This window comes from Phyllobates terribilis, unplaced genomic scaffold (assembly GCF_046119375.1).
Source record: "Phyllobates terribilis strain yellow unplaced genomic scaffold, ASM4611937v1 Scaffold_3__8_contigs__length_932513732, whole genome shotgun sequence".
NCBI classification, from domain to species: domain Eukaryota; kingdom Metazoa; phylum Chordata; class Amphibia; order Anura; family Dendrobatidae; genus Phyllobates; species Phyllobates terribilis.
The window spans coordinates 354,414,150-354,486,238 of NW_027362763.1; positions in this window are offsets into that span (position 1 = coordinate 354,414,150).

The window sequence follows — 72,089 nt, forward strand, 5'->3', positions numbered from 1 at the left end:
ATCGCAGGATCAGGTTCCCTGTTACATCGTAGGGATTCAGCTGAGTCTTATAGTAGGGACAGATCTCCTCTCTTTCCTTAGCTTTGGTAGCAGAACATAACATTGGTGAGATTTCTAGACCCACGCTACAAGGAGAACTTTATATCTCTTATTCCTGAGGCGGACAGGTCTACAAAAATGGGGCAGTACCAGAAGGCCCTTATTGCGGAACTATTAAAAAAATTCCCATCTGAAAACGCTGGTGGCAGAGGGCACACTTCGTTGGACAACCAAGGAGTACAGACGAGAGAGACACAACTTCAATCCAGCAGAGGCAGGGTAACACTTTCAAAGTTCTGGGAGAGTTTTCTCTGACCCTCCCATCGCGCAGGTCCTGAGGCGCGGGGTACTCTCACAAGGAGTGCAAAGTTTGGGAAGATGCTGAGTGAGTACCTTGCCGACCGTACCAACGTCCTCCGTGATTCCTCTGTGCCTTATAATTATTGGGTATCCAAGCTGGATACGTGGAATGAACTGGCTCTTTATGCCTTGGAGGTCCTGGCCTGCCCTGCCGCCAGCGTTTTATCAGAGCGGGTTTTTAGTGCCACTGGTGGAATTGTAACTGATAAGCGCATCCGCCTGTCAACTGAAAATGCTGACAGGCTGACTCTTATAAAAATGAACAAGGGCTGGATTGGGCCAGACTTCTCAACTCCACCGAATGATAGCAGCGTAACATAAACTCAAATCCAGTGTCTTTTCTCGGGAGGTGCACCTTTTCACATCCACACATGGGTATACGCTTCCTGATTTTGGCTATTTGCTCTTGTTCTCCTCCTTCTCCTCATCCTCCACCACCATATCACCAGGGTGACCGTGGTCCGTGATGCAACACCCACATAATTTTTTTAAAGGGTGTTTTATGATGCCCGTGATAATTTTTTTTTATACAGTATGTTAATGTATACCTCTCAGGGGTAAATGTTTGTCAGCCCATACACTTACTGCATGGGCATTACAATTATAGAAGGCCCGCTCCTTTCTAATGGGAACATTTTTTTATGAGGCCCTCCTCCACGTCTCTTCCAAGGGGCATTGAAGTGCCTCCAAATTTTGGGCAGCCCTTGCATTCACTGCATAGGCCAACACTATGGGAGACTCTCTCCTTTCTAATGGGAATTTGTCATTACTGTGGCCCTGCTCTGTGTGTCTTTAAATTCTTAGTGGGGTTTTTCGTAAAATTGGTCAGCCGTTGGACTGACTGCATACCTTATAACTGTAAAAGGCCACATTTCAAGTGCAAGCAGCTGTCAAAAATTTTGCAGTATAGTATTGCAGCCTGTGGGTGGGTGGGTGGCTGCCTGCATACTTGCGCTTGCATTCCAAGGAATGGGGTAGGGACAACTGAACGCTGCAGTGGGACAAGGACGTGGACAGTGATTGTTGCAAGTCTGCAACGACAGGTGCATGGTGGGAGGCATCTTCGCATGCGCCAAGGATCACTTATGATGGGCACACTTTTAGGCAGTGACCTGGGAGTCAGAGATGCTTCCAGATGTCTTCCCCATGCAGTTCCCATGTCTTTTCAGCACTTTATGCATGTGCCTGATGATGTGTCACACACCACATGGCCAGATAAGGTTGTAAAATGTTAAAATAACATTTCCTTGTCTTGGTTGAAAGCAATTCAAAAGTGCAAAAACGCATCAAAACCGCTATGTGTGAACATAACCCAAGTTGTGGAGGAGTATTTTTGCTTTTGGTTATTTATTTTGCCTTATATACAAGTCATTACCCTGGAAAGGATGTTCCTTAACATGTTTCCCTGAAAAATTCATTTTGGTTTCGTTTTTGTATGTTTTATTGTGAGTCCATAAAAGTGGAGAGAGGCCGTACTCAGCCACAGGCTTTAGAGGGAGGCCGGCATGACAGAGTTAATGCGGGATACAGGAGAAAGGGCTTGCTTAGGTAGGGGTGGCTAGGGTTCGGGTAGGTGCTTATCTTCAATTTGATTGGTGTATATTGTAGGGGAGGGTATTTTTGGGGGTAGGGGTATGTGTGGGGGAGGAGTGGGGTATATAGGGACGGCCATTTGGGATTTGGCAGCCATTTCAGGTTGCCATCATCCCTTAAGCAACATCTTGTTTATTATGGAAGCCATTAAAGGGATACTGCAGCAGCTGCGGGACGCTGCTGGCCTGAACGGGGCAGATTGGCTGCAGGCTTCAGTTCAATGCCTGCTTGGGGGTACAGGAGCCGGTACCGCTACACCAGCTCCTGAGTCACGACGGCCGCGGAGGACTAGGCCTCCGGCGCGCCTTAGCCCTGAAGAAACCCCCAGGGTCCGGCGGCGTATCAGGAGCTCCTCTTGGGACCCTCCAGTCGGGAGTAGGGCTCGCACTGCCGCGGCCCGTACTTCCCGCTCTGTTAGGAATCCAGCGACATGCCGGGACCTGCGTCAGGAGGAGGAGTCGGCCTCCTCCTCTACAACATGAGGCGGCGAGTCATCAGGACCAGTTACGGCAGGCCACATGCAGCTGCGGGGGCCTTCTTGGCGCAGCGCAGCAAGGACGACGCGAGGACGGGGGCCTAACCAGGGGGCCTCTCAGCGCGGGAGCGGTGACGATCGCTCCGCCCATCTTCCGGCAGGCGAGGACATTTTAACAACGGGCGGTCAGGTTCCGGCCGGCTCCGCCCACATTGCTAGCTCCGCCCACAATGCGGCCGCCATCAATCATATCGCTGCAGGCATGCAGCGGGCGGTTGGCTCTGTAGATGCGAGATCAAGCAACAACAGTCACGCAGAGGTGACTCAAAGATACGGGCAGCACAGTGCTGGCCCAGCCCCCTTATCTGTTATGACAGCTGGTCACGGCTGTAACCAGGCTGGCTGCAGCCATTGGTCGCCTTATGCAACGACAAATGTTGAGTCAGGATCAGAGTCGTTAGTGGGGCAGCAAGCCTCTGGCCCCTCAGGTATCCCTCCCACGCCACACCGGGGCCTGCAAGGATCGGATGATGGATGTCGACTCCAGGATTCAGGATTAGCGGCTGCTGGGTTCACAGCACCTAGGCAGCCAGGTGAGTCATCGCAAACTTTTCCTTTCAGGCTCCCGTTACCATCCTTAGCATTTAATAGTCAGGACGTCCCTGGGGGGGTTGGCGGGAGCATTAGTTTACTCATGCAGGGTTTAAGGGATTTAGCTGTTTTACTGGGGAAGGGGACGAATGTGTCACAGGGCATAGTATCGCCTACTTCTGCATGGCTGGGTAATTTTCAATCACCTCAGCTGGGACAGAGCAGGTTAGGTAGCTCCAACATGGAGCTTTTGAGGGGCTCCAATACAACGGGCGCAGGGGGAGCTAATCTGTCATCAGGCGAAGCTAACACGGTCATTTCAGGACCTACACAAATTGGGGGAGGTGAGGGTGAAAAAGATAAAGATGATAATGTAAGATTAGATGATATGGCAAAAGGGGAAGTTTATGTTTGCTTTGAGGGGCCTCTGGGGGCTCATTTGTAGGCTGAGGTCAGGGAGAAGATATGGAAAGGGGAATATGTAGACATATTCTCTTTACTTCCATTGGAACGCTTCAATCTAGATAGGGCTAAAAAGGATGATTCCAAGAAGGAGGATGAAGAAAAAACGAAGGTACCGCCTGATACCGCGGACCTTTGCGAACTGGTTGCAGGCGTTTGCGATATTAGCCAATGTGATAGGTGAGAAAGCTCCTGAAAATTGTTCGGGGCTTTTCTGTTACTTAGATGCAATCGGGGAAGCTTATAGGGTGTATGGGGGACAGGGCTGGTTACGCTATGACGAACAATTTAGTCAGAGGAAAGCGGTGCGTCCTAGTATCCGTTGGGACCATAAGGATATTGCCCTATGGCTGAAGGTAACAGCACCGAGCAGGAGTGGTTATACTAATCAGCCCTTTCTCGGGAGCGGCGGCGGTCTCGGTCAGTCGGGACACTCGTCAACTGTTCAAAGAGGATTATGTTTCCTTTTCAATGAAAGATCCTGTAATTTCGGAAATAAGTGTAAATTTAAACACGACTGCTCCTCATGCGGTGGCAGCCATAGCGCATCCAGATGTTTCAGAGGGGGTAAATTCAGAAGCAGTGAAGGCAATGAAAAAAGGGATGATGCCGGTGCGTCTGGCAGAGATGCAACTATTTCTAAGTAGATACCCAGATAGGGCAGCGGCCTCGCTATTAGAAGAGGGTTATGATGTTGGTTTTAGGATACCGTTCATTGATAGCAAGAATCAATTTCATGCAAAAAATTTAAAATCCGCGTTACAGTTTCCGGAGGTGGTTGCGGACAAATTAGGAAAGGAAGTGTCTTTAGGGAGAATGGCTGGGCCTTTTGCCTACAAGCCCTTAAAAAACTTACGTGTGTCTCCATTAGGCATTGTCCCAAAAAAGGAATTGGGTAAATATAGGCTAATTCATCATCTCTCCTTTCCAAAGGGCACGTCGGTGAATGATGGTATTGACCCTGATTTGTGTTCAGTGAGTTATACTTCCTTTGACATGGCAGTTGGTTGGGTTTGGTTTTTTGGAAAGGGGGCGTTATTGGCAAAAACTGACATAGAGGCGGCTTATACTGCATTCATTATCTGGATGATTTCCTATATGTGGGTCCTGCTAATTCTCCCGATTGTTCGGTGTTGTTGCACACTATGGAGAGTGTGGCTAAGAAGTTTGGAGGGCCGTTAGCTGTCGAGAAGATTGTAGGTCCGGTGACGTCTCTGAGTTTTCTCAGTATTTTAATCGACACAGTTAAAATGGAGTGTAGGCTTCCCGCTGAAAAGGTTGTTGATCTGTTGGAACTGGTATCCAGAGTTAAAAAACTGCATCAAATTACTTTGCGAGAATTACAGTCTCTTCTCGGAAAATTGAATTTCGCGTGTCGTATTATGCCAATGGGCAGGGCATTCGGTAGGCATTTATCATTAGCAACGGCTGGAGCTAAGTCACCTCATCACTTCATTAGGTTGCGCAAGGAGTTACGGGATGATTTGGGAATTTGGGCCCAATTTTTGGAGTCTTATAACGGCAAGTCGGTCTGGATTGCCCCAGTCGTGAATGCCAGTGAATTGGGATTGTGCTTAGATGTGTCAAAGAAACAAGGTTTTGCTATCCTTTTTAGTGGTAGTTGGTTTGAGGAAAAATGGCCAGTGTCATGGCGTGATCGGAATTTGTTGGATAATCATACATTGATCAATCTTTTCCCCATCGTGGTCTCTCTGGCGCTATGGGGTGAGTACTTTCAGAATAAAAAGATTTGTTTTTCTTGCAAGAACCAAGGGGTAGTGTTGGCTATTAATTCTCTGTCGGCTGCATCGCCACTGGTAGTAAAAGTGTTGCAACGGCTGGTGCTGATTAGCTTATCTTTGAACATGTGGATAGTGGCGGAGTTCAGGTTGGATCCTTTAATCTCAACCGTTAATGCTGTTTTTCATTCTCAGTGGGATCAGTTCCGGTTGCCAGCTCCTCAGGCATCGTCGACAGGTTTGGTATGCCCTCCAGAATTATGGAATCTTCCTTTCGAGCTGTAAAGAAATTGATTGGTCAATCATTATCTACAAGGACCTGGTCATCATATGAGGTTGCTTGGCAGCAGTGGGAGGAATGGAAAGCTACTATGCGAGATCCTTTAGAGAGTGATAGCCTGTTATTGTTATTGGTTGGTCATTGCTGGGAGGAAGGTTCGTCGGTGCCATAAAATTAATAATTTTATGGCTGGCTTGGCTTTTGGTTTTAAAATAAGGGGTCTTCCGGACGTAACAAAAGCAACTTTGGTCCGCCAGGCATTGAAAGGTTGGCGAAAAGGCTGGAAGGTGAGAGACTGCAGGCGGCCAATATCAAATGGATTATTGTTAACACTGGGACAACTTCTTGGGTCAGTTTGTAAGTCTCCATGGGAAGTCAAACTATTTCGGCTAGCTTTTTCTTTGGCCTTTTTTTGGGGCTTTACATTTAGGGGAGTTGGTTAGCCCATCAAGATTTGTCAGTGGGGGTCTTTTGAAGGATGACGTGGACTTATATTCGGATAGGGTAGAGGTTTTCATTTGTTTTTCAAAGACCGATCAATTCAGGAAAGGGTGTAAAGTGGTATTGTTCGCAGTTGCTGGGTCTGACATGTGTTCTGTTCATTGTTTGAGTGATATTTGGGCTAGGTGTAGGGGGGTTCAAATCACCATTATTGGTTCATGAGGACGGTTCCTTTTTGTCTCGCTTTCAGTTGATAGCCGTGCTGAAGTGTCTGAAAGCTAGCGGCATTTTGTCAAAAGATTTTAGCGGTCACGCTTTCAGGATTGGTGCAGCCACTGAGGCAGCCAGGAGGGGGTTGGGTGACAAGTTGGTTAAGAAAACTGGGCGTTGGGAATCCATACGGTTTAGGTCATACATATGCCCGGCTTGGGTATAATGAAGAGCATGTTTTAAGTTCTGGTTTGATGTTACTGTCTCTCAGAGTCATATTTTTATTTACAGATGTGGGTCCCCGACTCGTATGGATAATGGGCCATTCTTTTGTTTTCTGGGCTGCACTGCGGGCAGCGGTGAGGCCGGCCGGCCGGCAGTTGGGATTTTCGGTGGATGAAGCTATTCTTCGGTGGATTGGAAAGCGGGGAATGGTTTGGCGTCAACTCCTGGCGGAATTCCATCACTTTGTAAGGCTTGATCGGGTCCCTGATTTGCTGGTGTTACATTTAGGTGGTAATGACCTGTGTAAGAGGTCATGTAGGGAACTTATCAAACATATCAAATTTGATATACTAAGATTGTGGGCAATGTTTCCGAAGGTTTTAGTTATCTGGTCAGACATTGTTCCATGGAAAATCTGGTGAGGGGCCCGATCAAATGATGGAATCAATAGGGCCCGGGTAAAAATAAATAGGGCGGTGACGCGTTTCATGGTGAGAAATGGGGCATTGGCCATACGTCATTTGGAATTAGAGTCGGGAGAAGGGGAGTTCTGGAGGAGGGATGGGGTACACTTGAATGCGGTTGGTACAGATATGTGGTGCCTGGCAATTCAAGAAGGCATAGAAAAAGGTTTAAGAGTGTGGAGGGACACAAATATTTGAGGCGTCAGAATATTTGTGCTCATGGCATGGGGGGATCCTCGAAGTTGGTGTTTATGGTTAATGGTGGATCAGTGGGGGGGGGACCTCGGGAAGTTCTGGACCCCCCTACATGGTATTCAGTGGTCTCAGGTGGTTGATCCCATGGGGAATGGATCAGAGGACCCGTGATTTGGGCATGTTTCATTGGTCAGGCTGTTTGAATTGGTGCCTCTGAGCTGGTGCTTAGCGGCTAGAGGTAATACGCAATCTGGCCTGAGACATAAGGACACAATTGGTTTCTTGGTTTAAAATAGTTTGGGGCTTCGAGGACCACCCCTTTAGGATATGGTTTATAATGTTTGTATTTATATGTTAATAAACGGCTGCTGTGGCCAATTTAATCCAACATATAATGTGTGGCGTGTTTATTTGAAAGGGGGGTCAGTTAGCTATGGGTGAGTTATATTGAACCCCATGACTCGCAGATACCCGCTGTTATGTAATACTCTGACCACGTTGCTGACAGCAGTGATCTGAGAGTCAGAGATGCTTCCAGGGGTCTTCCCCATGCTGTTCCCATGTCATTTGAGCACTGTTCCCATCGATTTGGGCAATTTTTAGGCCCTCTGCAGACCGCCGGGGGAAGCCGCGTGAAAAATGCTTGAGTTTCCCATAGACTTACATTGGGCTTGTTGCTCGGGTCGAGCACCTGAGTATTCCAATTTGCTTGACCCGAGCAACGAGTACCCGAGCATTTTAGTGCTCGCTCATCACTAATCATTACATTGTGGGGCCAAGGATGCAACAAAAGTGCTCAGGAGATGCTGAGCTGAGGATGCCAGCTGAGAAGGTGAAGTTCAGCTGCAATCTAGAGGCAGACCAGAGTTATGAACTTTGTGCCGCAATATTTTTGCCCATCTAATGGAAAGCCTTTCTAAAAAAACGTAGTCTAGAGAGTCTACCCTCTTCTAGAAAAACTTTCCAGAAGATTTTGGAATGTGCCTATAGTGTTGTAATTTATGTCAAAGATGTTTGGGATAGAGGGCAGGGCACTAAGCAGATTGATTGAGCTACTCCACACAAGATTCAAGAAACATGTCTTTTTATGTACTGGGGCACTGTAATGCTGTAATAAAAAAGGCACTTCTCCAAAATTATCTAGTTGGAATTATCTAGTTGTTTCAAATCTTTTTGTATGCTGTTTCATTAGTCTCACATTTCACTGGGAATAAAAAGCCTAGCTGCACCCTAAAAAACAACCCACACCACTATACCAAATTTTACAGTAACACAATGCATTCCGATAGGCATCCTACATACCTAGATTTGTTGATTAAACTGTCTTATAGTAAAACGTGAGAACATGTTTCCAGTGGCAGTGTGAGTTACACAAGGTCATGCTTGGCATAGCTCATAGGCAACTGTTTGACTTTGGAAACCCATTTCATGAAGCTTCAGATACAGAGTTCTTATGCTGAAGTTGCTTACAGAGCCAGTTTGTTACTCCAGTGAATGATGTAACAGGATATATGAATTTTTAAGTTACACATTTCTGTACTGGGCAATGCCATTCTCGGCTTTGTGACTGCACTGTTGTTACCTTTGTTACTTTTGGACGCTTCCACTTCATAATAATTACACTTAGGCTATATTCACACGTTGCGTTTTTGCTGGGGTTTTTTGCTGTGTTTTTTATGCAAATTAAAAGCTGCTTTTTACAGTACCAGGAAAAGTTATGAGATTTCAGAAATCTCATGCACATACAGTACAGACTGAAAGTTTGGACACACCTTCTCATTTAAAGATTTTTTCTGTATTTTCATGACTATGAAAATCGTACATTCACACTGAAGGCATCAAAACTATGAATTAACACATGTGGAATTATATACTTAACAAAAAAGTGTGAAACAACTGAAAATATGTCTTATATTCTAGGTTCTTCAAAGTAGCCACCTTTTGCTTTGATGACTGCTTTGCACACTCTTGGCATTCTCTTGATGAGCTTCAAGAGGTAGTCACCGGAAATGGTTTTCACTTCACAGGTGTGCCCTGTCAGGTTTAATAAGTGGGATTTCTTGCCTTATAAATGGGGTTGGGACCATCAGTTGTGTTGTGCAGAAGTCGGGTGGATACACAGCTGATAGTCCTACTGAATACACTGTTAGAATTTATATTATGGCAAGAAAAAAGCAATTAAGTAAAGAAAAACGAGTAGCCATCATTACTTTAAGAAATGAAGGTCAGTCAGTACGAAAAATTGGGAAAACTTTGAAAGTGTCCCCAAGTGCAGTTGCAAAAACCATCAAGTGCTACAAAGAAACTGGCTCACATGAGGACCGCCCGAGGAAAGGAAGACCAAGAGTCACCTCTGCTTCTGAGGATAAGATTATCCGAGTCACCAGCCTTAGAAATCGCAGGTTAACAGCAGCTCAGATTAAAGACCAGGTCAATGCCACACAGAGTTCAAGCAGCAGACACATCTCTTCAACAACTGTTAAGAGGAGACTTTGTGCAGCAGGCCTTCATGGTAAAATAGCTGATAGGAAACCACTGCTAAGGACAGGCAACAAGCAGAAGAGACTTGTTTGGGCTAAAGAACACAAGGAATGGACATTAGACCAGTGGAAATCTGTGCTTTGGTCTGATGAGTCCAAATTTGAGATCTTTGGTTCCAACCACCGTGTCTTTGTGCGACGCAGAAAAGGTGAACGGATGGACTCTACATGCCTGGTTCCCACCGTGAAGCATGGAGGAGGAGGTGTGATGGTGTGGGGGTGCTTTGCTGGTGACACTGTTGGGGATTTATTCAAAATTGAAGGCACACTGAACCAGCATGGCTACCACGCCATCTTGCAGCGGCATGCTATTTCATCCGGTTTGCGTTTAGTTGGACCATCATTTATTTTTCAACAGGACAATGACCCCAAACACACTTCCAGGCTGTGTAAGGGCTATTTGACCAAGAAGGTGAGTGATGGGGTGCTACGCCAGATGACCTGGCCTCCACAGTCATCAGACCTGCACCCAATCGAGATGGTTTGGGGTGAGCTGGACCGCAGAGTGAAGGCAAAAGGGCCAACAAGTGCTAAGCATCTCTGTGAACTCCTTCAAGATTGTTGGAAGACCATTTCCGGTGACTACCTCTTGAAGCTCATCAAGAGAATGCCAAGAGTGTGCAAAGCAGTCATCAAAGCAAAAGGTGGCTACTTTGAAGAACCTAGAATATAAGACATATTTTCAGCTGTTTCACACTTTTTTGTTAAGTATATAATTCCACATGTGTTAATTCATAGTTTTGATGCCTTCAGTGTGAATGTACAATTTTCATAGTCATGAAAATACAGAAAAATCTTTAAATGAGAAGGTGTGTCCAAACTTTTGGTCTGTACTATACTTGTTTTTTTCCCCCAGCTGAATTGAAAACTGCTGTTTTTTTTTAAATCTGCAGCATGTCAATTCCTTCAGCGTTTTTGCAACATTTTTTCACCTAGAAAGCAATGAGAAAGTGCAAAAAAGATGCTAAAACGAAGCAAAAAATGCTGACATCGGATTTTACAGCATTATTTTTGTGATTTTCCCAAGTTTAATCCAAAATGTCTTGGTGTCCTCACATGAGCATGGCAGTTAGGATTAGTACAGTTTAATTACATTAGTGATATGTGTGAAATTGAACAATGCCTGACCATCTCAATAGACAACCAATGTGTAAAAAAATAAATAATGACCAACCAACTCATTGCACTGCCATTATCCTAGGTAAACAATGCCCAACCAATTCCACCCCTACTGTTTTTACATTTGCAATTCTGTATTTTTTTCATGAACTGATATGGACTTTTTTGTTCAGAATAGTCACTATTTTTTCAGACATAAAACATTTTTTCAGCGAAATAGTTTGATCAAATTTCCCTTTTTTTAAAAAAAAAAAAAAAATGTGTTATGGTTTTACATATGTCTTGCATTGGTGGCCTAACATCTGGTATTGTTCATGCTTGTATGGTGGAAGCAAAGCTAAACTTTAGGATCCTGAAAAATGCAGCAAAAAAAACACAGCAACAAAAGCAGCAGAAAATCCAGCAAAACCTGCTTTTTGTCTGCAGCTTTTTTACTGCCAAGAGATCAGGTTTTGCTGCAGAAAAAAGCAGCAAAAACGCAAAATGTAAATATAGCCTTGGTGGACCAAGGCAGATTTCAAACTGGTTTGCTACGAACTAACTGGCTTGCTGCTTCATTATACAGTTGAAACCAGAAGTTTACATACAGTATATAAAAAGACACATATGCATGTTTTTCTCAATATCTGACACAAAATCAGAATAAACCTTTCCCATTTTAGGTCAACTAGGATTACCATAATGTTTAATATATGCCAAATGCCAGAATAATAAGAGAGAGAGAATGTTTTAAGGCATTTGTATTACTTGCTAGAAAGTCAAAAGTTTACATACACTAAGATTACTATGCCTTTAAACAATTCTGGACTGCTCATATGATGATGATGTCATGTATTTGGAAGCTTCTGTTTTTTGGCAACATCTGAGTTAATTAGAGACATACCTGTGGATGTATTTTAATGCACACCTGAAACACACGACTTCTTTGTGTAGCATCATGGAAAAGTCTAAGGAAATCAGCCAATATATCAGGAAGAGAATTGTGAACTTGCACAAGTCTGGCTTATCCTTGCGTATAATTTCAAGATACCTGAAGGTGCCTTATTCATCTGTACAGACAATTATATGAAAGTACAAACAAGATGGGAATGTCAAGCTATCACACTGCTCAGGAAGCAGATTGGTTCTGTGTCCCAGGGATGAAGGTGCTTTGGTCCGACATGTGCATATCAACCCAAGGACAAAAGCAAAAGACCTTGTGAATATGATGGCCAAAGCTGGTAAGATTGTGTCAATATCCACAGTGAAATAAGTACTGTATCAACATGGGCTGAAAGGCCACTCTGCCAGGAAGAAGCCATTGCTCCAAAAGAAACATAAAAAAGTCAGATTAATGTTTGCAAATGCACACAGGAGCAAAGACAAAAACATTCTCTCTCTCTCTCATTATTCTGGCATTTGGCAAATATGAAAAATTACGGTAATCCTAATTAACCTAAAACGGGAAAGGTTTATTCAGATTTCCATGTCAGATATTGAGAAAAACATGCATATGTGTCTTTTTATATAGTGTATGTAAACTTCTGGCTTCAACTGTATATATGTATATTTGTAGATTGCAAGCTTGTGAGCAGGGACCTCAATCCTAATGTAACTGTTTAAACGGTCTTACCTTGTATTGAATTTATTGTCTGTACATGTCCCCGCTTAATTGTAAAGTACTGCGGAATATGTTGGCGCTACATAAAAATTATTATTATTGTATAACTCCTTATTTTTAATTTATGTACAGATTCTTATTTTACAAGTTGGAATGGATTTCACATAGAATGCATTCTACATGCAACGTGCATAATACTTTCATCTATGATGGCTACACCATGTGCACTCTCAGTAGATGTCATATTTGAAAAGTAAGTGTAGCAATGGATTTCTGTACAAGTAGCCAAGAATAAACCAACTGAGAAAATAAAAAGCATTCAGCTCCCTCTCTTCTAGTCTTTCCTGTGATATTATTAAATCACTTTAATCTCTACAAGCTTCTATCATCCTTCAATACTCTAAACTTGCCTCTACTTCTCACTCTCAGAAGTGACACAAGCTATCACTACACCTGTTTTTAGACTAATGGCACGTACGCATTATGTGGAGAAATATATGATCACCTCTGGCCCGACCATGAGCATACGTCAATATCCACAATACAGTATTGTACCTACTGTGCATCCACCAACAATGAACCTGCGTATACCATATCTGTCTGTATTTTGTGTCAGTTTTTAAAGAGCTATTTAAATTACAAAAGAATAAAAATAGCACAAACCCCCCACACTCCAAAATAAAACAAACAAAAAAAAACACATTTGTTATAATGGAAGTACTTCTGAAATTGGTGAAAAATGGGCAGTGATTCAGTTGTTAGAACTGCTGCCTTGCAACATTAGGGGCAACTTCTGCATAGATTTTAGTCCTGCCTAGTTTTCCACTGGATTCTTGTTGATACCCTTGTTTCCTCACTTAGTTCTTACAACACTGTTATGTTATTTGCACACAGTGGGAACGCGCTATAACAGACTGAAAAACGACTTGCTGTACATGTGTTCAGTCTTTTGAGCTTCTCTTAACCACTTAAAGTCCCCGCCTCCTGTCTACACTAGTTTGAGATCTTCTGCGGAGGCGCCATCGAGTCACGGAGACTTTCTCCCATAGAAAGGAGGATCGTGGCGGGAGTTCAATGCGTAGGATTACAGTGCCGCCACTGCACGTCACAGGACACTGAAGTGCAGGGGAGGGGGGTACTATTATAATGAAGACAGGAGGCGGGGATTCCTCTGGCCCTGGAAGCTAGAAGGGATCATTAGCATAAAGATAAAATATAAGATTTCACAAAACAAGACCATTAATATGAGGCATACAGGTAAAACTAGATTAACATTTCTATCACCTATATGCCCATAGTAATAGGTTATATATGTCCCAGGGGGTTTTCAATGACATAAAGTGGTAAAAAGAAATGACCTGACCACTCTTCAGGTGGATTTCGCATGGAAACCGCTCACTGTTTCATACATTCCTGAAAAAAATGCTAGTTGCCAAGCTGCACCAAAACTAATAAAAAAGATGGCAAAAAAAGCTGCTTTAGGAAAAACAACACTGGCGTTTCCCCGAAGTGTCTTCTGCTTGAAAAACTATGCGGGCTCAACAACCCTTTAAAACAACAGGTAAAAAAACAGGTTCATCTCCACCAGGTACCACCATCTTTGGTTGAGCATAGACTGAAGGCATGGGGCTGACCGAAATGGGAGCACTTTTTTAGCTTGTCTCCCATCCATTAGAGCTTGCTCACATGAGCATATAACTTGGGTGAGTGCAATCTGATAATAAAAAGGTATCGTACTCGGACCATTGTTAGTCAATGAGGCCGTGCAAATCAGAATTTTTTTCTCAGCTGTATTCGGCGTGAGAAAAAAAATTGCAGCATGCTGCAATTTCCCTCTGAAATAGAATGGGTACGAGAAAAAAATTGGATACCATGCAATCCATCAGAGTGGCATCCGATTTTTACAGATACATCAGATTTTGGTAAGATGGGGAAACTGTAAATGGTCCTGTAAAAGATTAATAGTTTCTGAGTAAAAAAACGGATTGTATATGGACAGCACACGGACAGCACACAGATGACAGGTGAGAAAAATCGTCCAACTTTTCTGGATGTTAGTTGGACCGATTTTTTTATACACTCGTGTGACCCCAGCATTAAAGAGAGACCAATGGGGGATATTTCTGCATTATCAGGCCACGGCCCCACTATCAGTATTCGGTCAGTATTTTTTTTCAGGAGTGGGAGCCAAAACCAGGTGAGGAACAATCAGAGAAAAGGTATAATAGAAACAATGCACCAATTCTGCATTTATCACCCACTCCTGGTTTTGGCTCCCTCTCCTGAGAAAAAATACTGACCAAATACTGACCAAATACTGATAGTGGGGAGAGGAAAAGTAGATTCTTTCTGGAAATCCTGTATATTACTTTTTTTTTATTTTGAATTTTGATACGAGACTGAAGATATTCAAGGAAACAGAGAAAAGTTTGGCTAGCATGTAAATGTGTTTCCTGTTGCATTTGTAGACAATTCAAATTTAGTTGTCACTAGTGATGAGCGAGCATTAAAATGCTCGGGTACTCCTTGCTCGGGTGGAGCAAATTGGAATGCTTGAATGCTCGGTCAGAGCAACGAGCCCAATGTAAGTCTATGGGAAACTTGAGCGTTTTTCCAGTGGCGATCTGCAGAGGGCCTAAAATTGCACAAATCGATGGGAACAGTGCTCTAATGACATGGGAACTGCATGGGAAAGACCCCCTGGAAGCATCTCTGACTCCCAGGTCACTGCTGTCAACAATGTTGTCAGAGGTATTATGCCACTTTTACAGACTCACAATAAAACATAAAAAAACGAAACCAAAATGGATATACCTGTGAAAGATGTTAAGGAACATCCTTCCAGAGTAATGACTTGCCTATAAGGCAAAAAAAATATACAAAAATGCTCCTCCACACCTTGGGTTCACACGTAGCGTTTTTGAAGCGTTTTTGCACATTTGCATTGCTTTCAACGGTGAAAAATACATTCACTGGTAAATGTCATTTCAACATTTTACAACGTTATCTGGCCATGTGGTGTGTGAGACATGATCAGACACATCCTGTTTCATTTATGAAGGAGGGACTCTGAAAGTCACAGACACTATTTTTAGTGGGCCAGCAGTCAGCCCTCACTATTGTTAGAGGTCCATCAGCCGGCTATGCTTTGTTGTTTCCATTATTAAAGAGTGGGTCTCTTATACTGTTATTGCGTATACAGTGACTGCAAGGGCTGCCAAAAATTTGGACGCACCCCGATACCCCTTTGAAGAGGCATAGCGGAGGGCCTCAGTAAAAAAAATGTTCCCATTATAAAGAGGTGGGTCTCCTATAGTGGTAAGGCCCATGCAGTGACTGCAAGGGCTGAAAAAAATTGACAAAAACCCCAATAAAAATTTAAAGACACATAAAACAGGGCCACAGTAACGACATGTTCCCATTAGAAAGGAGCGGGTCTCCCATACTGTTCTTGCGTATGCAGTGAATGCAATGGCAACCAAAAATTTGGAGGAACTCCAATGCCCCTTGCAAGAGACATAGAGGTCGGAGGGCCTCCTGAAAACAATGTCCCCATTATTAGGAAGTGGGTCTCCCATACTGTTTGCCTATGCAGTGAATGCAACGGTTGACAAAAATTTGGAGGAACTCCAATGCCCCTTGCAAGAGACGTAGAGGTCAGAGGGCTTCCTGAAAACAATGTTCCCATTATTCGGAAGAGGGTCTCACATACTGTTTGCCTATGCAGTGAATGCAACGGCTGCCAAAAATTTGGAGGCACTCCAATGCCCCTTGCAAGAGACGTATAGGTTGTTGGCTTCCTGAAAACAATGTTCCCATTATTAGGAAGTGTGTCTCCCATACTATTTGCCTAAAAAGTGAATGCAACGGCTGCCAAAAATTTGGAGGCACTCCAATGCCCCTTGCAAGTGATGTAGATATGTAGATATGGTGATATGGTAGATATGGTGGTAATATGGTGGTGGAGGATGAGGATGAGGAGAAGGAGGAGGACAAGAGCAAATAGACAAAATCAAGAAGCATATGCCCATGTCAGGGTATGTAGACTGAGGTGCATGGGAATAGAGTTAGAGCTTCCAAAAGAAAGACACTGTATTTGAGTTTATGATACGCTGCTATCATTTAGCAGTGTTGAGAAGTTTGGCCCAATCCAGCCCTTCATTTTTATAAGAGTCAGCCTGTCAGCATTTTCAGTTGACAGGCGGATGCGCCTATCGGTTATAATTCCACCAGCGGCACTAAAAACCCACTCTGTCAAAACGCTAGCAGCAGGGCAGGTCATGACCTCCAAGGCGTAGAGAGCTAGTTCATTCGACGTGTCCAGCTTGGATACTCAATAATTATAAGGCACACAGGAATCACGGAGGACTTTGGTACGGTCGGCAAGGTTCTCCTTCATCATCTTCCAAAACTTTTCCCTCCTTGTGAGAGTACCCCGCGCTTCAGGGCCTGTGCGATGGGAGGGTCTGAGAAAACTATCCCAGAACTTTGACAGTGTTCTCTGCCTCTGCTGGATTGGATTTGTGTCTCTCTCGCCTGTACTCCTTGGTTGTCCAACGAACTGTGACCTCTGCCGCCATCGTTTTCAGATGGAAATTTTTTTAATAACTCCTCAACAAGGGCCTTCTGGTACTGCCCCATTTTATTAAGCCTGTCTGGCATAGGAATAAGAGACAGAAAGTTCTCCTTGTAGAGTGGGTCTAGAAGTGTCACCAACCTGTAATGACTGTCACCCAAAATTTGGACAACGCGAGGATCACGGGAAACGCAGCGTAACATAAACTCGGCCATGTGTTCCAGACTGCTAACAGGCAAGACTTCCATGTCCTCACCAAGAGGATGACTGACCATGCTCTACTCCTCATTCTCCTCCTCCTCCCTGTCCTCAGGCCATCCACGCTGAACAGACGGTATGACAGTTGTGCAGGTAGTATCGTCTATAGCGCAGGAAACTAGCTCCTGTTCTTCCTCCTACTCCTCCTCTTCCTCATTGTCACCCAATCCACATCGGGATTAGATGAGGCTGGACTGTGTGTAATCACCCTGTATGGTTCCTTGCTCCATTTCATTGTGGTCTGCCTGCAATGCATCCTATTTAATTGTGAGCAGAGAGCATTTCAGAAGAAAGAGAAGCGCAATGGTGACGCTAAATATGGCGTCATCACCGCTCACCATCTTGGTGGAGTCCTCAAAGTTTTGGAGGAGGATACAGATGTCTGACATCCATGTCCACTCCTGAGGTCTTATGTGTGGAGTCTGAACTGAATACCGACAGCTGTGTTGATGCTGGTAGTCAACAACTGCCCTCTTCTGCTCACAAATCCTTCCCAACATCTGCAATGTAGAGTTCCAACGCAGGGGGACATCACACACCAGTCTATGAGCTGGAAGCTGCAAACGCTACTGAAACACGGCAAGGGCGGCGGAAGCTGTAGCTGACTTTCTAAAATGGGCACACAGGCGGTGTACTTTAACAAGCAGATCCAGCAGGTTAAGCACTTGGGCCAGGTATTGTATGTGTGTGAGCTCACCTCGCCTCAGTGCCGCCACCAGGTTCTGGCTAGCCACAGATCTGCCTGTTCTTTCAGAGCTGTCCACAACTCTTCAGCGTTGTGCGGTTTGTCACCTAAGCATATCAGCTTCAGCACAACCTGTTGCCACTTGGCTGAGGCAGTGCTGCAGTGCTTCCAGCTTGTGACTGATGTGGTCATTTTGGAGATGGAGGCTGAAGAGGAGGAGGTGCAGGAGCTATAGAATGTGGGGGCAACCCAGATTGACACAGGGCCAGCAATCCTCGGCGTGGGGAGGACGTGTTCGGTCCCAAGGTCCGACTGGGTCCCGGCATCCACTATATTAACCCAGTGTGCCATCAGCGAGAAGTACTGTCCTTGCCCACAAGCACTTGTCCATGTACAGGCCCGGCGCCATCACCTTGCACACCCGGGCAAGGGCCGAGGTCCTGAGCAGGTGGGGGTGCCCACTCGCCATCAGGCACCCCGCCGTGATATGGGACCCATGAGCGGAGGAGAGCGGTGTCAGCGCCCGCTCGCCCCCTCTTGCTCAGGGCCCCGGGAGCCGGCACAATACTTACCTCTCCCCGTGCCTCCACAGCAGGTCCGGTCTCTTCTGCGTCCTCTAACTGTGACGTTTCAGGTCAGAGGACACAGTGACGTCTTTCCTCCATGCCCTCTCCTGAGCCATCGCATGCCTAGAAAGATGAGCGTCATTGCACATGTGCGGAATCTGCTGGGAGATTGCCGTGACGTAGGGAGCAGTGACGAGAAGAGATTATAATATGATGGGCATGGAGAATTTCAAAAGGCATTTGACTGACCATGACTGAAAAGCTAGAAATCCCCACCCCTATTACTGAAAGAGAAGGTATGTGGGGCAATCATCAAAGTATAAAAAGTGATTTTTGCGCTATATACTGGGACGTTTTGCTTGAGATAAACATGTTAGTGATGCACAGTGCATCACTAACAAGACATTGGGGGCAGATAAATATATGCAATATATGCAATATATGCGCTCAGCGCTTGAGCAGGAGAATTCTCCCATGCTGGGATGGCATTGAGATGACAGGCTGGATCGCAGCTGAGCGCTGCCATCCAGCATGCTATCCTTCATAGACACTTCAGAGCGCAGGCATGCTTGCGCTCTGCAGTGTCTCTGAAGGATGAAAAGCTGGATGGCATCTCAATGCCATCCCAGCGTGGGAGAATTTTCCTGCTGAAGTGCTGAGCACAGGAGAATTTTCCCACGCTGTCAGTGACGTGCATGAGGTGAGCTGAGTTCATTGGACATGACCTTGGCTCATCTTTATGCCGTCACAGCCAGACACTGAGGAGCGCAAGCATGCCTGCGCTTCTCAGTGTCTGCGGCATGGCAAGCTGGATGGCAGCTTTCGGCTGCGATCCAGCCTGTCATGTGAATGTAGCAGAGCTGCAGCCGTCCTGGGAACCATGGAAAGGTAAGAATGATGTTGCTTTATTATTTTACTTTTATTTCAGAAGACATTGGCTTCAGCAGGAATGGGCGTGATGGTAAGTATGGTTTAATTTAGAACAATAAAGAATTGTGTGTTTATTTCAATTAAAGGACTTTATTCTGGGTGTTTGTGTTTTTTTTAACTTTGACTATGGGGTTAGTAATGGGGGTGTCTTATAGACGCCTCTCCATTACTAACCTGGGCTTGATGTCAGCTGGCATTATAAGCTGACATCAACCCCAGCCCTATTACCCCACTGCCACCGCTACAGGGCAGTGGGAAGAGCGAGGCTAAGTGTCAGAATTGGCGCATCCTATGGATGCGCCATTTCTGGGGCGGCTGATGGCTGGTGTTTCTAGCCTGGGAGGGGGCCAATATTCATGGCACCCTTCCTGGGCTATTAATATCAGCCCCCAGCTGTCTGCCTAGCATGTGCTAGCTATTAAAATAGGGGGGCCCCACATAATTTTTTTTGGGGTCCCCCATTTTAATAGCTAGTAAAGGCTAGGTATTCAGCTGGGGGCTGATATTAGTAGCCTGGGAAGCTCCGTGGGTATTACCCCCTTCCCAGGCTTCAAACATCTGCCCCAGCCGTCTGCTTAACCTCCGCTAGAGACTAAAAATACGGGGAACCCCACGCCAATTTCTTTTTTACTAAATCCTTTATTTTAACACTAAATGACAAGTACAGTAATCAACACTATCACTGTACTTCTTATATATGTGACTGATATGTTTCTATGTATCTAATCTATGTGTGATGCTCTATTCTTTCTATTCTAAATTGTCAGGTACCGATGCTGAATTGCCAGCCAACTTTTTTAAAGAGACGGTGCATGAAAACACTATTTTTTTTTAATAAATCCTTTAACACTAAATGACAAGTACAGTAAGCAACACTGTCACGGTACTTCTTATATATGTGACTGACATGTTTCTATCTATCTAATCTATGTGTGATGCTCTATTCTTTCTGTTCTAAATTGTCGGGTACCGGTGTATGCCGCTGCTGAATTGCCGGCTTTTCATGTAATACATTCTACATTATTCTTAGTTGTTTTCCTTCATGTAGAATTAACCTACAAGGAAAGAAAGGGTTTATTTTCATTCCGATATTTGTGTCCCATTGACTTGCATTGGTTTCCGGTATAGGAATTGGCGATATCCGATATTTTTTGGGTATCGGTCCGATACAATCCGATCCGATATTTCCCGATATCGGAAGGTATCGCTCAACACAGGTCACGAGACAAAAACTGTTAACAATCCCCCTTTTAAAGAGTGACCCCAGGGTACGGGCCTGGGAGCCGACTGCCGTGACATCCCGCAGAAGGTCAAGGCCCGGGTACCGAGTCTCTCCCCATATCCCCCTGGGCGAGTCACCATCACAGCTCCGTCCATTTCGGCAGAGCTAGGAGAAACTGGTGTGACAACGCCATTCGTTCCCAAACTTGGTTGCAACTCCGAGTTGCACCTAAATTTTGTGACTTTTCAAAGCTTTTACAGCAGAATTCTGGCATGAAAGCTTTGATGCGTCGGGGTTATTGTGTTCAAAGTGATTAGGCAAGTGAGTATTTTGACAATATTATCATTTTTTATGCATATCTTTTTTAACTACAAGCTGTATATACTTGAGTGCTTATTGGATGAAGCAGATCAGATATCAACACCCTTTATCAAGGTGTGCAGAAATATTAGGCAGCTTGTTTTCCTTAAGCAAAATGGGCCAAAAAAGAGATTTCACCGACACTGAAAATTAAAAAATTGTTTACAAGTCTCATAGAGGGATGCAGCATTCTTGAAATTGCTAAGAGACATGATCATAGAACCACCTAAAATTCAGTTTCTAATAGTCAACAGGGTCAAAAAAACGTGTTGAGAAAATACACTCACATTAACTGCCAAAGTTTTGAGAAGAATCAAACGTGAAGCGACCAGGAACTCATTATTCCCAAGTGCTGTCATATTCCAGGACTGCAACCTCACTGGAGTGCCAGGAAGTACAAGGTGTTCAGAGACATGGCCAAGTTAAGGGAGGCTAAAACCTGACCAAAACTGAACAAGACGCACAAGTTGAAACATCAAGACTAGGCCAAGAAATTTCTGAAGACAAATTTTTCAAAGGTTTTATGGACTGATGAGATGACAGAAACTCTTGTCGGACCAGATGGATGGGCCCGTAGCTGGATCAGTAACGGGCACAGACCTCCATTTCTACTCAGGTACCAGCAAGGTAGAGGTGAGGTACTGCTATTGGATGGTATTATTAAAGATGAACTAGTTGGACCTTTTCAGATTGAAGATTGATTTTGAGTCTACCACCAATCTGTTATTAAACCCAGCTACAGGTTGGAGTAAAAAAATGTCAGACATGCAAATCTTCAAAAGTTCCGCTGCCATGACAACACCGTCGACACCCCTTTATCACATTTCAGAAAGTCCAGTGGTCACAGAAGGGATGCCTACTCATGATGAGCGAGCGTGTTCTGCTAACCCTTTCGGCGAGCATGCTTGGGTGCTCACTCTGTGTGCATGATTTGCAACAGTTTGACAATTTTAATACATGTAAGGAATGCCTAACAAACAGGCATTCCTCACATGTATTAAAGCTGTCAAACAGTCGCAAATCATGCACACGGAGTGACTCAAACATAACATTTGAGCACGCCGAAGATGCTCGTAAAACACCCGAGCATGCTCGTAAATTTCGAGTAACGAGCATGCTCGCTCATCACTAATGCCTACCCCTCATATCCCTCCACTTAAATGTTGCTATAACAGTTGACATTGGCAACTAAAAGCTTACAATGCTGCTATTAGAACTAGCTCCGATTGACGGCTGTATAGTACAGCCAGATACCGCGGTTTATGGACTGAGCTCAGCCACTGAATCTTCTCCATATATCTAGTACGCACAAGCTACATACATGAACAAATATAAGTAAAAATTATTTTCCATGTCAAAGGTGTCCATATTTTTTAATCTAAATATCAGAGAGGTAAACAAAATATCTTTCCTCTCAGGCAGTTCCTGTAATTGAAGTGACCATACATTCACCACTGCCCAGAACTTAATTCTTTGCAACCCCTGTACTCAGTAGCATAGCTACCAGTGGAGCAGATGGTGCGGTCACGGGGGCCCACCCAGAGCTACAGCTTCTCTAAACTGTATTGGCGGTAGAGCAAGGAGACACGATCTCCCTTTCACGACCACTCAGCCTCCACGATCTGTAGATCGCAGGTTGATTTAAGCCTGCAGTCTACAGAAAAGCAGGGAGATGCACAGACGAGGCAGGGGGGCGGCATGATGATGTCATCATGTCAGATCTATGCGTGCCCCAGCACAATGATATCACCTCATTGCTCTGCCCACGCCTTGGTCCTGTCTGCCGGCAGACGCCTCAGGATCCATGGTTAGGTGAGTATAAGATGTTTCATTTTATTTTAATACTGCTCATGGGGGACTACGGGGGCCCTGCATACAGTGGGGGGATATAGGAATACTGGGAGCCATGCATACAGTGTGGGAGGGCTACTGAGGGGCCATGCATTCAATATGGGGTGGGCTACTGTGGGAAATGCATACAATGTGGGGGGGGGGCTACTGTGGGGCCATACATACAATGTTGGGGGGGCTACTGGAGGCCATGCATACAATGCGGGAGGGCTACTGTGGGGCCATGCATACAGTGTGGGAGGGCTACTGTGGGGCCCAGCATACAGTGTGGGAGGGCTGCTGAAATACTGGGGGCTATGCATACAGTGTGGGAGGGCTACTGTGGGGCCATGAATACAATGTGGAGGGCTACTGGGGGCTATGCATACAATGTGGGAGGGCTACTGTGGGGCCATGCATACAATGTGGGGGGCTACTGGGGGCCATGCATACAGTGTGGGAGAGCTACTGTGGGGCCATGCACACATTGTGCGGGCGCTACTGGGGGCCATGCATACAATGTGGGAGGGCTACTGGGGGCTATGCATACAATGTGGAAGGGCTACTGTAGGGCCATACATACAATGTGAGGGGGCTACTGGAGGCCATGCATACAGTGTAGTAGGCTACTGGGGCCCTGCTTACAGTATGAGGGTACTACTGGAATACTATAGGGCCATGATACAGTGTGGGAGGCTACTAGGGGCCATGCATACAGCAGTGTGTAGGGATACTGGGGGTCATGCATACAATGTGGGTGGGCTATTATGAGGCCATGCATACAATGTGGGGGACTACTTGGGGCCATGCATACAGTGTGGGAGGGCTACTGTGGGGCCATGCACACATTGTGTGGAGGGGCTACTGGGGGCCATGCATACAATGTGGGAGGGCTACTGGGGGCTATGCATACAATGTGAAAGGGCTACTGTAGGGCCATACATACAATGTGAGGGGGCTACTGGAGGCCATGCATACAGTGTAGGAGGCTGCTGGGGCCCTGCTTACAGTATGAGGGGACTACTGGAATACTAGAGGGCCATGATACAGTGTGGGGGGCTACTAGGGGCCATGCATACAGTGTGTAGGGATACTGGGGGTCATGCATACAATGTGGGTGGGCTATTATGAGGCCATGCATACAATGTGGGGGGCTACTGGGGGCCATGCATACAGTGTGGGGGACTACTAGAATACTAGTGGTCATGCATACACTGTGGGGGGACTACTGGGGGCCATCCATACAGTGTGGAGGAACTACTGGACTACTGGGAGCTAAGCATACATTGTGGGAGGCTACTGGAGGCCATGCATATGTAACATGTTGACATGTCATTTTAGTAATGAGTTCATATTACTGACAGTATAAATTTCTCCTGCAATGACTTAGTCCAGCCATTAGGGGTCAGGAAGAAACAAGTAAAGAAAAAGCCCGGGGATCTGTAAAAAAGCCTGGGAAACACAGAACCAGGAAGTCCTCCGAGGAGACGAGACGTATCTGATGCCAAAAGGACGTTTGGGAGCTTGTACAGACTGCAGCCAGACAGTGTGAAATCTGTACAATTACAGATCGTTTAAGGTGGAGATGTTGGCCCTGGTGTGGGCCATGACTGAGAAGTTTGCAGAGTGTCTGGCTGGTTCTGAGATTTTCAGACAATAATCTGCTTGCACACTTGGAAAATGCTAAGCTGGGAGCCCTTGAGCAGAGATGGGTGGCACGGATGTCCAAGTTTAATTACCGGATTCGGTTCCATTCGGGTAAAGAGAACTCCAATGCTGACGCATTATCACAGGTGACCCGAGGCGCACCCGAACATGGAATGGATGAAGACCTCGAGGATACTGAGATCCCCGATTTGAGGTGATTTCCTCTGTTCGTGGACGTGGCACTTTCAAGTGGGGTGGCGACACGGGTCGCCATGTTGCTGGGCAAGACTCATCAAGAGTGGGCTGAGTTACAGGACGCAGACTCCGAACTGTCACGAGTAAAGAAATGGCTGAGTCAAAAGTCCTGGCCCTATGGGAGATCAAGAGCCCGGCTGGGTGCAGAAGGACAAAAGCTGCTAAGGCAGTGGGATCGATTGGCCATAGCGGAGGGGATACTGTATCGCTGGATCTACAGTCATGGCCAAAAGTTTTGAGAATGACACCAAAATTATATTTTCACATGATCTGCTGGCCTCTGGTTTTTATTAGTGTTTGTCTGATGTTTATATCACATACAGAAATATAATTGCAATCATATTATGAGTACCAATAGGTTATATTGACAGTTAGAATGAGTTAATGCAGCAAGTCAATATTTGCAGTGTTGCCCCTTCTTCTTCAAGACCTCTGTAATTCTCCCTGGCATGCTCTCAATTAACTTTTGGACCAAATCCTGACTGATAGCAGTCCATTCTTGCATAATCAATGCTTGCATTTTGCCAGAATTTGTTGGTTTTTGTTTGTCCACCCGTCTCTTGATGATTGACCACAAGTTCTCAATGGGATTAAGATCTGGGGAGTTTCCTGGCCTTGGACCCAAAATCTCTATGTTTTGTTCCATGAGCCATTTAGTTATCACCTTTGCTTTATGGCAAGGTGCTCCATCATGCTGGAAAGGGCATTGTTGGGCGCCAAACTGCTCTTGGACGGTTGGGAGAAGTTGCTCTTGGAGGACATTCTGGTACCATTCTTTATTCATGGCTGTGTTTTTAGGCAAGACTGTGAGTGAGCCGATTCCCTTGGCTGAGAAGCAACCTCACACATGAATGGTTTCAGGATGCTTTACAGTTGGCATGAGACAAGACTGGTGGTAGCGCTCACCTCTTCTTCTCCGAATAAGCTGTTTTCCAGATGTCCCAAACAATCGAAAAGGGGATTCATCAGAGAAAATGACTTTGCCCCAGTCCTCAGCAGTCCACTCCCTGTACCTTTTGCAGAATATCAGTCGGTCCCTGATGTTTTTTCTGGAGAGAAGTGGCTTCTTTGCTGCCCTCCTTGAAACCAGCCCTTGCTCAAAGAGTCTCCGCCTCACAGTGCGTGCAGAAGCACTCACACCAGCCTGCTGCCATTCCTGAGCAAGCTCGGCACTGCTGGTAGTCCGATCCCGCAGCTGAAACAGTTTTAAGATACGGTCCTGGCGCTTGCTGGTCTTTCTTGGGCGCCCTGGAGCCTTTTTGACAACAATGGAAGCTCTCTCCTTGAAGTTCTTGATGATGCGATAGATTGTTGACTGAGGTGCAATCGTTGTAGCTGCGATACTCTTCCCTGTTAGGCCATTTTTGTGCAGTGCAATGATGGCTGCACGTGTTTCTTTAGAGATAACCATGGTTAACTGAAGAGAAACAATGATACCAAGAACCAGCCTCCTTTTAAAGTGTCCAGTGAAGTCATTCTTACTTAATCATGACTGATTGATCGCCAGCCCTGTCCTCATCAACACCCACACCTGTGTTAATGGATCAATCACTAAAACGATGCTAGCTGCTCCTTTTAAGGCAGGACAGCAATGATGTTGAAATGTGTTTTGGGGGTTAAAGTTCATTTTCTGGGCAAATATTGACTTTGCAAGTACAGTAATTGCTGTTAAGCTGATCACTCTTTGACATTCAGGAGTATATGCAAATTGCCATTACAAAAAATGAAGCAGTAAACTTTGGAAAAATTACTATTTGTCTCATTCTCAATACTTTTGGCCATGACTGTACATAGCAGCGGAGCTGGGGTACCGTTGGCAGGTAGTAATTCCGGCTTCAGTGGCTCCGGACATTGCCCAGGAAGCTCATATGCAGGGTGCACATTTCGGGCCTGAGAAGACTTATCATTGGCTGCACCGGTACGTGTACATGCCTGGCTTAGAAGAAGTTGTGAGAGAGGTGTGTGGTAGGTGCCGGGCATGTGAGCTGAATAAGTCCCCGGAGCAGAGTGCTCCTGTCCAGACAATCGTGATGTCTGCCCCACTGGAAGTGCTAATGGTGGATTATTTGTCAATTGGGTACGCCAGAAGTGGTCATCATTCATGTCTGGTCATGACTGATCACTTTACTAAGTTTGCCGTCGCTGTCTACACCAAGGATCAGACTACTAAGTCCGCAGCGGAGGCAATTTGTAAGCATTTCATCCAGGTTTATGGGTGTCCTCAAAGGATACATTCAGATCAAGGTGCTTTCTTCCAAAGTCAGCTCATAACGTATTTGCTACAAGTCTATGGGATTCAGCAATACCGGAAAATGCCCTACCATCCACAGGGAAATGGGGCATGTGACCCTTGCTCCAGATGCTGAGAACGCTTGAACAGAGGCAGAAGGAGCGATGGACTGAGTTCCTCCCAGAACTTATGTGGGCCTATAACAATCGGGTCCATAGCACCACAGGATTCACTCCTTACGCGATGATGTTCGGTCGGCCTGGGCGAGAGATCGAAGAACTGAGTCTCACTGTACCCGATGAACCAGAATATCGTACAGCCAGTGAGTGGGTCCAGGATCATCGCCAAAGGTTGCGGGAAATCCACCGGATAGTAAAAGACCGTGTGCAGTATCATCCCCACCGAGATCGGGGGCCAGTGCACCTAGATGAGTTCCGGGTGGGTGATAAGGTGCTAGTGTGAGTCACGCGTCTGGGAGGGAAGTTGAGTGACAGGTGGGAGGATACAGTAGTGGAAAGGGTATTCCCAGGGGGAAGTGTGTACACAGTGGATCCCGAAGGGTGCAGTGGACCCCATCGCACAATGCACCGGAACTGGTTAAAGAGGTGTATGTCCGACACACCTGCCTGTCACCCTGAGTCACCTGCGCCACGTACGGCGGTTGCACCGAGCAATGTTGAATGCGACTGTTGGGATGACTTTGGGGTGAGACCCTCGGACGTGCAGAGTCCGATAGCGCAAGTTCCAGGTGTTCCAGACACCACCCCTGATGTTACTGTTCCATTAGATGCGGTGTACCCTCCATCGAGCTCGGCAGGTACTGGTTTGCAGAGATCGGAGAGGTGCAGAGCTGGTGTTCCCACAATACGATATAATCCTGAGGAGTATGTTACATATGAGTGGTATGAAACCATTTGTCGGGACGCCAAATTGTAAGCGGGGTGGAGTGTAACATGTTGACGTGTCTTTTTAGTAATGAGTTCATATAACTGACAGTATAAATTTCTCCAGCAATGACTTAGTCCGGCCATTAGGGGTCAGCAAGAAACAAGTAAAGAAAAAGCCCGGGGATCTGTAAAAAAGCCCGGGAAACACAGAACTAGGAAGTCCTCCGAGGAGACGAGATCTGTCTGATGCCAAAAGGATGTTTGGGAGCTTGTACACACTGCAGCCAGATGGTGTGTCCAAGAAGCTGCGCCTTGTGAGTAACTGAGATATGTGACCGATCAACAACTGTGTAGTCAGTTAGGGAAAGCTAATTAGTGATTCCAGTAGTGCTGAGAACTGCCTGGTGTATATCACTGCTGATGGACTGATTAGGCTTGATCCAGAGATTGTGAAGGATCTGGTATACTAAGACTGTGCACGTGGATACTACAAAGGAGCCCTGTTGTGAACTACACTTTGAGACTGAGATTGATTCTAATTCCTGCTTACACCTGGATGTGCTGGAGAGCTTGGTGAGAAAGAGAAGCTGAGCAAACCCTGTGGCCAGAGATCAGGGTCTAATAAAAGGTTTAGTTTATTAACTGTTTGTATATGTATTAAGTCTGAGAGATTTCTCTTTGCTCTTGTAAGAAGAGAAGCTGTACACTGTGTAGGTAATGTGTTGGCTAAACATATATATGAGTATTCTCTAAGGGGAAAACAAGGGTACCCAGATCCCATTGTATCAGTGTGGGAGGGGGGGTGTAAGGTTATATTCCTGGGAGGACCACGTGCCACGTCCGCGGTAACATCCTGGGTAGGCCCTGTACTGAATAAGGGTGGGGGCGGCATAGCCCAGGGGTAGTTTGGCTCATTCCTGCGAGATTGACACTTGGGCTCTCTCGGGCGGCATAGCTTGTATTTTGTGTTAGTGGCTGTTGTGGCCCATATTTTGTAAAATCGTTTAACCCTGTCATTTGTGTGACCAGTATAAAGAAAGTTATTTGCCACTATACGAGGTCAGAGTCATTCATAGCAGCGCCGTATCCCTCATACACATTCGACTGGCGTTCCGGTCGTTACACATATAGTGTGGGGGGCTACTGGAGGCCATGCATATAGTGTGGGGGGAATACTGGGGGACATCATGCAGTGTGGAGGGGACTACTGGAGGCCATCATGCAGTGGGGAGACTACTGGGGGCATCATACAGTGGGGGGGCAACTTGCTGCTGTCATACAGTGGGAGGGGGCTACTGTGGATTTCATCATGCTGTGTATAGGGAGATGTGGGCCCAACATGCTATGTATGTGGGAACTGTGGGGGGCGTCATGTGTATATTATATATACACATATTTAAGTCAAAACCAGAAAAGAGTTTTAAAGAGAATGTGTTGTCAGATAAAGACTTAGGCCACATGCACACGTTGTGTGTTTGGTGAGTTTTTTTCCTTAGTATTTGTAAGCCAAAACCATTAGTGGGTGATAAATACAGAAGTGGTGACATGTTTCTCTTATACTTTTCCTCTGATTGCTCCACTCAGGGGTTTTGGCTCGCAAACAGTGATGTAAAAAATTCACCAAATACTCAATGTGTGCACATGGCCTAAATGTTAAAATTTTTGTATTATATTTTTTTAAAATTTTTTGGCATTTTATTTTTTTCATATTACCATCTTAAATTACAAAGAAAGATTAGTAATCTTGTGATTTTTACATTGGTCAGTGGGGCTTTTTATACTCATTCTTCCTGTCCTTTCAGGAACAGTTTTCAGCAGGCTCCTTATCATCAAAGCCAGAATTACAATGATAAATAACACCTCTATATAAAGCTGATAACACAGGATCCACCAATCAGGATAGTTGATTTCATGGCTGTACTTGCTTCTCCTTCCTTCACAATGATCTCTGCAGATGCTTATTTGATGCTTCAATACAAAAAATATGGTCTAAGTCTGTTCATTGCTGCTAATGTTCATGTGCATCACCTGAAACAGTATGCAGTTAGAGTGTAAAAAATCCCAAGTGGCCACTGTGAAAATTGAAAGATTTCCAGTTTTTATTTTTAATATTGTAATATGGGAAAAAACACTGCAAAAAATAAATTTAACACAAAACTGTAAAAACTAGGTAATTTTCTGATGAAATTCTTTTTAACAAGTGTAAAAGTAAAAGAATGTGCATGCCTAGAAGAAAATCATGTGAAGAAAACTAGTTGTAAAAGTCCTTTGACGCGCCCCTGGGCCTGTGCTGAGTAGCGTTGCGCACGCGGGAGCCTACCCGGAGCCGGATCTGATAGGGGTAGTAGTCTCGTGGCGGTGACCCGGTCCGTGCCCAGGGAGTCAAGCTGAGTGGCAGTCTTTAGCAGAAGATGGTACGGTGTTCGACTACGCCACCCGTTGAATGCGGCTATGAAGCCGCCGCTGCAGGGCAGACCGCTGAGGCCGGTGGTAAGGTCGTGCAGCGTAGCTGGTAGAACCCCCAACGGGAGGGGTATGGCCTCAGGGCAACCGACGTGTTTGAAGGGGGTAGTAGGAACCACTCAGAGACGGTGCGGTGTAGTTCTGGGTCTTTACTGGTGACAAAGTAGACCCTCCCGGAGTACTGGCTAGCGATCGGGGCCTGGTCAGTCCGTGAGCTGATGGGATCTCCCCTGGCCAGGCGGAGTTGTAGGCCTCCCCAACTAATCGTACTCTTCTGGCTACCTTGCTAGAGGCTGATAAAAGTAGCCCACGTCCCTGAGTGTACCGTGTGGTGCTCACCCGTATGGCCGGTGACTCGGGGCCTTTTGGTAGCTTCCGCTCCACGTCGCGGTGCTGGTCCCTTGCGTGTGACCGTGCCTTCGGGTTTCTTGGCCAGAGGACCTGAAATCCCCTGCCGGGCGGTTTCTGCTGCTGGGTAAGAATTAGTCCCCACAGCCTCGGACTCCGGGTCCGGTAAGAACTCTTCAATCAGGGCGAGCTCTACAGCTTCCAGCCCCTGACCTCTTTAGTACAGCTCCCACAGAGCTCCTGATCTTTCTTTCCCTATAGCTGCTCCACTACAGACCAGACTGTGTCTCTGTCTGTGTTCTCTGCTCTTTCTCTACTCACTAACCCTGCCTCAGCCCCAGCTTTATATAGGGGAAGTTCTTCCCCTCCCAGGACTGGGCAGGAGGTGTGGCATGCATAGGATGTCTGACCAGGAAACATCCCACCTGCTCACAGACGTAATATTGCTATTACTGTGGGAACCAGACCCCTGGGGTGCCACATTCCCCCCTAGTGAAATTTAGTACTCCGGGACTAAACATATTTTTGTAAAACATAACAAGTAAAAACAGAAACAGTATAACAAAGAAAAACACATTATGATGGTCACGGCGTGTCCGCAACCGGGTGCAGTCTTTGAAGAAAACAAAGGTGTCCATTTCACCAAGAGACCGGGAGCCGTAACCAGGTAGGGGTCTGCCCTACCCCGAGTCTTTAACAGTCTTAGTCCTTTCCTGGGTTACGCTCCAAACATATGTACAAAGGATTCCGGATAATCCATAAACGACACCTATAAAATAACTAAAAATACACAATTATTTACAAGTAACAGAAAACAGGTAAATACAAATAAACAGTCTAAACACTTAGATCCTCCAACGTACGGGTAACTGGCCTCTAGTGGCTCTAGTGGACCTACGGAGCTGACTGACTGGTCCTGAGCTACGGGGTGTAGGAGCTGTCAAAGATAAACTGGGCAGCTGTCTACGGGCTCTTTGGCTTACTAGGGGTACGGCAGGCTCACTATAAGCAGAGGGTCGATCCTCCTGGTCTGCTTGTGTGGGGTCTTCTGCCTCCTGGACCGGCTGCTCTTCCAGCTCTACCTGTTTCTCCGTAGGTACTTGAGATGCTGGTTGGAGGAAGGTGAGGACGGGTACCACAACAGCGCCATTGACTTGAGTCCAAGACCGAGGGAAGTCTCCGAGCACAGTACTAACCATATCTTCCCTTTCCTCTGCGGGTCGAGGGTCTTCTTGTTCTTCTTCAGGGCTTCGTAGCTGTTCGGGACACTTCTTCAGGTGATCTCGGGATACAATGGCTGTGGTTTCTCCTCCGTCCTTACTGATTATGCAGACTTTCGGGTTCTCATGGCTTGAGGGCAGTATGGTGTACGGGTCCTTCTCCCACTGGTCGTCCAACTTGTGGAGGCGTCTCTTCCTCTTCAAGACCTGCTCTCCAGGTACCAGGGGAACAGCGGGAGCATACTGGTTGTAAGTCTTCTCCTGTCTTTCTCTAGCTTGACAGAGACTTCGCTCCACACTCTCCTGTACTTTCCGGTACTGCTGCTGCCTTTCTGTGTCCCAGTCTGCTTCTGGTGAAGTGTCCTCGGGTGTCAGGACTCCCATCTCCAGATCAACAGGAAGCTTACCAGGTCTTGCTCTCATTAGGTAAGCCGGGGTACAGTTGGTAGAACCTACCGGGATGTGGTTGTATAGGTCCACCAGATCAGGCAGTTTCTCAGGCCACAGACTGCGTTCCTCCAGGGGCAATGTTTTCAGAAGATCTATCACCACCTGGTTCATTTTCTCGCAGAGCCCATTGGTTTGCGGATGATAGGGTGTTGTTCTTATCTTCCGGCAGCCATACAGAGTACAGAACTCCTGGAAGACTTCCGCTTCAAAGGCAGGTCCCTGGTCCGTCAGCACCTGCTCCGGGTATCCGTGTGGACGGCAGAAGTGCTGCTGGAAGGCTCTAGCTGCTGTTTGAGCCGTTAAGTCCTTGACCGGGACCACCACCAGGAACCGGGAGTAATGATCTACGATTGTGAGGGCGTAGACATACCCAGATCTGCTTGGAGCCAGTTTCACATGGTCCAAGGCTACCAGTTCCAGTGGCTGTCGGGTGATGATGGGCTGCAAGGGAGTCTTCTGGCTGGCACGGTCCTTCCTTCTTAGGTTGCACGGGCCACAGTCTCTGCACCACCTCTCGATGGTTCCCCTCATGCCTACCCAGTGGAACCGCCCGCGCAGCAGGAACTCCAGCTTCTTCCACCCGAAGTGCCCAGCTCCGTCGTGGTATGCCTCCAGTACCATAGCCGCGTCTCTTCTTGGCACCACTACTTGCCAGATCAGTTCATGCGTCCGAGAGTTAACCATTCTGCGGCACAACTTCCCCTTGTAAAGGAACAGTCGACTCTTCTCAGCCCACAGTTGCTTGGTCTCCTCCGGAGCGTCTGGGTCAAGGCGGGCATCTGGCTGAGTCAGCATCTCCTTCACCAGTCGGACGGCGGGGTCACTGTTTTGCGTTTCCGCCCAGTTGTAATGAGGTAAGGGGTTGAACGTAGCGGATTGCTTACTCCTTACACGGTGGGAATACTGGATAGTCCCATGCCGGTGGAACGCGGGAAGTTCAACCTCCTCCAGTTCCTCTGGATCTTCTCCCATGTCCGGTAGGTTTGGCATTCTGGACAAGGCATCCGCGTTGGTATTGGAGCGTCCTGCCCGGTATTTGATTGTGAACTCAAAGTTGGACAGGCGGGCCATCCATCTCTGCTCCAGGGCACCGAGTCTTGCTGTGTCCAGGTGTGTCAACGGGTTGTTATCCGTGTACACGGTGAACCGGGAAGAGGCGAGGTAGTGCTTAAAGCGTTCGGTGACTGCCCACACCACTGCCAGGAACTCTAGCTTGAATGAGCTGTAATTCTCAGGGTTTCTTTCGGTGGGTCGCAGTTTTCGGCTGGCGTAAGCAATTACTCGTTCTTTCCCCTGCTGGATCTGGGACAGTACGGCTCCTAGCCCGATGTTACTTGCGTCGGTGTAGAGGATAAAGGGCTGGCTGTAATCAGGGTACGCCAGGATTTCATCCCCCGTGAGGGCCATCTTCAGCTGGCGGAAGGACTCTTCTTCCAGCTTCTCCCATCTGAAGGGTGGCTTCTGGTTCTTGGCCTTCCTGGACTGGCCTATCAGGAGGTCCTGCATAGGAGCTGCCTTTTTGGTGAAACCGGGAATGAATCTTCGGTAGTAGCCTACCAACCCGAGGAACTGCCGCACTTCCTTTACGCTGGAGGGGCTTGGCCATTCCTTAATTGCCGTGATCTTATCAGGGTCGGGAGCCACTCCGTCAGCACTCACCACGTGTCCCAGGTACTGCACCTTTGGTTTCAGGAGGTGACACTTGGAGGGTTTCACCTTTAGGCCGTAGTTTGCCAGGGCTTCGAACACTTCTGCCAGGTGTTTCAGGTGGTCCTCGTAGGTCTTGGAGTAGACGATGACATCGTCCAGGTATAATAGGACCGTCTCGAAGTTTCGGTGTCCCAGACAGCATTCCATCAACCGTTGGAAGGTTCCTGGTGCGTTGCAGAGTCCGAACGGCATGCAGGTAAACTCGCTAAGTCCCATCGGGGTGGTGAATGCGGTCTTCTCCCGGTCCGCCTCTGCTACAGGAACCTGCCAGTACCCGCTAGTGAGATCCAAAGTAGAGAAGAAGTTAGCAGATTTTAAAGCAGCCAAAGACTCCTCTATCCTTGGTAAGGGGTACGCATCTTTGTGTGTGATACGTTGATTTTCCGGTAATCTACACACATTCTCATGGTGTTGTCTTTCTTTTTAACCAAGACTAGTGGAGCTGCCCAGGGGCTACAGCTATCCCTGATTACCCCAGCCTCCTTCATGTCTCTAAGCATCCCCTTGGCGTGTTGGTAGTGTGCAGGGTCGGTATCTCTCCTTTATGGGAGGATGGTCTCCCGTGGGGATGTGGTGTTCTACCCCCTTTACTCGCCCGAAGTCTAACGGGTGTTTACTAAACACTCTCTCGTACTCTTGAACCACCCGATAGACTCCCTGTTTCTGGTGTGAGGGAGTGGAGTCAGTACCCAAATGTAGTTGCTGACACCAGTCCTCTATTGTTTTCTTAGAGCCGTTACCTTCCTCTGGTTGAGATGGAGGCAAGGGTTCCACGGCCTGTACAGAATTCTGGTTTATGGTGAACAATTTAGCTAGCGTGGCATACCGGGGCAGGTGTACTTCTCTCTTCCCGATGTTTATTATGCGAACGGGCACCCTCCCATGGCGTACATCAACCACCCCCCGTGCTGTCAAAATGGTGGGCCTACTGTCTGAGTAGACGGGTTCTACCATTGCTTGGTAGTCTCTACCTCTCAGACCAATAGCTGCCCGGCACCAAATCATCATTTCACTTTTTGGGGGCATGGCAATAGGGAAAGGGTCACACATTCTCACGCTTCCAATCTCACCACCGGAGAGTTCCACCTGTTGCCGCCGCATCAGTGCCCGGATCTCTTTTTGGAGCACTCGCTGTTGGCCGGAGCTGGCGTTCTTGGCAACCTGCTGTAAAATGAAAATCACCTCTGCAAGACAATTTTCAATCACATTAGTTCCTAGAGTTATCTTTGGGTGACTCTCGCGCTTGTCAATGTCTACAATGATCAGTCCCTGTGCTGCCAGTTCGACTATACCGATTTTAATGGTCATCTCTTTGAATCCGATCTGTGGCACGGGTTGACCATTGCTGGCGATGATACTCAAGTCGTCGTCAGGGTAGCGGGTTATATCCGAGTCATTCCAGTACTGCTTGAAGAGCACGTACGGGATGGTGGTGACCTGTGACCCGGTGTCAAGTAGGTCACTCATAGGAATGCCATCCAGTACCACAGGCAAGACTGGACGTCCTCCCACATATTTGTCACGCCAGTTCGATGGGCCTGGTGATCTTATTCCTGGGGGTTGGCCCTCTACCCCAGGTTGTGCCAGTTTAAAGGACAGTACCTTGCCATATGTCCGGGTTGATTGCAGCGGCGGCAGATGGGTTGTCCGTCCTCGTTGTACCGGTCGCTGGGTCTTCCTCTGGCCGGTGGGGTCCTCCTTGGTTGACGCCACGGGATGTCCTCCGGTCCGGATGCCAGCTGGATCTTCCCTGGAGCAGAAACCTGTAACGACTGCACAGTTCGGGTTAGCGCAGCTACGCTTTTAGCTAGCTCTTGGACCTGATGGTGCAGGTCTGGAGCCGGGTCATTGTTCAAAGCCTGCGCATCAGCCCCCACAGGCCCTGCCGACAAGGGCGCCGCCTCCTGGTGGTAAGCGGTAGTAGGGCGCCTGTGGGTCACAACGCCACCCGGTGCCGGTTCTCGGAGCACCCGGATGGCTCTGTCCATGAACTGTGCAAAGTCCAGATGAGGATCCTGTAAGGCCATTGCCCGCAACTGGGTTCGGTGGGCATTGCAATATAGTCCCTCTATAAATTGTTCGGTCAACAGCCTGTCCTCGTTTCCCACGCTGTCAGGGTCGGCCTGCTTAATGGCTCTCAGGGCCTCTTGTAGGTTTAGTGCATAGTCCCTTATATTCTCATGTGCTCGCTGTTTGCACCCGTAGAATCTAAGCTTAATCTCAGCTGAGGTGCGGGTATCAAAGGTGTCCTTCAGCCGGGTTAATATCCCTGCTACAGTCCTCCTCCCAGGTGGCCAGGACTTTACCTCCCTTTGGGCTGCCCCAGTTAGTTGGGCCACCAGGATGCTCACTTTTTGCTCTTCTGTGAGGGGGTACACCTGGAAGAGGCTATCCAGCTTTTCTCTAAAGTCACTCAGGGTATGTGACTCCCCTGAGTACTGGGGTAGCCAGGCTGCCCCCGGGATATAGGGCATCGTGAAAGGCATGACCGCTGCAGCGGTGGCGCTGGCGGTGGCTGTGGCAGTGAAGCTCTCCTCCGTATCCGACATCCTCCTCCCCCCTAGTGGACCGTGGCCTACCTTGCGATGATCCTCTTCCGTAGGCCGCGGCTCCGCAGTGGATCGTCAGGGTCGAGGACCTTCCGTCGCGCTCCTGTGACGTCGGCGTCTGCTGGGCTCCTTCCAGGACCTTACACAACGTCCGGACGTGAGGCGGAGCTCCAGTTCTCGCGCGCTTTCGGAGTCCACGCCCCTCTTCTTCCCGCGCGGCGTCTTCAAGATGGCGTCCAACGGCGGGAAAACTCCACGGATGGCGGGAAGAAGGCAGAAGATGGCGTCCAACGGCGGGAAAACTCCACGGATGGCGGGAAGAAGGTAGAAGATGGCGTCCAACGGCGGGAAAACTCCACGGATGGCGGGAAGAAGGTAGAAGATGGCGTCCAACGGCGGTAATCTTCACCACAGGTAAGTTTAAAAGTCTCTTTTTCAGGCGCGCAGTACCCGGTGGTTGCGGGCACGGAATCCTGCCGACTACGCCAAAGTTGACGCTCCCCTGGGCCTGTGCTGAGTAGCGTTGCGCACGCGGGAGCCTACCCGGAGCCGGATCTGATAGGGGTAGTAGTCTCGTGGCGGTGACCCGGTCCGTGCCCAGGGAGTCAAGCTGAGTGGCAGTCTTTAGCAGAAGATGGTACGGTGTTCGACTACGCCACCCGTTGAATGCGGCTATGAAGCCGCCGCTGCAGGGCAGACCGCTGACGCCGGTGGTAAGGTCGTGCAGCGTAGCTGGTAGAACCCCCAACGGGAGGGGTATGGCCTCAGGGCAACCGACGTGTTTGAAGGGGGTAGCAGGAACCACTCAGAGACGGTGCGGTGTAGTTCTGGGTCTTTACTGGTGACAAAGTAGACCCTCCCGGAGTACTGGCTAGCGATCGGGGCCTGGTCAGTCCGTGAGCTGATGGGATCTCCCCTGGCCAGGCGGAGTTGTAGGCCTCCCCAACTAATCGTACTCTTCTGGCTACCTTGCTAGAGGCTGATAAAAGTAGCCCACGTCCCTGAGTGTACCGTGTGACTCGGGGCCTTTTGGTAGCTTCCGCTCCACGTCGCGGTGCTGGTCCCTTGCGTGTGACCGTGCCTTCGGGTTTCTTGGCCAGAGGACCTGATATCCCCTGCCGGGCGGTTTCTGCTGCTGGGTAAGGATTAGTCCCCACAGCCTCGGACTCCGGGTCCGGTAAGAACTCTTCAATCAGGGCGAGCTCTACAGCTTCCAGCCCCTGACCTCTTTAGTACAGCTCCCACAGAGCTCCTGATCTTTCTTTCCCTATAGCTGCTCCACTACAGACCAGACTGTGTCTCTGTCTGTGTTCTCTGCTCTTTCTCTACTCACTAACCCTGCCTCAGCCCCAGCTTTATATAGGGGAAGTTCTTCCCCTCCCAGGACTGGGCAGGAGGTGTGGCATGCATAGGATGTCTGACCAGGAAACATCCCACCTGCTCACAGACGTAATATTGCTATTACTGTGGGAACCAGACCCCTGGGGTGCCACACCTTCATTAAGTATTGAGCAAACTGCTCAGATTTGTATGTCTAAAATTCCCAAAATTTCCAAAGAATGAAACTCTGTAGCCTTGTATTATTTTCTTGTTAGCCTCATTAGTCTGTTTTTTCAATAAAAGTAATTAACACAATACATTGAGAATGAAGGAAGTTTAGCAAGTATTAATAGAAAAAAATCCACAGTGATAACTCAGTGCATTTTGACTTCATCATTTATATTGAAAGAATGTAATATTTGGATCTGTATCAATGTTAAAAATCACTGATCTGTTAAATAGGAAGATTTAAAATTCATTTGAATTCCAGACACTTATACCTAGAGAGCTATACCAGACAGTCTAGGCTGTTTATTACATTGACAGTGTTAGGAGTCGGGTTACTGCAGCACAATATACTTAGCTCCCTGCCTAAAAGAGTGGACCTAGGAGGGCTATTTATCCTAGAGAAATCTTCTTGTATATTTTGATCAAGGTTAATATATTAGATATAGTGATGAGCGAGCATGCTCGCTACTGCTCGGTGCTCGCCCGAGCATCTCACTGCTCGAGATGCTCGGCGCTCGCCGAGTATTTCCGGGTTGCTCGGGCGGGAACTCGGGTCCCCTCCCTGCATGTTTGGCACTCTTTAGAGAGCCAATGAACATGCAGGGATTTCCTGCCATGCACTGTAATGCCGTAGCCATGTTGGTTGTGGGCATTACAGTGATTGGCTGGCCGCACAGCGTCATCAGGTCTATATCAGACCTGGCGTCGCCGTGCTCGTCACAGTCACTCCGGATCAGACAGTGTAGGGAGAGGTGCTGCTGTGTCAGGGAGAGATTTGATTGTGTATTAGGTAGTGTAGGGAGAAAAACCGTACATTACACATATCCATCTTAACAAACAGTCCTTCTGAGGACTAATCTATCTGCAGAGATATCAGGCAGGCAGGGTGTATAGGCAGGCAGGCAGTGTATATAGCAGACTGCAGTGCATACAGCACAAGAGGCTCCATTCCAATTCTGCCTTCTGCTGCTGTTAGATATTTCTATACAAAGGCCCAGGTCTCAGGGGCCAGGAATACTTTTCTTTGTATCTTAATCCTCATTATATGCTTAAAAAGCAATCCAGAGAACACCGTGTTTCTGCGCCATTTGCTTGTTGGCACTGCAGAATACAGCCAGGTCCTTTCCATATTAGAGCGCTAGAAATCCAGCTATTTACAACTGTGTTTTCTCCGTCAAACGGATCACATATACGTTGTCAGAAAATACTGCCATTTCTGGCCTCCATTAAAAATTTCTGTGGCACCCTGCTGTTCACAGGTACCACAGGACCCAAAAGGGTGCATGTGGCCCCCCTGAGGGTTCAGTCGCCACAGAGGTACTGCACCTCACCCAGAGGTGTGGTGTTTCCCTTCACTCAGGTAAAGAGGGAGTGCTGCACGGAATCCCAAAACACCTGCATCCAACACTACACTGCTCCAGGCCGGCTGGAGGGGCAAGACGCAATGTATGTTTCTGCTGAGCCCTGACCCTGGCTGGAGTGGGGGGAACCCAAAGGTAGAAGGAACCAGTAGTGGGTGTGGGTGGAGGAAGTAGTTAGAGGGAGCACTTTAGTAGGAGTATAAATAGGGAAGCCATCTTAGGGTGGCAGGATCAGAGTTAGGGAGCAGTTCAGAAGAACAGCTCGGGACAGTTCGGAGGAACATTCCGGAGGCAGAGTCTCATTAGAAGATCTGCTCCGCAAGTAGGGCCAGGTCAGGAGGCCCAGGTGGGGAGCATGGAGTAGGCTCCGTTCTACAGGAAGGATCCCAGGGGGTACGGCGCGTGCAGGACGGCACCCATACGCTGGCACCCATCTGTCAGAAGATAGAGGGATCGTTGCAGGATTCTAATCCCCAGGAGGGTCAAGTGGGTCCCGGATCCGACGTACAGGAAGAACTTCAGAGCACCCGAGCGGGATTGAGAGTGGGCAGCGCAGAGCAGGAGGGAGAAGGACCTAGTGTGAAGACGGTCAAAGTAGGAACACGAGAAAGTGGGGTTCTGCCAGGTATTCCCAAGTCGCCTGAGGAAGGATTGAACCCCTGCCCGGTGAACGCAGCGCGACGCGGGAGGCCTTTACCTGAATAGTGCACCGGTGAAGTGTCTTAAGAACTTTGAGTAAAAATCTCGGATGACTGCACTGCACTGCCTCCGTCCATTATTCATCGGCGCCATCGTTCCCCCTGCACCACAATGCCCAGCGCACCCACACTCCATCACTTCACTGCCCTGAGGCCTGCTCCACTTGTGGGGAGCCGTTCCATCATAAAACTTAAAAATAAATGCCCTTTTGCACTGACCGCCCTGGGTCACGGACCGGGCCAGCCACCGTGATATCCCCCGGCAACTAGAGGCCCGGCTGCCAAGTACCCCACGGCCCAGGGGGCGCGTCATGCATGGATGGACTTCTCCACAAGAGGCCCTCTTTACAAACAAACACCTCCACCCTTCCACCTCATACCACCAGAGGGAGCCTGTTAGGGATATATATATGGAGGGTGGAGCCAGGCAGTTCAGTTAGTAGTTCAGAGAGTGTGCTGCCACTGAGAGCAGTGAAGACGCAGCACGTCTTCTGCTGTATTCAGGGCCCCGAGTGTGGCCGGAGGCAAGGAGGAGAGGAAAGAGGAGTTGAGGGGGCAGAGGAGCATCATAGGCTCACCCCAAGACACGAACCGGACACCGGGTCTGCGCCTACAGGGTCCTTTATACCCAGTAGGGATCACCGGCATACCAGGAGGACTACAAGTCCCTGGTCGACCTGAAGCTAAACCCTTGACAGGACTAGGAGCCACGAAGGCCAGGGATAGTGGTTGCCAGAAAAAGGTCCTACTACCAAGTGACAGGTGAAGGAACAGCACGACACAGAAGCTAGGCCCAGTTGCAGGCTGGCCAGGAGCTTAGAGAGAGGGAGACACGGACCAGGAGGCCTTATACCCGCTCACTGGGGAGAATTCCTGAAGTGCACCCTTCCTACAGAGTACCCTGGACCGTACCTGACATCCGCACCAGTAAAGGTACTGAAGTCAATCTCCTGTCTATGTCAGTTACTCCTGCTGCGCCATCTCTCCTGCACTGCAAGCCCCAGCATCACCACCATTTGCACCTACACTGCACCGGGGGCCAGCTCTGCCTGTGGGGAGCAGAAACATCCCAGCTGCCATCCCATCACCCCCCGGAGGTCTGCAGCAGCACCGGTAACCATTACCGGAAACCACAGGTGGCGTCACAAGACAAACTGTATACTAAAACCCCTTTTTAAAGAGAGATCCAGAGTACGGGCCCAGGAGCAGACTGCCATGACCTCCTAAACAAGGTAAAAGGCCCGGGTACCGAGTCCCCTATATTCCTCCCTGGGTGACACAGCTCTCTTTCCTAGCGTAACGAACAGGATTTCGTGCCCGTTGCCACCGGGTACTGTGTGCCGTAATTGAACTGTGTTTGTACTGTGGTGAAAATCGCCGCCATTACCGCGTCCCCGCTCGGGAAGAAGAGGGGTGTAACCGTGGGAATCAGAAAGGCGTGACCGTAGGAAGCGCGAGAAGCTCAATCCCCACCCTGTGCTCTGACGCAGCACCAGGAAGCGTCAGGTCCTGGAAGGAGCTGCGGCCTACCCGATCAAAAGTAAAGGAAGTAGGCTACGGTTCACTAGGGGAGCGCAACCATGGCCGACGACCAGCAAAACGCCAGAGCACCCGTTAATGCTCCTGATGTTCAACTCGCGCTCTGCCGCCCCACCAGCAGGGGTCGTGACTCCGTTAATACCCATGGCCCTGCCATATATCCCTGGAGCAAAATGGCTTCCCCAGTATGACGGCAAACCAGACACCCTGTCTGGATTCAAAAGGAAAATATGCGGTGCACTGGATATGTATTCAATGACAGGTAAACAGAGAGCCGCTGTTGTGCTGGGACAATTGACTGGTGCCGCTGAGTGGGAAGTTGAAACCTGGCCAGCCGCAGACCAGGAATCAGTATCCATTATCTTTAAGAGACTGCAAACTGTTGATGCGCCCCCAGGGCAGAGGGGTACTCGGTGTCCGGGCCTATGGATACTGGGGGGGGAATATGTCACAGTGGCTGGCCCGGTCCGTGGCCCAGAGCGGTCAACAAAAAAAAGGGGATAGTTAATATGGGATTTGTAGATTGATCGTGACGCCACCTGTGGTTTCTGGTAATTTGTACCAGCGCTGCTGCAGATCTCTGAGGCAGTTGATAGGTAGCTAGGATGGAACAGCTCCCCACAGGTGGAGCGGGCCTCAGGGCAGTGTAGAGTTTGACGGTGGGTGGTGATGCTGGGGCTTGTAGTGCAGTCGGGATGGCGCAGCAGGAGTAACTGACAGAGACAGGGGATTCGCTTCAATACCTTTACTGGTGTGGATGTCAGGTACGGTCCAGGGTACTCGGTAGGAAGGGTGCACTTCAGGACTTCTCCCCAGTGAGCGGGTATAAGGCCTCCTGGTCCGTGTCTCCCTCTCTCTAAGCTCCTGGCCAGCCTGCAACTGGGCCTAGCTTTTGTGTCGTGCTGTTCCTTCACCTGTCGCTTGGTAGTAGGACCATCCGCTGGCAAACACTATCCCTGAGTGCCGGGGCCTTCGTGGTTCCTGGTCCTGTGTGGGTCTAGCTTCAGGTCAGCCAGGGACTTGTAGTCCTCCTGGTATGCTGGTGATCCCTACTGGGTATAAAGGGACCCTGTAGGCGCGGACCCGGTGTCCGGTTTGTATACTCGGGGTGAGCCTATAATGCTCCTCTGCCCCTTCATCTCCTCTGCTTCTTGCCTCCGGCCACACTCGGGACCCTTCAGGATTCAACTCGTGCTGTAGGCCTTGGCTCGCCTAAGCACAGCAGCCAGCGTGCTGCGTCTTCACTGATCTCCTAGCATCAGCACACTCTGACTACCTAACTCCACCCTCCAGTATATATATCCCTAACGGGGCTCCCTCAGGTGGTCTGAGGTGGAAGGGTGGAGGTGTCTGCATGTAGTGAGGGCCTCTTGTGGAGAAGTCCGTCCATGCACCCTTTTGGGTTCTGTGGTACCTGTGCATAGCAGGGTGCCACATTTCCCCCTAGTACAATTCAGTACTCCTGGACTGTAGCATTTTTTTTTTAACAGGTTACAACAATAACAATAACAAGTATAATAACGTTAATAAAGTTACAGTAAGTCCCGTAACCTAGTGTCCATTTCACCAATGAAAGAACATGAGGGACTTGCCTGAAAACCCTCAACGTAGGCCCTGGGCGTGGCTACAGGGCATAAGTGATCCTGGTGCTGGACCACGTCTTCGGCCACGCCAAACGGTTTTTTGTTCTGTGGTCAAATAAGGGGGCACTTTTGATGAGTGCAACTATTTACAAGGACAGTTTTTGGCTGCTCACAGTCCTCAGCCTACAAGTCTTTATACCCTCACGGGTAACTAAATGCACATATATTTTCAGTTTACATAATAAACAATATGCAATACCCACTGGGTAACTTTATAATGTAGGCACTTTGTGCTTATTCCCTAAACCTGGCAGGGATTTGTCCTTGTGTGCTGCGTGTGGACCTTCGTAGCACTGGGGTGTTACTAGTGTCTGTGCATGCACTCTCTGTTAATCTAGCAGGTGTACGTGCTGGTAGATTGTAAAACTGCCTTAATCTCTCTATGGGACTGGCAAGTGCACTATCCACTGGGCCTGCAGGCTCTGCTTCAACGGGTGATCCTACTTTTACTGGGGACTCTTCCTGTTCCTGAGCAGGCTCTTCCAGGGCGCTTACAGGTTCTTCTGGTTGTTGATAGAAGTGTATCACCGGTATTATAACTGCTCCATCCAGTTGAGGTCAGTCTGCAGGGAAATCTCCTAGAACTGTGTGAAGCACTTCTTCCTTGGGTTCTTCCGGTGCTATAGGAGGTACTTCTTCCTCCGTTGTCTTCAGTAGACCTGGGCACACTTTCAAATGGGCTCTTGAGACTGTTGCAGTTGTTTTACCTCCATCTTTACTGATCAGGCAGGTTTTACTGTTGTCAAATCTGGAGTTTAACACAGTGTAGGGCTCTCTTTCCCACTGGTCATCGAGCTTGTGACTTCTCCTTTTCCGCTTTAGCACTATCTCTTGTAAGGCAGCGGTAGACATCATAATGGGGGATACTCGCTTCGCTGCGACAATCAATGCGCACGTGCAATGTCTTTCCGTTTTTTTCTCAATACAGCAGTTTATTACTGCATAAACCGCATATGAACCGGGTCCAACTCAGTGGCACGCCGACACACATATATACAATATTCATGAGCCAAGTGACACACAGGCCCACTTGCTCCAGGTACAGCCTTCAGCAAGGTAATCATATAGCAATGTCCATAGCAATGTCCATATAACGTAGTGTATTACCTTTGCCGGGTTTAGCTGACTCAGTCCATTACTCCGCCACCACGGTGGCTTTGCGGCTTCCCAGGTAGGGGTCTCCAGCCGTCGTTCCCTCAAAGGCCACTGACATCCACACAGGATCCAGGCTCTGCCTTTCAGGACTCTTCCTCAAGCCTCTGCCTTCCAAGGCCACTAGCATCCACACAGGATCCAGGCTCTGCCTTTCAGACACCAGGCTTCACCCGGCCTCACTAGGCCTCACACGGTCGGTGTCCCACACACACGGGAACAGGCCTTACGCCTCTCTCACAGAACACACCTGTCTCCCATCAAGCAGGGTTTATATATGCATCCCGTGCACACACACACACATACTCACAGGACCTTGCTGATGTCACAGTCGTGATCAGACAGACATTCTGTGCGTGCAGGACCTGTGCTATGTCACAGTCATGTGACCAGTCACCTGAGGGGGAAGGTAAAAGGTCAGGAAAAACACATCCTGGACCATTGCCGTAATGCCAGCAAGTCGCTGCATTACACTCTCCTGGTGCCAAGGGTTCAGCTGGTGCATGTTTATTGTACTGTTCTTCTTGTTTTTCCCTTACTCTGTTTAAACTGTCTTCAACACAGGCCTGTACTCTCCTGTACTGCTCTTGCTGATTTGTATCCCAGTCTTCAGTGGACATATCTGCTTCAGGTTCTACCACTCCAAGTTCCAGGTCCATGGGCAACTTTCCGGGTCTTGCTCTCATGAGGTACGCTGGGGTACAATTAGTAGAACTCACAGGTATGTGATTATACAGATCTACCAGGTCAGGTAGTTTGTCTGGCCACTGGTTCCTTTCTTCCAAGGGTAAGGTTTTCAGCAGGTCTATGACGATGTTGTTCATTTTCTCACACAAACCATTGGTCTGAGGGTGATACGACGTAGTCCGGATCTTCTTGCACCCATACAGATGACAGAATTCTTAAACAGCTCAGCTTCAAAGGCAGGGCCTTGATCCGTCAGCACTTTGTCCGGGTATCCATGGGGCCTGCAGAAGTATGCTTGGAACGTTCTTGCTGCAGTTTCTGCTGTCAGATCCTTGACAGGGGCTACCACCAGGAACCCGGAATAATGATCCACCATGGTCAGTGCATAGGATTAGCCTGACCTGATGGGTGACAGCGTGACATGATCCAGAGTGACAATCTCCAGGGGCTGTGTTGTTTTGATGGACTGCAAGTGTGCTTTCTAGTCTTTCCTTCTGAGGCTACAGGGTCCACAATTCCGGCACCACCTCTCTATGGAGCTCCGCTTTCCAACCCAATAGAACCGGTACTTCAGCAGGGTTTCCAGCTTCTTGCAGCCAAAGTGACCTGCCTGGTCGTGGTAGGCCTCTAACACCATCTGGATATCCGTCCTGGGTACAACAATCTGTCACACCATTTCATGGGTCTTGGGGTTGACATACCTTCTGCACAGCTTCTCTCTGTAGATGAACAGCCGGCTTCTCTCATTCCACAGGTTTTTGGCTTGTGGAGGAGCATCCTTCTCCAGATGAGAGCCTTCTTGGGTTATCAGTCTTTTGATGAGGCTGACAACCGGGTCAACCGGGGAAATTGAACTACCTGCTTTCCACAGAAATGGAATGGTCCACGTCAACACGCCTCCAGAAGGTGTCATGGTAGGATGCCAAACCCTCTACCTCATCACAGCTGGAAGGAGACCCAGGACAGTGACCAGTGGCCGAAAAGCTACCTGACCTAGCGGACCTGTATAACCACATACCCGTGAGTTCTACAAATTGTACCCCAGCGTACCTTATGAGAGCAAGACCTGGAAAATTGCCCATGGACCTGGAGCTCGGAGTGGTAGAACCTGCTGCAGATACGTCCACTGAAGATTCAGACGCAAGTCGGCAAGAGCAGTACAGGAAAGTACAGGCCTGTGTCGAAGACAGTCTAAACAAGGTGAGGGAAAAACAGGAAGAGCAGTACAATAAACATGCACCAGCAGAACCCTTGGCACCTGGAGAGATAGTGCTAAAGCGGAAAAGAAGAGGTCACAAGCTCGATGACCAGTGGGAAAAAGAGCCCTACACTGTGTTAAACTCCAGATTTGACAACAGTAAAACCTGCCTGATTAGTAAGGACGGAGGTAAGACAACCGCAACAGTCTCAAGAGACCACTTGATGGTGTGCCCAGGTCTACTGAAGACAACGGAGGAAGAAGTACCTCCTATAGCACCTGAAGAACCCAAGGAAGATGTGCTTCACACAGTTCTAGGAGATTTCCCTGCGGACTGGCCTCAACTTGATGGAGCAGTTATTATACCAGTAATACACTTCTATCAACCACAAGAAGAACCTGTGAGCGCCCTAGAGGAACCTGCTCAGGAACAGGAAGAGTCCCCAGTCAGAGGAGGATCACCCGTTGAAGCAGAGCCTGAAGGCCCAGTAATCAGTGCACTTGCCAGTCCCATAGAGAGATTGAGTTAGTTTTATAATCTACCAGCACGTACACCTGATAGGATAGCAGAGAGTGCATGCACAGACACCAGTATCACCCCAGTGCTACGAAGGTCCACACGCAGCACCCAAGGCCAAATCCCTGCCAGGTTTAGGGATTAAAATACAAAATGCCTAAAGTGTAAATAGTTATCCAGTTGGGTATTGCCTATTGTTTATTGTGTAAACTGAAATTAATGTGTGCCTGTAGTTACCCGTCAGGGTACAGAGACTTGTAGGCTGAGGACTGTGAGCAGCCAAAAACTGTCCTTGTAAATAGTTGCACTCATCAAAAGTGCCCCCTTATTTGACCACTGAACAAAAACCCGTTTGGCGTGGCCGAAGACATGGTCCAACACCTGGATCACTTATGCCCTGTAGCCACGGCCAGAGCCTACGTTGAGGGTTTTCCTCATATTACTCATTTTGCACTTTCATCTGTGAAATGGACACCTTGTTACGGGACTTACTGTAACTTAATTATTGTTTATGTTATTATAATTACTGTTATTGTTGTAACCGGTTACAAAAAGCTTCAGTCCAGGAGTACTGAATTGTACTAGGGGGGAATGTGGCACCCTGCTGTTCACAGGTACCACAGGACCCAAAAGGGTGCATGGATGGACTTCTCCACAAGAGGCCCTCGTTACAAACAAACACCTCCACCCTTCCACCTCATACCACCAGAGGGAGCCCGTTAGGGATATATATATATATATGGAGGGTGGAGACAGGCAGTTCAGTTAGTAGTTCAGATAGTGTGCTGCCACTGAGAGCAGTGAAGACGCAGCACGTCTTCTGCTGTATTCAGGGCCCCGAGTGTGGCCGGAGGCAAGGAGGACAGGAGAGAGGAGTTGAGGGGGCAGAGGAGCATCATAGGCTCACCCCAAGACACGAACTGGACACCGGGTCAGCGCCTACAGGGTCCTTTATACCCAGTAGGGATCATAGGCATACCAGGAGGACTACAAGTCCCTGGTCGACCTAAAGCTAAACCCTTGACAGGACTAGGAACCATGAAGACCCCGGCGTCCAGGGATAGTGGTTGCCAGAAAAAGGTCCTACTACCAAGCGACAGGTGAAGGAACAGCACGACACAGAAGCTAGGCCCAGTTGCAGGCTGGCCAGGAGCTTAAAGAGAGGGAGACACGGACCAGGAGGCCTTATACCCGCTCACTGGGGAGAAGTCCTGAAGTGCACCCTTCCTACCGAGTACCCTGGACCGTACCTGACATCCGCACCAGTAAAGGTACTGAAGTGAATCTCCTGTCTCTGTCAGTTACTCCTGCTGCGCCATCTCTCCTGCACTGCAAGCCCCAGCATCACCACCATTTGCACCTACACTGCCCCGGGGGCCCGCTCCACCTGTGGGGAGCAGAAACATCCCAGCTGCCATCCCATCACCCCCCGGAGGTCTGCAGCATTACCGGAAAGCACAGGTGGCGGCACGAGACTGTATACTAAAACCCCTTTTTAAAGAGAGACCCAGAGTACGGGCCCGGGAGCCGACTGCCGTGACCTCCTAAACAAGGTAAAAGGCCCGGGTACCAAGTCCCCTATATTCCCCCTGGGTGACACATTTCCTTTAGTGTGTCTTTGAAACAATTCACCGCAGTTTGCTGTTCAAACTACTTACCTACAGGCCAGGTATTTAAAACTGTGTTTTCTCCGTCAAACGAATCACATATATGTTGTCAGAAAATACTGCCATTTCTGGCCTCCATTAAAAATTTCCTTTAGTGTGTGTGATTGAAGCAATTCACCGCAGTTTGCTGTTCAAACTACTTACCTATGACGCGCCCCCTGGGCCGTGGGGTACTCGGCAGCCGGGCCTCTGTGGATGCCGGTGGGGGATATCACGGTGGCTGGCCCGGTCTGTGACCCAGGGCGGTCAGTAAAAGGGGTAAATTTATAGAGGATTTGGAAAGTTCGTGACGCCACCTGTGGAATGCGGCAAAAGGGCGCCGCCGCTGCGGAGCAGTCCTCTGGAGCTGGTGTCACGGCAGCAGGGATAGTGTGGCTCTCCACAGGTAGAGCTAGCTCCAGGGCAGTGTAGGGGTAGATGGTGGATGCGGGGGAGAGACGGCAGGACGGTCCCGGAGGAAAGACGGACACTCACACGGGGGTAAGCTTCAGTACCTTTACTGGTGATGATGCTGGCGTGGTCCAAGGTACTCTGGACGAAGGGCGCACTTTTGGACTCTCCCCAGTGAGCGGGTATAGGGCCTCCTGATCCGTGGTTTTAATTGTTAAGCTTCTGGCCTGCCTGGAACTAGGCCTAGCTTGGTTACTGTCTCTCTCTTTCCCTTGCACCTGCTGACCTGGTGGTAGGGCCTTCCCTTGGAGATCACTCTCCCTGGACGCTGGGGCCTCCGTGACTCCTAGCCCTGGTACTGTAGTCAGCGTTTGGTAAACCTGGGACCTGTAGTCCTCCAGGGGTTCCGGTGGTCCCTACTGGGCATAAAGGATCCCTGTAGGCGCGGACCCGGTGTCCGGTATATATCTCGGGGTGAGCCTGGTATGCTCCTCTGGCCCCTCGCTACTTCTTCCTTCTCCTCTCGCCTTCGGCCACACTCAGGGCCCTCACACGTGCTCTAGGCCTTGGCTCGCCTAAGCACAGCAGCCAGCGTGCTGCCTCTTCGCTGCTCTCTGAGCGTCAGCATGCTCTCTGCTCAACTCTGAGCTCTGTCCCTCTCTGTGTCTGAGTAGGGACCGTCTGAACTCACTTCAGACTAAACACTAGACTGAGCTGCCTGGCTCCACCCTCCCTATATATGTCCCTAACGGGCTCCCTCTGCTGCTCTGAGGTGGTAGGGTGGAGGTGTGTGAATGTGTGAGGGCCTCTTGTGGAGAAGTCCATCCATGCACCCTTCTGGGCTCTGTGGCACCAATGCGCAGCAGGGCGCCACTTCCCCCTCTAGTAAAACTCAGTGCTCCTGGACTAAAGCATTTTTCTCAAAACAGGTTAAGCAATAACATTTCTTCCCTTTATGGGAGGCACTTTTCTTGAACGTTACAGGAAACATTATAATACAATAATAACAATTATGAATAACATTAATTAAGTCACAGTAAGTCCCGTAACCTGGTGTCCATTTCACCGATGAAGGAACATGAGGGACCCGCCTGAAAACCCTCAACGTAGGCCCTGGGCGTGGCTACAGGGCATAGGTGATCCAGGTGCTGGACCACGTCTTTGACCACGCCAAACGGGTTTTTGTTCCGTGGTCACTTAAAAGGCATTCCAGGGAGTGCAACTATGTACATGACAGTTTTTGGGCTGCTCACAGTCCTCAGCCACCGAGTCCTTTATTTATACCCTTACGGGTAACTAAATGCAATAAGAAGTGTCCGTGTCACATTAATTGTCCATTAGGAAGGCAAAATAAATCAATAAATAAATACATGAAATTATTACAAGAACATACCCTACGGGGTAACTATTTATACTGTCAGTGTTTCTCTATTTACTCCCTATACCTGACAGGGGTCTGACCTTTTGTGCTACTCGATGATCTACGTAGTACTGGGATGCGTGTAGTGTGAATGTTTGCACTATTTTCCGCTCTATGTGTTGGTGGACTGCAAGACTGCCTTAACCTCTCTACGGGACTGGCAAGTACACTGGTTATTGGGCCTACTGGCTCTGCTTCTACCGGTGATCCTTCTTCCGGGGATTCTTCCTGAGCAGGCTCTTCTGGGGCACTTACAGGTCTTACTTGCAGTGGAGAGTCTTCTGGCTGTTGGTAGAATTGCATCACAGGTATAATAACGGCTCCATCCAGTTGAGGCCAATCTGCCGGGAAATCTCTTAAGACAGTATGGAGTACTTCTTCTTTAGGCTCCTCCGGTGCGGTGAGAGGCACTTCCTCCTGGGGCTTCAGAGGACTTGGGCACAGCTTCAGATGGTCTCTTGATACCGTTGCAGTTGTTCTTCCTCCGTCTTTGCTAATTAGACAGGTTTTCCTATTGTTGAATCTGGAATTCAACACAGTATAAGGTTCCTTTTCCCACTGGTCGTCAAGCTTGTGGCTTCTTCTCTTTAGTTTCAGCACAACTTCTCCAGGTGTCAAGGGTTCGGCTGGTGCACTCTTGTTGTACTGTGCTTCCTGCTTATTAGTGTTGAGCCACCCCCGTAGTGTTCGAGTTCGGTTCGGTTCGTCGAACACCCGTATGTTCGCCGAACTGTTCGTCGAACACCTTCGAACACCGTTAAAAACAATGGCAGGCAAACTAAAACACATAGAAACACATAGAAAACACCTTCAAAGGTGTCCAAAAGCTGACAAACTGCTCAGAAGACACAACTAACACATGGAAAAGTGACAAGTACATATAGTCATGCGAAAAGAAAAGAGGTGGAGGAGTAAAAGGAGGGGGAGACACAGATATACGCATGTCATGCCCTTCTAAAACCAAAAAAGTGCGAAGCCGATACGGCCAGTCCGTTCCTGCCTGTGCGACCTCCGTGTCGCCGGGTTTGTGCCAGAGCTGCGGTGGACCCTGACGGCCAGCCCCCCTCTCCCAATACTGGTGCCTGTCCGCTGGTGGGACGATCGAGCCCCCCTGTGGTGGAGGCAGGTCTAATCTTTTTAATTTAAATTGTCTCTCTAATTTGAATGAATACACTTTAAATCATTTTACAAGGATCTATTGGAGGGCAAGTCTCATGCCAGCAGCCGTGTAATTCCATCTCCAGTAGCGTCCACTAAAGCTGCTGCAGTTAAAAAGCTTTTATAATGATCGAGCTCGGCGGTCCACCGCAAGGCGTCCTACCGCCAGTCCCAGCCCCTATGCCTTGGGGTGCCTCCCGATGCTCTTCACTGAGTATCCCGGGGGCCTGAAGCAATTCCTTTAAAAAAATTAAGTGTCCAAACTACAGGTAGTGTAGCTTGAATAACAGCTGGGATAATCCGCTGACTAGCAGACACTGCTACTAGGCACAAAGTATTTCCTGGGCTAGATGCAGTTAAAAATTTGTAATTAGATACTCTCGTTGGATGCTGAGAAAGCATTCCATAGAGTCTCCTGGCACGCCATATATTATTCTCTTCAAAAGCTTGGGGTAGGGGTCTAGGGGACCCTTTTATAGCCAAAATCACGGCCCTGTATCGCAATATATCACCTAGGCTGAAGATAAATGGAACTGTAGCACTCCGAGGGCTCGGTTGCTACAGAGGTATTGCACCTCACCCAGAGGTGTGATATCTCACTCTCAGGTAAGGATGGAGTGTGGATCAGGACCCCGACACCTGCATGCATTACACCACATTGCCGTGCGGCAGGGCGACCAATATGCCCCTGAGATGGGCACGACAGTCCCTGTCCCTGGCTGGAGTGGGGGGAGGGAACACCGAGGAAGGGGAACCCTGTAGTGCAGGAGCAGGGAGGAAGCAGTTCCTGGGTGCATTGAGAAGGGAGTATAAAAGGTGGGCACCATCTTAGTTCAGTGCAGAGAAGTCGGAGCTCTGCTCCGGAGGCGGGCCTAGTAACGGTGGCCCAGGCCTAGAAGAGGGAGAAGGAAGTAAGAGGAGCGGAGAAGGCTCCAGGAGCGAGGAACGAAGGGATCCCAGGGGTGAGGACGGGCGAGTCGCCACCGCACAACCGAATCCACCTGCGTGGATGGGTCAGGCCAAAGGGGGAGACCGGTCCCCGAAACTAGTGGAGGCGGGATACAACCCTCAGCTATAAACCGGAGGCTGTGACATTTTATGTGGCGCAGCCCCTCGCTACACCCGCAAGGAAGGCACCACATAGGGTCAGGGAAACTGGCGCCAAGTTTACCAAGAGGAGGCCTGAGGCAGCCGGACAGAAGCGTTGGTAAGAAAGGCCAGACAAAGGACACACAAAGGGGGTCCTGTGAAGCGCTCCAAAGTTATCTGGGAGTTGTCTGAGCCCCTCACCTGGTGAGCACAGTACGACGTGGGCAGCCGTTACCTGCAGAAGTGGTCTGGATAATAAGAACTGTGAGTAAAGGCCCTGGACTGCATCACTGACTCCTTGTCGTTACTGCTGCTGCCCTGCACCATCACCCCCATCCTCCGCATACACTGCCCTGAGGCTATACTCCTCCCGTGGGGAGTTATGCTATGCTCTGCTGCACCCACAACACCAGCCTCAGCGGTCTGCCCTGCAGCGGCGGTTCACTCTGACTGCAATCCACGGGTGGCGTAGTCGGACATTTAAACATCAAAACCACATAAATAGTTCCGCCACTGGTTTGACCGCCCTGAGCCACGGAACCGGGTCGCTGCCACGGAGACTACAACCCCCAGCATCCACCAAAAAGGGTCCGGCTCCGGGTGTCCCAAGGCCCAGGGGGCGCGTCAGAACATTTTCATCACCTTTCATAATCACCAATGAAACAAGGCAGGGATGTCCTCTGTCCCCTCTCTTACACATCCTAGTGACGGAGCACTTGCTCTCATCAATTCGCCATAACCCTAACATTAGGTGGATTGAGGTGGGAGGCACCGAGTACAAGTGCTCTGCATTTGCTGTTGATGTCCTAGTATATACTGTATCACTCAATCACATATATCCATCCATGCTGTTATGGCTGAAATAGATCACTTTGTTACATGGTCAAAATTTAAAATCAATGCAGCGAAGTCTGAGGCCCTCGATGTCTCCCTCCCCAAATCCATACAGGATTCCATCCAGTCCAACTTTCCCTTTGCCTGGCCCTCACAGGGTATCAAATACTTAGGAATTCCTATTCATAGAGACCTCTCCCGTCTATGTTATCTTAATTTTGGGCCCTTTATTGAACAACTCCATACAGACCACGGTTGGCAAGTTAGAACAGTAAGATTCACTACGTGAACCACTGGTGTTTTGTGGAAAAGCACATGTACACTGTGTTTCAAATTATTATGCAAAAAATGTTTAGGAGTTATAAGGGAAGAATTTGTTTGTCAGTTAAACTCATTGATGGTGATGCGTGTCAGGGCTCTTTATATCACTGTAAGCAATTGCAGACAGCTGTGCTAATTAGTTTGGCAGGTGTGTCCAATGAAAGGCAAGACTACTTAAGAAGGCTGTCCCACATTATTAAGCAGCCTACATTTTCTGCCAAAATGGGAAAGAAAAAGGATGTGTCAGCTGCTGAGAAGCAACAAATTGTGGAGTGTTTAGGTCAAGGCATGACTACAATCAACATTGCCAAGACACTTCATCCTGATCATCGCACAATCAAGAAGTATGTAGCTGATTCACAGTACACACGTGTGCGTGCTGATAAGGGAAAATTGAGGACTCTTTCCTACAGGCAATTACGTCAGGTTAAAAGAGCAGTGGCAAAAAAGCCTTGTCATAGCAGCAGACAAGCTTTTGAAGCTGCTGGTGCCTCCAACGTCCCCCGAACAACAAGATGCAGAGTCCTTCAGAGGTTTGCAGCTGTGCGTAAGCCATCCTGTCGACCTCCTCTATCCACTGCACACAAGCAGAAACGGCTCCAGTGGGCCAAACAATACATGAAGACTGACTTCAAAACTGTTTTGTTCACCGATGAGTGCAGTGCAACGCTCGATGGTCCAGATGGATGGAGTGGAGGATGGCTGGTTGATGGACACCCCACGCAAACATGGCTATGGTGCCAACAAGGAGGAAGTGGAGTAATGTTTTAGGCTGGAATCATGGGGAGAGAGATTGTCGGCCCCTTTAGGATCCCTGAAGGGTTAAAGTTGAACTCCATAATGTATGTGGAGTTTCTCAAACAGCACTTCCTGCCATGGTTCAAGAAGAAGAACCGTGTATTCCACAGCAAGATCATTTTCATGCATGATAATGCACCGTCTCATGCTGCACATAACACATCTGCATCTCTGGCTGATAAGGGCATAAAAGGGGACAAACTTATGGTGTGACCCCCATGCTCCCCTGACCTCAATCCCATTGAGAACCTCTGGAGCATCATCAAAAGGAGTGTCTATGATGGCGGGAGGCAGTTCACATCTAAGCAACAGCTCTGGGAGGGTATTCTGTCCTCATGCAAAACAATTGAAGCAGAAACCATCCAAAACCTGACAAATTCAATGGACGAGACAGTTCAGAAGCTCCTTTCGAACAAGGGGTCCTATGTGCAAATGTAACATCACCTAGAATAAAGTTTTGAGTTGAAAACTGTTTGATTTCAGTTTCTAATAACCTGCTAATGCTTAGAATTTCAAAAATGACCATTTTTTTGTTCTTTATTAAAATGAAAAGGTTGATCGAAGAGTGTGGGGGATCTAAGAGTGTGGCAACCCAGTAGTCAGGATTACTTCGAATTCTGACAATCTGAGGGTCATGTTGCAGGTAGTGCAGCAAGAAGGCACTTATGTGTCTTGCGCATCTAGGAGCCCCAAAATTATTTTCCGGGCTAGATGCAGCTAAAAATTATTCTTAATTTTAAATCTGGTGGAGCTTAGTATAGATGGCCTAATAGAATCAGTACTGCACACTGCTACAAAGCCCAAATTATTTTCCAGCCAAGATACAGATAAACATGATCAGTAATTTTAAAGCTTAAAACGGTTGGTGAGGTGATTTTAACAAATCATCAAGCTTTTACTCTCCCCAGGATGACACAGGGGTAGAAAAGTTGTTTCGGATCCATGATTTGTTCATCTTTATGAACGTGAGTCTGTCTACATTATCAGTGGAGAGCCGCGTGCGCTTATCTGTCAGCACACCACCAGCAGCGCTGAACACACGTTCAGACAGAACGCTGGCTGCGGGGCATGACAAGATCTCCAAGGCGTAAGTGGCGAGCTCCGGCCATTTATCCAGATTGGAAGCCCAAAAAGAGCAAGGGTCTAGTGACACAGTCATGGCTTCAATGTTTACTTGGAGATACTCCTGTACCATCATCTCTAGGCGTTGACTATGTGTCAGACTTCTTGTCTACTGTGGCCTTGCAAAGGATGGGCTAAAAAAGTGGTGAAATGATTACGCAAAATTGATGCTACCAGCAGATATTGTGTTTCTGTTACGTTTTGAGTGCTGAACACTCGACGGTCCCACGGTTGGCAAGTTGGAACTGTGAGATTCACTACATGCACCACTGGTGTTTTGTGGAAAAGCACATGTAAGATTCTGCAACAGTCTCTGCTGATACTCCTGCATGCGTGCATCTCTTTCTATGGCAGGAATAATTTCTGCAAATTTACTTTTGTACCGGGGATCTAACAGTGTGGCAACCCAGTAGTCAGGATTATTTCTAATTCTCACAATTCGAGGGTCATGTTGCAGGTAGTGCAGCAAGAAGGCACTCATGTGTCTTGCGCATCCAGGAGCACCAAGTCCCTGTTGTGTTGGTGGCGAGGTAACAATCATGCTTCCTTCCTCTGTCCTCTCCCCCCAACCTCACACAACAGAAATGTGATCAAGGTCTTCCTCATCTGATGAGTCTTCCATCAGTTAGTCCTCCACTTCTTCCTGGGCTCCTGCACCTTCCTCACTAGTTTGGCTGCTACCATGCGCCCTGGTAAAACCATCTCCCCCACCCTCACATGCCTGCTGCCTTGGTGCTGCCGACCATCTGGACCTTGCAGATGTTAGCCCTTACGCATACAACTCCTCCTCCTCTACTTCCTCCACCTCCTCTTGTGCCACCACCTGACTCCGAATTCTGTTTAACATGTGCTCCAGCATGTAAATCACCGGAATAGTCATGCTGATAATGGCATCGTCAGCACTAAACATCTTCGTCGCCATTTCAAAACTGTGCAGAAGGGTGCATAGGTCCCTGATCTGAGACCACTCCTCCAGCGTGATTTGCCCCACCTCTGGATCTCGTTGGCCCAGGCTATACGTCAGAACGTATTGCACCAGGGCTTGTCGGTGCTGCCACAGTCGCTGCAACATGTGCAGAGTTGAATTCCACTGGGTAGGCACATCGCATTTTAGCCGGTGAAGTGGCAGGCCCAACGACTTCTGTAGAGATGTAAGTCGCTGAGCTGCGGGATTCGAACGGCGGAAGTGAGCACACAGCGACCGTGCCCTCTGCAGAAGGCCATCTAGTCCGGGATAGTGGGCTAAGAATTGCTGGACAACCAGGTTCAACACGTGAGCCATACAAGGCACGTGTGTGACATTGCCCCGGCGAAGGGCCGCACCCAGGTTTGCAGCATTGTCGCACACGGCCTTCCCTGGTTTCAGGTCCAGTGGAGACAACCATTCATGAAACTGGTTCTCCAGAGCTGACCACAACTCCTCAGCTGTGTGACTCACATTTCCCAGACATTTCAAAGTAAAAACTGCCTGATGACTTTGAGCCCTGCTGCCAGCATAGTAAGGAGGTATGCAGGATCCCTTCTGCGCAGTTAGAAAGCTTGAGGCATGACCAGACAGGCTTTGGGTGCAGGTGGAGGACCTAGAGGAGGTTGAGGAGGCAGAAGCAGCGGAGGAACTTTGAGATAAAAAGGATTGAAGCACAACTCGTGGGGACGGCAAGACTTGGACAGCAGCCCCTTGTCCTGCTGTCACCATAGTTACCCAGTGCCCAGTCAGCGACATGTAATGCCCCTGTCCATGCCTACTCGTCCAAGTGTCTGTGGTGAAATGCACCCTGTCACACACAGAGTTTCTCAAAGAAGCGGTGATGTTGTGTGCGACATGCTGGTGGAGCGCAGGCATACCTTTCTTTGAGAAGTAGTGCCGACTGGGCATCTGGTACTGGGGCACTGCAACGGACATAAGGTCTCGAAAATCCTCTGTGTCCACCAGGCGGAAAGGCAGCATTTCTGTAGCCAAGAGCTTGCAGATGGTGAAATTCAACCTCTTAGCTTTCTCATGGCTAGGAGGATATGGTCTTTTACTTGTCCACATCTGAGGGACCGAGGGCTGGCTGTTGTGCTTAGACGGGGTTGAGAAGGGTGTCCCCGGCAAACTGCCGGTCTGTGAGGAAGATGCAGGCGGACATGTTAGGTTGCCTTGATCCAAAGGTGGTGCTATCGATGTCGGACAGCGCTGAACACCAGCTGGTGTTTCCACCTCCAAAGAAAATGATGACCTGACAATCACGCTGGCTGTTGTGGGTAAAGAGGTGGCAGGTCTGCGTCCCAAAACAGGTGTGACCGCTGTCCCCCCAGTCACAGAGGATGAAGAGGCCGCGGATGCACAAGATGTGGCAGACGGTGGTTGGCCCGGCCGGTAGGCCGCATTGTAGCACCGTGAGCTTCCCACTGCAACTTATGCTTCATATCCATGTGCCAGTTCATGCATGAAGTACTCAAGCTATGTATTTTTTGGACTCTACTTAGTTTTTGCTGACAAATGTTACAGATAACACGAGTTGGGTCATCTTTATTGATCTGAAAAAATGCCCAGGCTATGCAAGGCTTAGCACCCATGCGACCTGAAGAGCCACCACGACTTGTGGTCAGAAGCAGAGTTGTGTTTGAGGATGCAGTTGTTGACGTGCTTCCAGTACTACGTGTAGCGTCGGCGTCCATGCCCTCTGCTAGGCAGGGACGCTGTTCCCCTCACCTCTTCGCTCCGAGCCCGGCGTCCTCCTCCCGCTCTGCTGGCAGCGCGCGCTCCTTCCCGGCCACGGTGCATAGGGCGCGCGCGCGCTCTCCCCCTCTTAAAGGGGCCGCGCGCGCCGTCCTAAGGAGTCCCCGGCCAATGGCCGGAGGACTTCACCATATATAAGGCACCTCCTCCAAAATGGAGGTGCCCGAGCAATGTTGTTGCACTGTTCACTACTCTGCTTCAGCCCTCAGGTCCCGTTTACAGTTACCTGCCAGTTACCTGCCAGTTTCCTGCCAGTTTGCTGTCTGATTCCTGCCTGTTATCCGCTTACCTGCTTGCTAGCCTGAGGTCCGACGGTCTGCCTTCCGACACCTGTCAGTCTGTCTATGGACCAGCTTGCCCGCTCACCTGGGAGCGCTCACCTGCTACTTGTCTGCTAGCCTACCTGGAGGCTCCGCCGTCACGTGCTGTGACCACCTGCCAGTCCAGAGACTCTTGCCCGCTCACCTTGGAGCGCTCATCTGCTACCTGCCTGTTAGCCTACCTGGAGGCTCCGCTGTCACATGCTGTGACCACCTGCTTTTCCAGAGACTCTCACCTGCTCACCTGGGAGCACACATCTGCCATCTGCCTGCTAGCCTACCTGGAGGCTCAGCCGTAACAGGTCGTACCTACCCTTTACCCAGAGACTGTCCCAGTCACTTGCCGTGACCTCCTGCCCGTTCACCCAGAGACTGCCCCGGTCACTTGCTGTGACCTCCTGCCCGTTTACCCAGAGACTGTCCCGGTCACTTGCCGTGACCTCCTGCCCATTTACCCAGAGACTGTCCCGGTCACCTGCTGTGACTACCTGCCTGTCTTCCCTGGTCGCCACCCGCTTCCTTACAAGGACCGCCCCCTTGTATAAGTTGCTCAGAGGTTCCGCCTCCCAGACCTGTTACAGTTTGCTCGGGCCATGGAACCCGGTGGCACCCAAGCTCCCTCGCTCTCGGACCTTTGTCATGAACTGTCCCGTCAGAGGTCCCAACAGGAGTCCATCCTGAGTCACCTGCGGAATGTCAATTCTCGCCTGGACACTCTGACTGCTCCACCAGCAACCACCGCTAGTGTCATGACTCGCAACCCGGCAGCTCCGCTGCCCACCAATACCATGGTGTCCTGCTCCGGACCCCGGCTTTCTGCACCTCCTCGCTTTGGAGGCGACTCCGCTCAGGCTCGGAGCTTCATAAACCAGTGCACCCTGCACTTTGAACTCCTGTCCCACCAGTTTAACTCCGACCGGGCCAAAGTAGCCTTCATCATGTCCCATCTCAAGGGGGAGGCACTGGCTTGGCTAAATCCTCTATGGGAGAGAGGAGACCCCCTGGTGTCCGACTTGCCTGCCTTTCTCACGGCTTTCCGGAAAGTCTTCGACGAACCCGGACGGAAGACCTCATCCGCATCGTCTCTGCTACGCCTCCGTCAGGGAAGTCTCACCGTGGGCCAATATGCCATACGGTTCCGTACCCTTGCCTCGGAGCTGGCCTGGGATAACGACGCTCTGGTATCTGTCTTCTGGGAGGGTCTGTCCGGCCGTATTAAAGATGAACTCGCCGGTCGGGACATTCCTACCACTCTCGATGACTTAATAACTCTTGCCACCCGGATTGACCTACGGTTCCAGGAGCGTGCCAAAGAGGTCACCCGTGAGAGGAGGTTTCTACGTCTAGCTCCTACTTTTCAGAAACCCGTCACCCCCTCCGTTTCTCCCCAGGTACATTCTCCTGAGCCTATGCAGGTCGACCAGACCAAGATGGTCAAAACCCTTCAGGACTTACGCCGTGCCGAGGGGAGCTGCTTCTACTGTGGCAGCAAGGAGCACCGGATCCGTACCTGCCCGGAGACGTCGGGAAACGCCTGTGTCTAGGTTCGCTCAGAGAGGTCGACCTAGACAAGAATAAATCCTCTCCATCTCTGCTGCTGTCAGTCTCAATTATCTGCGGGGAGAACCGTTATTTCGAACTAGCCCAACTTGACTCTGGAGCAGCCGGGAATCTTATTTCACAGTCACTGGTAGAAAAATACCGCCTTCCCACCAAACCTCTGGCTGTACCCTTATCTGTCGCTGCCGTGGATGGGGGCCTCTTACCACGTCCCATCCAACTCCCATCCAACTCATCACCGAATCCATTACTCTGCAGGTGGGAATGCTGCATTCTGAGAGCATCTCTTTTCATGTTCTGCCTGGACTCTCTCACGCCCTCTTACTAGGCCTACCTTGGCTCCAGAAACATGCACCTGTGCTTGACTGGCAGACCGGAGAAGTCCTTCGCTGGGGACAGGACTGCCATAAGACTTGTTTGGTTCCCGTTCATCCCGTCCGTCCTTCTCCTACCCCAACCGATTCCTTATTGGTCATTTGCTGATGTCTTTAATAAAAAGGAGGCAGAGACATTACCCCCTCATAGACCATACGACTGTCCTATCGACCTGTTACCCGGTACTACGCCTCCCCGTGGGCGTATTTACCCATTGTCCGCTGCTGAGACCCGGTCGATGTCCGAATATATTATGGAGAATCTGGCCCGGAGATTCATCCGAAAATCTACCTCCCCGGCGGGAGCAGGCTTCTTTTTCGTTAAAAAGAAGGACGGCTCTCTCTGTCCCTGTATAGACTATAGAGGCCTTAACCAGATCACGGTGAAGAATAAGTACCCCCTTCCGCTCATTCCAGAATTATTTGATCGTCTGAGGGGGGCTAGAATCTTCACCAAACTGGACCTCCGTGGGGCATACAACCTGGTCCGTATCCGTCAGGGGGATGAATGGAAGACTGCATTCAACACCCGGGACGGCCACTATGAATATCTGGTAATGCCCTTTGGTCTTTGTAACGCTCCCGCCGTCTTTCAAGAGTTGGTCAATGACATCTTCCGGGACCTTCTCTACTCCTGCATAGTGGTGTACCTGGACGACATCTTGGTCTTCTCTCCGGATCTCCAGACTCACCGGAGGGATGTTCGTCAGGTCCTGCTCAGGCTCAGGCAGAATCACCTCTTCGCTAAATATGAGAAGTGCCTCTTTGAGCAGACCTCGCTTCTGTTTCTGGGTTACATTATTTGTCAGACCGGCCTCCGAATGAATCCAGAGAAACTGTCTGCCATCGTGAAATGGCCACGACCGGAGGGGTTGAAGGCTATCCAGCGGTTCCTGGGCTTCGCCAACTACTACCGCCTCTTCATACCGCACTTCTCTTCCCGGACTGCCCCAATTTCCGCGCTCACCCGTAAGGGCACTAATCCCAGAGAGTGGCCGCCTGAAGCAGAGGAGGCCTTTCTTTCCTTAAAACAGGCCTTCTCTTCCTCCCCGGTGCTGCATCGCCCGGACGGCAACAAGCAGTTCTTCCTGGAAGTTGACGCCTCCTCCTCTGGAGCCGGAGCGGTACTTACCCAAAAATCATCTTCCGGGAGAATGGTAACTTGTGGCTTCTTCTCCAAACTCTTCTCCTCTTCTGAGCGCAACTATTCCATAGGAGACCGAGAGTTATTGGCCATCAAGCTGGCATTGGAGGAGTGGCGTTACCTACTCGAGGGGGCTCTTCACCCGGTAATAATTTACACTGACCACAAGAACTTGGCTTACCTCCAGCATGCCCAGAGACTTAACCCGCGCCAAGCCCGGTGGTCCTTGTTTTTTGCTCGCTTTGATTTTGTTCTTCATTTTCGCCCGGCTGACAAAAACATCAAAGCGGACGCCTTGTCCCGATCCTTTCTGGTGTCTGATCTCGAGGAAGAACCTAAACATATCATCGATCCCGCCAGAGTAATGCAGGTGGCTCCCGTGAGTCTAAATCGTCTCCCTCCCGGTAAGACGTTCGTATCGGTACCTGATCGGGAGAAGATCCTACACTGGGGTCATTCATCTAAACTAGCTGGCCACGCCGGTCAGAAAAAGACCCTCCAGCTTATTACCCGGCACTACTGGTGGCCTACCCTGCACAAGGACGTAATAGACTTTGTTTCTGCCTGTGTGTCCTGCGCCCGCAACAAAGTCCCGAGACACCTGCCAGCCTCCTTCCGCTTCCTGTACCTGCTGCCCCCTGGCAGCATATAGCTATGGACTTCATAACTGATCTCCCCGTCTCTGCCGGTTGTACGGTCATTTGGGTGGTCGCTGACCGCTTTTCCAAGATGGCTCACTTTATTCCCCTGCCAGGCCTCCCGTCTGCACCCGAGCTGGCTAAAGACATTATCCGCCACATCTTCCGTCTTCATAGCCTGCCCCTCCACATCGTGTCGGATCGTGGGGTACAGTTCACCTCACGTTTCTGGAGAGCCACTTGTAAATTGCTAGACGTCACCCTGGACTTCTCCTCCGCTTACCACCCACAGTCTAATGGTCAAGTGGAGCGGATCAATCAGATCCTGACCAGTTACCTCCGGCACTTCGTTAATGCCCACCATTCAGACTGGGTGGATCTCCTGCCATGGGCCGAATTCTCTTACAATAATCACGAGAGCGAATCTTCCTCCAAATCCCCGTTTTTTGTAGTCTTCGGTCAGCATCCTCGGATCCCATTTCCCGTCTCCACCTCGGTGGATAATCCGGCTGCGGAATCTCTTGTTAACAAATTTTCCTCCATGTGGGAGAGTACCCGGTCCGCACTCCTTCAGTCGTCCGAGCGTATGAAAAGACATGCTGACAAAAAACGTCTGGATCCTCCTCAATTCCATCCAGGGGATAAGGTCTGGCTCTCATCCAAGTATGTCCGGCTCAAGATTCCTTCCTATAAGTTAGGGCCTCGGTTCATCGGTCCTCTGGAGGTCATCAGTCAGATCAACCCGGTGGCCTATAAATTGAAACTCCCGGCCAACTTGCGGATCCCTAACTCCTTCCATGTATCTCTCCTCAAACCCGTGGTACTTAACTCTTTTTCCAAGTCTACAGGTACGCCTCCTGCTCCGGTTTCCGCTGAAAACGAGTTTGAGGTAGAGAACATTCTGGCCACGAAAAGGGTAAGAGGAAGGACCTTTTTTCTAGTAGATTGGAAGGGGTTTGGTCCTGAAGAGAGAACGTGGGAGCCCCGGGAGAACATCCATGCCCCTCTCATCCTTGCTAAATTTCTGTCTGGCCTAAAAAAGGGGGGACCTAAAGGGGGGGTACTGTAGCGTCGGCGTCCCTGCCCTCTGCTAGGCAGGGACGCTGTTCCCCTCACCTCTTCGCTCCGAGCCCGGCGTCCTCCTCCCGCTCTGCTGGCAGCGCGCGCTCCTTCCCGGCCACGGTGCTTAGGGCGCGCGCCGTCCTAAGGAGTCCCCGGCCAATGACCGGAGGACTTCACCATATATAAGGCACCTCCTCCAAAATGGAGGTGCCCGAGCAATGTTGTTGCACTGTTCACTACTCTGCTTCAGCCCTCAGGTCCCGTTTCCAGTTACCTGCCAGTTACCTGCCAGTTACCTGCCAGTTTCCTGCCAGTTTGCTGTCTGATTCCTGCCTGTTATCCGCTTACCTGCTTGCTAGCCTGAGGTCCGACTGTCTGCCTTCCGACACCTGTCAGTCTGTCTATGGACCAGCTTGCCCGCTCACCTGGGAGCGCTCACCTGCTACCTGTCTGCTAGCCTACCTGGAGGCTCCGCCGTCACGTGCTGTGACCACCTGCCAGTCCAGAGACTCTTGCCCGCTCACCTGGGAGTGCTCATCTGCTACCTGCCTGTTATCCTACCTGGAGGCTCCGCCGTCACATGCTGTGACCACCTGCTTTTCCAGAGGCTCTCGCCTGCTCACCTGGGAGCACACATCTGCCATCTGCCTGCTAGCCTACCTGGAGGCTCAGCCGTCACAGGTCGTACCTACCCTTTACCCAGAGACTGTCCCGGTCACTTGCCGTGACCTCCTGCCCGTTCACCCAGAGACTGCCCCGGTCACTTGCTGTGACCTCCTGCCCGTATACCCAGAGACTGTCCCGGTCACTTGCCGTGACCTCCTGCCCGTTTACCCAGAGACTGTCCCGGTCACCTGCTGTGACTACCTGCCTGTCTTCCCTGGTCGCCACCCGCTTCCTTACAAGGACCGCCCCCTTGTATAAGTTGCTCAGAGGTTCCGCCTCCCAGACCCGTTACACTACGTCTCTGTCCAGGAAGGCACAACCTGACCTCGTCATCACTAGCATCCTCCTCCACCTCCTCTGCTGACCTCATCTCTTGGCTGACTGTGGGTTGACAGTAAGAGTGATCTCCAACCTCATCATCATCACCCTGTGTGTTATCACACCCGTCGTCCTCAGAGCCAACCTGTTCCTGCCCTGACAAAAAAGTAAAGTTGTCGCTCCAATCAGGTATTTGAGTCTCATCATCGTCTTCCTCATTGTCTCCACCAACAGGAGTTACAGTTTGGGAACGAGGGTCTACATTATGGTCAGAACCTTTCTGCGTCTGGTCCTGGATCCGACTCATAAAGATTCTGGGCATCAGTGCAGATCATTTCCTCGTCTGGATTCACAGAAGCTCTGGAGCCGACCTCTGATTCCCAGGCTATAGTATGAGTAAACAGCTCTGCAGACTCAACCATCTGTTCTACCCCATACTCAGACGGTCAGCTGGAGACTTGGGAGCTGTGAGGAAGCAAGTTCGATTGGGGTGACACCTCTGAAGACTGGAGTATTTGTGATGTTGAAGTTGAGGTGGAGGAGAGCCCACTTAAAGGAGCACTTGATATCTGTTGAAGCACCTGCTGTTTTTGTGCCTCATCTGGAATTTGTAGCGATTGGCGTGGCCGTAAGAAAGGGATCTTATCACATTGTCCGCTAAAAGAAGTAGACATTTTAGTTTAGCTGGAAGATGGTCTTTCTTCTGCAGATGTTACTGTTGCTTTAACTCCTACTCCACGGACACAACCTTTTTTCCCCTTCCCAACACGCCTATTTCCCTTTCCACCAGCAGCAGGCCTTTTTCCACTCATTTTGGTGGTTAACTAATTCACAACTCTGGAGTAGTTTGCACAAAAAAACAATGGATGTGAACCGAGCAGAGCTGAGTGGCCAAACTGTGGTATTAGGCCAAAAGTATTGGCTGGGTTAGATGCAGAAAAAAATTATATTGAATTTGCAACTTGGTGGAGGTCAGTATAGATGGACTAATAGACCATGTCCCACACACTGCTAGAAGTCTAAATATTTTTTCAGAGCTAGATGCAGAAAAAAAATATTTTTAATTTGCAACCTGGTGGAGGTTAGTATAGATGGACTAATAGAACAAGTCCCACACACTGCTAGAAGCCTAAATATTTTTTCAGAGCTAGATGCAGAAAAAAAATATTTTTAATTTGCAACCTGGTGGAGGTTAGTATAGATGGACTAATAGAACAAGTCCCATACACTGCTAGAAGCCTAAATATTTTTTCAGAGCTAGATGCAGAAAAAAATTATATTGAATTTGCAACTTGATGGAGGTCAGTATAGATGGACTAATAGACCAAGTCCCACACACTGCTAGAAGCCTAAATATTTTTTCAGAGCTAGATGCAGAAAAAAATTATATTGAATTTGCAACCTGATGGAGGTCAGTATAGATGGACTAATAGACCAAGTCCCACACACTGCTAGAAGCCTAAATATTTTTTCAGAGCTAGATGCAGAAAAAAATTATTTTTAATTTGCAACCTGGTGGAGGTTAGTATAGATGGACTAATAGAACAAGTCCCACACACTGCTAGAAGTCTAAATATTTTTTCAGAGCTAGATGCAGAAAAAAATTATATTGAATTTGCAACCTGATGGAGGTCAGTATAGATGGTCTAATAGACCAAGTCCCACACACTGCTAGAAGCCTAAATATTTTTTCAGAGCTAGATGCAGAAAAAATTATATTGAATTTGCAACCTGATGGAGGTCAGTGTAGATGGACTAATAGACCAAGTCCCACACACTGCTAGAAGCCTAAATATTTTTTCAGAGCTAGATGCAGAAAAAAATTATTTTTAATTTGCAACCTGGTGGAGGTTAGTATAGATGGACTAATAGACCAAGTCCCACACACTGCTAGAAGCCTAAATATTTTTTCAGAGCTAGATGCAGAAGCAAATTATTTTTAATTTGCAACCTGGTGGAGGTTAGTATAGATGGACTAATAGACCAAGTCCCACACACTGCTAGAAGCCTAAATATTTTTTCAGAGCTAGATGCAGAAAAAAATTATATTGAATTTGCAACCTGATGGAGGTCAATATAGATGGACTAATAGACCAAGTCCCACACACTGCTAGAAGCTGAAATATTTTTTCCGAGCTAGATGCAGAAAAAAATTATTTTTAATTTGCACCCTGGTGGAGGTTAGTATAGATGGACTAATAGAATGATGCTATGCCCAAAAGGTTTTACTTCACTAGGTGCAGTAAAAAAATTTGTATTCTATACACAGGTGGTGTAGCTTGCAACACAGATAGGCTACTCCACTGACTAACACACTCTGCAATAGGCCAAAAAGGATTTGCTTTGCTAGATTTACCGAAATGCTGTGAAAAAAACTTGCACAGCACTAAAACAGACCTGCCTGGCAAAAAGTGACAGGAACTGATGTAACCTAGCCCTGAAAAGGACTGCAATTACAATTAGTCTTTACTCCCAACCTATCTATTTAAGAGCACAGACCTGCCTGATAAAAGTCGTATGAAATGATGTAACCTAGTCCTTGAAAGGACTGGAATCACAACTCTTCCCTACTCCCAAGCTATCTGTAGATTTGTGCGAAAATTGGCTTGAAATTAACAAAGTATAGCGCACAAAGCAACAGCGGTGCCGTCTAACATGCAGCTTGCAGCAGTGAGAAAATGGTGGTGACGGGGAAAATGGCTGGGTCTTATAGGGCAAGGACATGTGACATACACTGCCAATGACACATGCCCTTGTTTGTGTGAAAAAAAGCAGTTCGCTCCGTGTGTGCGCTGCTGATAGGCTGACAGACTGCACCTCCCCACTGTAAATGCGGGAAAGAGAAAAAAAAATGGAGATCTTCATTATTCCTGCAGAGATCCATCCCCTGCCCCTCCCCCCGCCCCGCTGTACACTCAAACTGCATATTAACATTAATTTTCAGCATTACTGAGAAAAAATCCAGTTATGGTTTTGGTGCACGAACAGTTATCGAACATAACCTCGAACAGCCGAATTTTTTTCAAATCGTTCGTGTACGCCGAACGGCTCGAACACCGCCCAAAACAGCTCGAATATGAGATTGGCGAACAGTTCGAGTCGAACACCGCTCATCTCTACTGCTTATCTCTCACCCTACTTAGACTGTCTTCGACACAGGCCTGTACTCTCTTGTACTGCTCCTGTCGGGTCACATCCCAGTCTTCAGTGGACATATCTGCTTCCGGCTCTAACACTCCAAGCTCCTGGTCCATGGGCAACTTTCCGGGTCTTGCTCTCATGAGGTACGCTGGAGTACAATTGGTGGAACTCACAGGTATGTGATTGTACAGATCTACCAGGTCAGGTATTTTGTCTGGCCACTGGTTTCTTTCTTCTAGAGGTAAGGTCTTCAACAGGTCGATGACTATGTTATTCATCTTTTCACATAACCCATTGGTTTGGGGGTGGTACGATGTAGTCCGGATCTTTTTACTCCCGTACAGATGGCAAAACTCTTTGATCAGCTCGACTTCAAAGGCAGGGCCTTGATCCATCAGCACCTTATCCGGGTATCCATGGGGCCTGCAGAAGTAGGCTTGAAATGTCCTTGCTGCAGTTTCTGCCATCAGATCCTTGATGGGGGCTACCACCAGTAGTGATCCACCATGGTCAGGGCATACGAGTAGCCTGACCTGCTGGGTGACAGCTTGACGTGGTCCAGAGCGACGATCTCCAGGGGCTGGGTTGTCTTGATGGACTGCAGGGGTGCCTTCTGGCTGCTGTAGTCTTTTCTTCTGAGGCTACAGGGTCCACAATCCCGGCACCACCTCTCTATGGAACTCCGCATTCCAACCCAATAAAACCGATTCTTCAGGAGGGTTTCCAGCTTCTTCCAGCCAAAGTGCCCTGCTTGATCGTGGTAGGCCTCCAATACCATCTGGATGTCTGTCCTGGGCACTACGATCTGCCATACCATCTCATGGGTCCTAGGGTTGACATACCTTCTGCACAGCTTCTCTCTATAGATGAACAGCCGGCTTCTCTCATTCCACAGTTGCTTGGCTTGGGGAAAAGCGTCCTTCTCCAGGGAGGAACCTTCCTGGCTTGTCAGTTCTTTGATATGGCTGACAACCGGGTCGCTGTCCTGGGTCTCCTTCCAACTGTGATCAGGTAAGAGGTTTAATGTCTTACCACGATACCTCCTGGAGGTGCGCTGCTCGTGGACCATCCCATTTCTGTGGAAGGCAGGTAGCTCAATCTTCTTCAGGTCATCCACTTCTTTTTCAGTGTCTGACTGGTGAGGCATTCTGGATAGGGCATTGGTGTTTGCGTTCTTGTGGCCTGCCCGGTACTTGATGGTGAACTGATAATTTGACAGTCGGGCCATCCAACGCTGTTCCATGGCTCCCGACTTGGCTGTCTCTAGATGTGTCAGGGGGTTGTTGTCACTATAGGCCATGAACTTAGTGGAGGCCAGGTAGTGCTTGAATCGTTCAGTGACGGCCCAGACCAAGGCCAGGAGCTCCAACTTGAACGAGCTATAGTTTTCTGGATTCCTCTCGGTAGGACGAAGCTTCCTGCTGGCATAGGCAATCACCTTCTCTTTGCCATACTGCTTCTGGCTTAACACAGCTCCTAGACCCTCGTTGCTGGCATCAGTGTACAGCAGGAAAGATTGGCTGTAGTCAGGGTAGGCCAGGATTTCTTCGCCAGTCAGGATCTCTTTCATCACTGCAAAGGACTCAGCCTGTTCTTTACCCCACTGGATGGGGGGGTTCTTGCCTCTGTGGGACTGTCCTACCAAGAGATCTTGCAAAGGCGCTGCCTTCTTGGTGTAGTCCTTTACAAACCTCCGGTAATACCCGACCAGTCCCAGGAACTGACGTACCTCCTCGAGATTCTTCGGCTCCGGCCATTTCTGGGTGGCAGTGACCTACTCCGGGTCTGGTGCTACTACTTCTGGACTGACGATGAGCCCCAGGTACTGAACCTTCTGTTTGAGCAGGTGTCACTTGGAAGGCTTCAATTTCATCCCATACCGGGACAATGCTTCAAATACCTCCGCCAGGTGCTTCAGATGGTCCTCATATGTCCTCGAGTACACTTTCACGTCATCCAGGTATAGCAGCGCGGTCTCGAAGTTACGGTGTCCCAAACAGCACTCTATCAATCTCTGGAACGTTCCAGGGGCATTGCAGAGTCCGAACGGCATACTGTTGAACTCGCAGAGCCCCATCGGGGTACTGAAGGCCATCTTCTCCCGGTCCTCCTCAGCAACTGCTACTTGTCAGTACCCACTAGTGAGGTCAAGGGTAGAGAAGTAATTTTCAGACTTTAATGCAGCCAGGGATTCCTCTGTACGGGGCAAAGGGTATGCATCCTTGTGTGTTACGCGATTTACCTGTCTGTAATCTACACACATCCTCATGCTTCCATCCTTTTTCCTGACCAGGACCAGGGGAGCTGCCCAGGGGCTACAGCTATCTCTTATTACCCCTGCTTTCTTCATGTCATGCAACATTTCCTTCGCTTTCTGGTAGTGTGCTGGTGCTATGGGCCTGTAACGTTCTTTGATGGGTATTGTAGTGGAGAGAAGATTTCCCTTTTTCGGCGCTTCCAGAGGATAAGGATCGCTACAGATGAATTATTTTTCTCAAAATCAGATTTATGGTCACCTGTGGGTATATGGTGTTGTACCCCTTTAATCCTCCCAAAATCAAGTGGTTGTTTGCTGAATACCTGTTCGTATTCCTGGACCACCCTGTATACACCTTGTTTTTGATGGACAGGAGTGGCGTCAGTCCCAACATGGAGCTGTTGACACCAATCCTCCAACTGAGCTTCGGAGTCATTGTCCTCCACTGTATCTGGTGGGTTCAAGGATTCCACTGTGTGTATGGCATCATCATTCACAGTATACAACCTGGCAACAGTGGCGTATCTTGGCAATTTAACTTCATCCTCCCCACAATTTAGGAGACGTACGTGTACCCTCCCATTGCGTACATCAACCACCCCTCTGGCAGTTAAGAGTGTAGGTCTGTGCTCTGAGCTAATGTGCTCCACTACCGCCTGGTAGTTCTGTCCTTTGAGACCTATTGCTGCCCTACACCAAATCAGCATTTCACTCATCGGGGGAATCACAATGGGTATCGGGTCTGTCACCCATACATTACCAATTTCACCACCTGTTAGCTTTACCTGTTGCTGGTACAGGAGGGCTTGGCGGTGTCAGCAATCTGTTGTAGCAAAAACAACACTTCTCCCAAACAGTTACCGACAATATTTGTACCAATTATCATATACAAGTCTGTATCACCAGGGTTAGACTCCACTACAATCAGTCCTTGGTCCTTTAGTTCGGCTCTCCCCACCATCACTGTCACATCCTTAACCCCTACTAGGTTAAGAGGAAGGCCGTTAGAGGCATAGGCGGAGAGGTTCGGGGCCGGCGGCTGGAGTTCATCTATGGACCAGTACCTTTTGTAGAGGACATCAGGTATGATGGTTACCTGAGATCCAGTGTCCAGCAGGGCAGGTGTCGCGATGCCATCCAGCACAATGCACAGGAAAGGTGTTCCTCCCACGAACCGATGGTACCAGCTTGATGGGCCTGCTTGATTTACTCCTGGGTGTCGGCCCTCGGCCCCAGGGTTTGCTCGTTTAAAGGACAGTTCCGCGCTGTGCGGCCTGCTGTAACATACCTGGCGGCGTTCTGGCATAGGACACCATCTCCCACTATGCAAGATCGCAAACTTGATCATCAATCCAGTCTGCTAGCCTGGCTTCTTTCCATGCTGTCTGCTTGCCTCTGTTCTGGCTGCTTAGGGCGGCGGCCCGGTCACTTCCAGTTTCTTGTAGCTGCTGTGGGCACACCCCTAATGCGTCCTCAGCCTATTGCTGTCAGTCATTGGATATTTAAACCAGCTCCACATACAAGCTGGTGCCTGAGCAATGCGTTCTGTCAGATGGCTTTTCGCCGCTGATGTGCCAGGTCCTGTCTGAACTATCTTCTAGCCTGTTGTCTGTCTGCCTATGCTGGAGGCTGTATTTCCAGGCCAGTCTGAACACGCTCCTTGCCTGTTCGTTCCGCCTTCTAGGGGCCGCATACCTAGACCCACTCCTGTATCTTGCCTGTTCCTGTCTGAACACGCTCCTAGCCTGTTCGTTCCGCCTTCTAGGGGCTGCATACCTAGACCCGCTCCTGTATCTTGCTGCTGTGTCTGTTCTTGTCTGAATACTCTCCTAGCCTGTTACCTGTTTTTCTCTATGTCTGTACCTTCCCTTTTCCTGCAGAGTCTGAACCCGTACCTAACTCCTACTCGTTGTCCCTGTACTCCCGTTTGTGAGTTTAGAGTCCACTCGCTACTTCATTGCAAGTATCTTGTGTGTATCTGGTTCTGCCTTTCCCTTCCAGTCTGTTCCATGTGAACAGAGCCCTGTCCCCTCTGCTCTGCCTTGCTCACCGCTCCGGCGGTTCTTGCCTGCTCTGCCTTGCTCACCGCTCCGGCGGTTCTTGCCTGCTCTGCCTTGCTCACCGCTCCGGCGGTTCTTGCCTGCTCTGCCTTGCTCACCACTCCGGCGGTTCTTGCCTTCTCTGCCTTGCTCACCACTCCGGCGGTTCTTGCCTGCTCTGCCTTGC